This window comes from Malus sylvestris, chromosome 11 (genome assembly GCF_916048215.2).
Source record: "Malus sylvestris chromosome 11, drMalSylv7.2, whole genome shotgun sequence".
NCBI lineage: Eukaryota > Viridiplantae > Streptophyta > Magnoliopsida > Rosales > Rosaceae > Malus > Malus sylvestris.
In genome coordinates, this window is record NC_062270.1 from 35564939 (window position 1) to 35637027 (window position 72089).

General features: G+C 37.9%; 3 protein-coding genes, 3 long non-coding RNA genes and 1 pseudogene across 7 annotated transcripts in view; 4 read left to right on the top strand and 3 right to left on the bottom strand.

Moving 5' to 3' along the window:
* The window catches only part of LOC126589893 (uncharacterized), a 1994-nt gene extending 1301 nt beyond the window's left edge, over window positions 1-693 (top strand). The window contains exon 2 of the mRNA XM_050255331.1: window positions 1-693. This exon is cut by the window's left edge and continues 311 nt beyond it. Within this exon, the coding sequence (XP_050111288.1) occupies window positions 1-674 (674 nt within the window). The 3' untranslated portion in view covers window positions 675-693.
* An 18073-nt stretch (window positions 694-18766) lies between these two features.
* LOC126589906 (protein ENHANCED DISEASE RESISTANCE 2-like) lies at window positions 18767-20740 on the bottom strand (annotated as a pseudogene).
* Window positions 20741-29968: 9228 nt separating this feature from the next.
* On the top strand, window positions 29969-33267 carry LOC126589913 (uncharacterized). Its single transcript, XR_007612001.1, has 2 exons — window positions 29969-30015; window positions 33195-33267. It is a non-coding gene; the product is annotated as an uncharacterized LOC126589913 (long non-coding RNA).
* A 3921-nt stretch (window positions 33268-37188) lies between these two features.
* Window positions 37189-39008, bottom strand: LOC126589912 (uncharacterized). Its single transcript, XR_007612000.1, has 3 exons — window positions 38961-39008; window positions 38247-38313; window positions 37189-37378 (listed from the first exon to the last, which is right to left on the bottom strand). It is a non-coding gene; the product is annotated as an uncharacterized LOC126589912 (long non-coding RNA).
* Window positions 39009-52735: 13727 nt separating this feature from the next.
* On the top strand, window positions 52736-57936 carry LOC126589895 (protein SEEDLING PLASTID DEVELOPMENT 1-like). 2 transcript variants are annotated; one of them, XM_050255336.1, is made up of 10 exons: window positions 52738-53363; window positions 53852-53882; window positions 53976-54066; window positions 54471-54621; window positions 55145-55336; window positions 55728-55890; window positions 55972-56213; window positions 56870-57049; window positions 57131-57253; window positions 57421-57936. In XM_050255336.1, the coding sequence occupies exons 1-10, from the start codon at window positions 52926-52928 to the stop codon at window positions 57727-57729; spliced, it is 1920 nt and encodes a 639-aa protein (XP_050111293.1). In that variant the 5' UTR covers window positions 52738-52925; the 3' UTR covers window positions 57730-57936. The 2 variants fall into 2 exon arrangements, with proteins under 2 accessions (XP_050111292.1, XP_050111293.1); XM_050255335.1 differs by having other exon boundaries at window positions 52736-53363; window positions 53852-54066.
* A 9354-nt stretch (window positions 57937-67290) lies between these two features.
* On the top strand, window positions 67291-67725 carry LOC126589908 (CLAVATA3/ESR (CLE)-related protein 1). The gene has a single exon (XM_050255360.1). The coding sequence runs from the start codon at window positions 67300-67302 to the stop codon at window positions 67519-67521; it is 222 nt and encodes a 73-aa protein (XP_050111317.1). The 5' UTR covers window positions 67291-67299; the 3' UTR covers window positions 67522-67725.
* Window positions 67726-70756: 3031 nt separating this feature from the next.
* LOC126589911 (uncharacterized) lies at window positions 70757-71645 on the bottom strand. The gene is made up of 2 exons (XR_007611999.1): window positions 71380-71645; window positions 70757-71206 (listed from the first exon to the last, which is right to left on the bottom strand). It is a non-coding gene; the product is annotated as an uncharacterized LOC126589911 (long non-coding RNA).
* Between the last annotated feature and the right edge of the window lie 444 nt (window positions 71646-72089).

Here is a 72089-nt window from a genome sequence, read left to right on the forward strand (position 1 = left end):
GGCAGCACTTGCGCTTCCAAGACTTTAAGTCTGTGAATGAATATAATTCTGAAGTTTGTCGAATCCGATCACTTCTCAAGTTTTGCAATGAAACTTTGACTGAAGAGGATCTCCTGGAGAAGACCTACTCGACCTTCTCTGCTTCTAATATTGTCCTGCAGCAACAATATAGAGCTCAGAAGTTCACTAAGTTCTCGGATTTGATCTCTGTTTTACTTCTTGCTGAAAAGCAGAACCAGCTGTTGATGAAGAATCATCAAGCTCGACCTACTGGGGCTACTGGTGTGCCTGAAGCACATTATAGCACTAATCAGCACCCAAAACGCCAAAAGAGGCGTGGTAAGGGCGGCCAGAAGCCATCCCACCAAGGTCAACAGAGCCAAGGCCCATCCAAGGGAGGAAACAAAGCCCAGAAGCGCCCAAACCTCGCTCCCAAGGCCCCGAACTTCAAGAATAAGGGCAAAGCACCTGCCACAATGAATGACGATATGTGCTATCGTTGTGGTTCCAAGGACCATTGGTCCCGTATTTGCCGTGCTCCCAAGAAGGTTGTGGATGCATATCATTCTCGTCGTACGAAGTTTGAATCAAACTTCCTGCAAGTGGACGAACCGGAGACTACAAAGATGGAGGTTTCTGATTTTCAGGAGGATACCACTCCTATGGAAGATTAGAATCTTAGACATAGACTTATTTTTCAGTTAAAATAAGACAATTGGGGCCGAATTCTACCTAGTGGCCGAACCCCACCTTGTTTTTTGGTTGATTTTGAACAATTTTCCTTTATGTTTTGGATTATTAGTTGGCGATTTATTTTGGATATTAAGTTTTTTCCTTGAATAAATGAAATTATTTTGAATTGATACTTGTTTTTATAAACTTTTATGCATGTGACCGATTCAAATTAATTTTTCATTCTAGGTATGACTAGTGGGAAAGTTAGTTGTCTGGCAGATAGTGCAACCACGCATACTGTTTTGCGTGAACGCATCTATTTCACTAACTTCGTACCTAAGAATGCACCTCTGACAACCCTCTCAGGCCCATCCAACCTGATCGAAGGATACGGTAAGGCACGTATAATGTTGTCCAATGGTACAATCTTGACCATTGCTGAGGCACTCTATTCTCCACGTTCCGGAAGAACGTTACTAAGTTTCAAGGACATTAGAGATAACAATTACCACGCTGAAACCCACGTAGAAAACGGAGTTGAATTTCTGTGCGTAACTTCCTACGAATATGGCCAGAAGCGTATTCTAGAGAAGATGGAGCGTAACCCGAGTGGTCTGTATATTACGACCATACGCCCCATAGAATGCCACTATGTGGCTGGCCCTACCACAGGGACCGCGCATGAAATTACACTTTGGCATGATCGTTTGGGACATCCTGGACGAATAGCGATGCGCCGTATCCTCAAAACTTCACACGGGCATCCACTAACCCGAAGCTTAGGTTCGATCCATGAAATTGCATGTCAAACATGTTCTATGGGAAAGCTTATTACTAAGCCTTCTTATGACAAGATTCGTTCGAATCCTCCCATTTTTCTACAACGGATTCAGGGGGACATTTGTGGACCGATTCAACCTCCCTGCGGACCATTTAGATATTTTATGGTTTTGGTTGACGCTTCTACACGTTGGTCACACGTGTGCTTGTTGTCCACAAGGAACGCTGCATTCTCCAAACTATTGGCTCAGGTTATCAAGCTCAGGGCTCACCACCCTGATTATCCGATCAAATCTATTCGATTGGATAATGCTGGAGAATTCACATCTAAAACTTTTGATGACTATTGCATGTCGGTTGGGGTTGAAGTTGAACATCTTGTACCCCATGTTCACACCCAGAACGGCCTGGCAGAGGCTTTCATTAAGCGTTTACAAATGATTGCTCGATCGTTGGTCATACGTACCAAGCTCCCGATCGCTGCTTGGGGCCATGCAATATTGCACGCAGCAAAGTTGGTCCGCCTGAGGCCTGTTGCGACACAACCATTTAGTGCCCTTCAGTTGGTCACCGGATGCGAACCCGACATATCGCATCTGCGCGTTTTTGGTTGTGCGGTCTATGTGCCGATCTCGCCGCCCTTACGTACAAAAATGGGGCCTCAGCGAAGGATGGGAATCTATGTCGGATATGATTCTCCTTCGATTATTCGTTACTTAGAACCTTTGACAGGCGATCTGTTTACCGCTCGTTTCGCAGATTGTCACTTCTATGAGATAGTCTTCCCGTCGTTAGGGGGAGATAAGAACGTCAACGTTCCTAATGAACGACGCGAATTATCGTGGACGACTCCCACTTTGTCTCATTTAGATCCCCGCACCGCTCAGTCTGAAGCTGAAATGCAGCGCATATTAGATCTCCAGAGCATAGCTCAGAGCATGCCAGATGCTTTCACCGATCTAGCGCGCGTGACAAGATCACATATTCCAGCTGCGAATACGCCTGCAAAGATGGATGTACCAAATGTACGACGGACTACCCTCCTGGAAGCCCGGGACGCCAATTCTGGTGATCCACGTACATTAGCGACTAGCCAATCATCTGCCCCTACACAAAAGCGTGGCAGACCCCTTGGTTCAAAGGATTCACACCCCTGGAAGAGGAAAACTACGGCACAAGGTCCTGAAGAGCCTACCGTGAATCCGACTATCGCTTACTCATTTTACCCAACTCATGGGGAAATTCTAGATTATGGAAGCGTCCTTGAAGAGACGAATCCTCCTCCCGAGAATCGTGAGATTTCGGTCTATTATGCTAGCTTAGATGATGTGTGGCGTAGAAATGAGATGATTGTCGACGATACATTAGCATTTGCAGTAGCTACTGAGATCATGTTGAGCGATGACATTGAACCGCGTTCCGTTGATGAATGTCGACGTAGAGCTGATTGGTCAAACTGGAAACAAGCAATCCAAGTCGAACTTGATTCACTTGCGAAACGTAAGGTGTTTGGACCTGTAGTTCCTACTCCTCCACATGTGAAACCCGTTGGCTACAAATGGGTTTTCGTTCGGAAGCGTAATGAGAAGAACGAAATTGTGCGTTACAAAGCTCGTCTTGTAGCACAAGGTTTCTCACAACGCCCCGGGATTGACTATGACGAAACTTACTCACCCGTTATGGATGTGATTACTTTTCGATACCTTATCAGTTTGGTAGTTTCCGAAAAACTGGATATGCAGCTGATGGACGTAGTAATCGCGTATCTCTATGGGGATCTTGATACGGAAATTTATATGAAAGTTCCCGAATGACTTACATTGACTGGTTCAAATATTTCCAAACCCCGGAACACGCTCTCAATTCGGCTGAGGCGTTCACTATACGGTTTGAAACAATCCGGAAGAATGTGGTATAACCGTTTAAGTGAGTATTTGACTAGTCAGGGATATGTGAATAACGAACTATGCCCTTGTGTGTTCATTAAGAAGTCACATTCCGGATTTGCGATTGTTGCAGTATATGTCGATGACATGAATCTCATCGGAACTCCTGAAGAGCTCGCGAGAACTGCTTCGCACCTGAAGTCGGAATTTGAGATGAAAGATCTAGGTAAGACTCGATACTGTCTCGGCCTCGAGATAGAGCATTGTTCGGATGGAATCCTAGTACATCAATCGAACTACACCCAGAAGGTGTTGCGCCGTTTTAATGAGGATAAAGCGAAGCCTTCGAGTACTCCTATGGTCGTTCGTACGCTAGATGCAAAGCGAGATCCCTTCCGTCCGAAGGAGGATGATGAAGAGATTTTGGAGCCTGAAGTTCCTTATCTAAGTGCGATAGGCGCTTTATTGTACTTAGCTCAATGCACTAGACCCGACATCTCCTTCGCTGTTAATCTTTTGGCAAGATACAGCAATGCACCAACACGCAGACATTGGACTGGCGTGAAAGACATCTTCCGTTACCTTAAGGGTACTACGGATTTGGGCTTATTCTATCCCTACGAATCCTCGAGTGATGCCGCACCCTATGCTCATCGGGTTGATTCTCGCCTTGTTGGTTATGCCGACGCTGGATACTTATCTGATCCGCACAAGGCGCGTTCTCAAACGGGTTACGTCTTTACCGTTGGAGGCACCGCAATATCTTGGAGGTCAACTAAACAGACCTTAGTTGCCACTTCGTCTAACCATGCTGAAATTCTCGCCTTACATGAAGCAACTCGGGAATGCTTTTGGTTGAGAGCAGTAGTGGGCCATATTCGAAGCTCCTGTGATCTTCATCCCGCCGTTAATGCCCCGACGACGATTTTTGAAGACAACGCAGCTTGCATCGAACAGCTCAAGAAGGGTTACATCAAAGGAGACAACACCAAGCATATTGCGCCGAAGTTCTTCTTTACACATCAACAACAAGAGCATCAGAAGATTGAAGTCACGCAAATCCGATCACAAGACAATCTGGCCGACCTCTTCACCAAATTACTACCGAAGGCGACGTTTCAGAAGCTTGTTCATGGAATTGGTATGCGTAAACTTTCTGAGTTGTAACTTTGCTATTTCTCTGTGGAATTATGTCAAACTCAGGGGGAGTATCTTCTAGATACTTGCTTGATCTTAATGTACTCTTTTTCCCTACGATTAGGAGCATTTTTCCCACTGGGTTTTTGCTACCTAACTAGGTTTTAACGAGGCACCCACCTTGGGCTGGTCATATCCCTGATGACGTCCTGTAGACGTTTCTTTTGACTTTGCATTTCTCACGCATTTTTCCTTAGACTATGGATTTTGTCCCTACTTGGGTTTTTGCCATAGCCTTAGGGTTTTTTAGTGAGACTTACTACTTATGCAAGTTCCTACCTTATTGAGAATAAGCGTTGTTCCTTGGAATCAGTGCCAACGAGTCAACTTCCTCAACTTCTGCATGATGCTGAATCTACCTTGAGTATTTACCCACTCAAGGGGGAGTGTTGTAAACATTCCTAGTTTAAGTATGATTGTGTAAATCCTAGATAAGATTTGATTCTAGTTATCCTTTCCTATTACAACTTGTATTACTTGGAGAAGAAGGAATATCTTCTCTCCCTTTACTACTATAAATAAAGGCACAATGTAGGAGGGATAACAACACACACATTCCCTTACAATTCTACAAACACACATCTCTCTCCTCTCTCTCTCTGCCGCCGGCCCTAGTCCCTCTGTCAGATAAAATAGACCACAACAAAAACCCCTTTATAAAATTATTCTAATATGTTCATAACCCAATTTATGCTTGTAAACATGCCTAAATGTCTCGAGGTAATGGTCTCATCGATCGAGTCTCATGCAGCTCTGGGTTTTCAAGTTTTCAGATCCTAACTACATTTTGGTTGGCTCGAGTCTGTGTTGAATTTTTGCACTCCTCATAAACATTTATGTTCTATTGAGTTTCTTTACACTCCTCGTGCTTGTAATGAAGCTGCGCATCTTGTGGCATCTTATGTCACGCATGTGGGGGGTGTACATTCTTGGGATGAGTTGGAGCCTAAGTGGTTGTTTAACACTTTGGCTTCTGATGTTAGCATTTCGATTCGTATTTAATAAAAGTTATTCATTGACCAAAAAAAAAAAAAAAAAAAAAGTCCGTGTTGAATTTGGGCAATTATTTTGCTCACTGTCTTTTACGAATTGTGCTCATAGTTTTGATTTCTGCCTTTCTATTGGACCCCCATTTGTTTAGAGAACTGTATTATCCAAATCTTTATCTGGCTTTGTCTTATTTTAAATCTGCTATTTTCAAGAAGTTCTAGAGCCACCAACTTCTAACTAATAAACAAACTCTCTCTTTTTGTTTCTGGATAAATAAGCAACTCTCATATTTCGTTGATTCTTTGACCTGGCTTTAATTCCTATAGGCTAAGGAGTTTCTGCGTGGAATACGATTTAATGGGCCTTAGTATTCTAGTTATAAGCTCGTGAGGGTTTTTAGAATTCGTTAGTGGGTAGGGTACTTGAGACAAGATGCTTATATAAGTTTAAGGTCTTTATGCACTTTCCTATCACATCACAAACTCTAAAACTCCCCATCAGTTCGTGAATAAGGAGCAGCATCGCAAAAAGAGCTTCCAAGTTATATTGTCCTCGTATTTGATCATCAAACAATTCATCAAAGATATGTGTTTTAATTAGCATGAAATAATAAAGTAAATTTATAGTTCGATTCATGCATTGTGCTTTGAGGTCGGCAATAATTTGTCATGCTCTCTTCACTCTCTTCTCTTTCATGTTTTTCTTATCTAATAATTATATACATCTCTTAGTCGTGGTCGCTATTTTTGCATTTATGGATAAAAAGTCTTTTTGGTTATACCCTCTCTCTAGCTCTGTTGAGTAAAGCATTTTGTGCGCTTGGCAAATAACTGCGAGGAAGAAATTCAGTAATAATTAAAAGTAAAAGTAGTTCTTAATTTGTTGACGGTTGCAAGATTATTAGAGGGTGATGTGATTTTACTCATGATGTGCATTTTCTCCTTCAAAGATAAAAAAAAAATATAGGAAAGTGCTCAATCGCCACATGCTGCTTCAAAGATAAAAAAATATATATAGGAAAGTGCTCAATCGCCACATGCTGCTTATCAGAACCATATAGAAATATATAAATTTAACTATTTTATAAACCTGATACACTTATTCGAAATGTTAAAAAAATTGGAGGAAGGTAAAAATTACTGATTGGCTTAATATTTAAATACTTGAACTTTTATCTATTTTTTCAAAATATGTTTCCATGCAATGCATGTTCCGTATCTATTTTTTAAAACTATGATATGGCTTTATATGTGATATTATATTGCTTTTGTTATATGTGAATGATATTATCCTAACTGGGTCAAATTCTGCAAAAGTTCAGTGTGTGATTTTAAGTCTTGCTGAGGTATTTGATCTCAAGGATATGGGGTAGCTCACATATTTTTTGGGATTACAGATTCAATATGAGACAAATGGATCTTTGTTTATCAATCAATCAAAATATATCAAAGAACGCCTCAAGAAAGCAGGAATGGAGACCTATAAACCTACTTCTACACCAACTAAGCCACTTACTCAATTACTTGTTGATGAAGGCACACCTGTTGAAGATCCAACTCACTACAGAAGCATTGTAGGAGCTTTACAATACCTTACCTTTACTAGATCTGACATAGCACACTCAGTTAATATGGTCTATCAATTTATGACTAATCCTACAAAGCTTCATTACCATTTGGTCAAAAGAATTATGAGATATTTACAGGGCATTTTGACATGTGGTTTGAGATATACCAAGTCATCTGAGTTCAATATTTCAGCATATTCAGATTTAGATTGGCTGGGGATATAAACACAAGAAGATCAATAATTGGTTATGTGGTCTTCTTAGGATCCAATTCGATTTCTTGGCAATCAAAGAAGTAATCCACTGTTTCCAGAGCTTAATAGAAGCAGAATACAAGGCTCTTGCACATTGTGCTGCATATGTGTATTGGCTAAGGTCGTTACTCAAAGACATTCATGAAACTATATTAGAACCTCCATGTCTACATTGTGATAACCTTTCTACACTAGCTTTGACTTCAAATCCTGTTTTCCATTCTCCGATAAAGCATCTCGACACCAATTATCATTTTGTTCGAAAAAAGGTTCAAAAGGGTGACTTGACAGTCCATTACATTCCAATTGAAGACCAAGTGGCAGATATTTTTACTAAAGGACTGCATAGTCCAGTCTTCATTTGACGTTGTCACAAACTTAGTCTAGGAGCTCCTAGCTAAGTTAAGGGGGGCGGGGGAGTAATGGATATACAAAGATGTTGACAATTGTAAAGCTAGGATGGTGACACTTGTCAATGTGTAATTGATTGAGTTAGTTATGATTGTAGTTAGTTAGAGGGAGACTGTTAGAGGGCAATATAGACATTGTGGTTGTAATAATGGTTGCTATATAACCATAATGTAAAAGTCATTTGGTTTTCAATGTGAAATATACAAAGCTTTACCTTCTTTCTATCTCTTAAATCTCTTTCTTCCCGCTCATTGTTTTCTTCTCAATTTCATACCCTAGATAATTTTGTTGTACTGTTATGATTGGCCACCTTATTCGGATCTTGTTTCTCCATTTTGGTGAATGTCTGGTATGAACGAGCTTTACCTACCTACACTATGTGGTGGTTTAATCATCAATGCTCTAAGCCCTTTTAATATTATATTTTTTAACAGATGTACCTTTAGCCACTTAATATTATGGTCTAGGAATATTTCTTTTTACTTAAGTAAGAGGTCGTAAGTTCAAATCTCGTAAACAATGAGTTCGATACCAATTTATTTTCCTGTCCCTTTAGTATAAACATATCATTGTAATCATGAATGCATGTGTAGGCTAATCTTGTTTTATTTTATTTTATTTTTTTGTCAAACAATAGATTTGGTGGATTAGATGTTAGATTAGAGAATTGGCAGGGTTGAACCCATGCAGCGATGCAATGACAACACTCTTCTCAACCATTGTGGTAGATGGCCACTTGCCCAAAGCTGATCTTGTTTGTTCTTACTAATTTGTAGGTTTCACAAACATGAAGGGTGGGAATACAACTCACTACGTACTTAGCTATATAGTTGTGAGTATTGATGCATGCAAGTCATCTTCATGAAATCAAGCAGTTGTTTGTCTGCGAATTTTGACACTTCATGTAAGAGAGTCGATAAAATCTGTAATTACCGTAGTTTGTTTTCTTAAGGGTCTAATGCTATACATATTGTTTATATCATACTTAGGGCCTCCGTATTTAGACCTCGTATAAATACTCGGGGATTCAAATGTAATTATGTAATAAAGGAAGGGGCAAATATGTAAAAAGAGGAGGAGCCCTTATTTTATAAAAGGGCCTCCTCACCCTCATAAACCCTAAGCCTCTCCTATCTAGAGCAAAGCTCTCACATTCTCTCCTTCACAATACTCTCAGAGAAATACAATCAGTGTGGACGTAGCCCAAACCTTGGGGTGAACCACGATACACCTTGTGTTATTTACTTTCTTGCAGATTCACGGTTGGATTTACGTTGTTCCAAGACCTCCGGTTTTGTGCATCAACATTTGGCGCCGTCTGTGAGAATCGACACAAAAAGTTATGTCGGTTCTCTCTCAATTTTTCACCTCCGTTGTGAATTTGCAAAATCACCAAAACTAAGAAACCCAATAACCTCTCTCTCTCTGTCTCGTACTTTCATTTCCTTTCGTCGACTGTTCACCAAGCTGTGATATGATAAGAAGTGTGAGATTGTGAAACGTTGGAAACACCAATTAAACCTCATGCTCGTTATCACCTCACCACTTAGAAACCAGAAAGAAAGAGAGAAAGAGAAATGGCAACCACCACTACACTCGCCGAAGTGAGCCTCTCCACCCCAAGGGTGGTGTTGTCAAAAGCAATAGAGGCACCAAGGGCATTTCAGTCACTCAACATCCCCACTTGGAGAAGCTACTCTTCTGTTGGCCGCAGCATGACCTTGGTAAGGCCAGTAAGCATAGCACTGGATAAATTGTCGGAAAATGTGGCGGAAAACATCAAGAGCCTGCTCTGCTTCTTCTTTCTCAGTTGCCCATCAATAGGATGACGATGAGAATCTGCATGGTGGTACTGGTACTGTAGGAAGCAAGAAACTTTTCTTGGCCTCAGCCGCAGGCCCACCTCTTCTCCCCTAACTTCGCCATCACTTCTCCTACCAACCACAAATACCTGTAATCTCCGTCAAATGCTACCACCAGCTTCTTCTAAGCGAGCATCACCGCCCCCTCGTCAACCCCTCCTCTTCCGTCCGCATCAACACTTCCGCCCCACCCTTGCTCACCCTCTCCATCACCGTTACTGACCTTGCCGCCCTACTTCACCACGGCGTCGACGAGTCCTACACACTCACCATCCCCATCACCGGTGGAGCCGCCAATCTATGGGCCCAGACTGCGTGAAGAGGAAAGAGAAACTAGCTTGCTTGGTGGTAGACGAGATCGAAGGAAACCAGAATGCCGTGTCAACAGTGTTCCAGTGAGAGACACAACTGACAATAGGCCACTGCTTGCATCTAAAAGGTGGCATGATGGCCGCACCTCTGCACATGAAGCACGACGTGATAACAAATGGTCATTGAGGTGGGGTCCTGAAGATAAAGAAATGGAGTGGGAGGCCACGTTATTTACGTCATTTACATTTTTTTTTACAGCTGGAGTACACCAGCTTGTGTTCAAACAGTAGAAAAAGAAAAAAGAGGAGGCATATATACCAAAGCTGCTTATGTTGGTGCAGATCTTGTCGGCAAGGTTGAAAGAAATATTCCCGAGGATGACCCAAGAAACCCAGCTGTGATAGCTGATAATTGCCTGCGCACTTCCTCAACCAATACGGAAGCGTTGTCTGCCATCTGCCAAAAGGGAAAAGAGAAAGCAAAAGCAGAAAGCAAAAGCAAAAGCAAAAGCAGAAAGCAGAAAGCAAAAGCAAAGAATAAACACCCTACCAGAATGATGTGATTTACTTTTCTTGGCAGATGTATGATGTGATTTATTTTTCTTATCTTTCAGAGACATCTGTATAAACCCCATCAGAGGGTAATAAAAAAAAAAAAAAAGGCAAAGCCCAAAATAAATGGGCTGGCATGTTGCGAAGGACGAAGGCCCATAAGCCCAAAATAGCACCAACCAGGTGATCAAAAGTATGCCCAGTACTCCAAAATTATTCGACAACCCGCCGCTATTACCAGTAACCAGGTGATCAAAAGTACGCACAGTACTCCAAAATTATTCGGCAACCCGCCTCTATTATCACCAACCAGGTGACCAAAAGTACTCCCAGTACTCCAAAATTATTCGGCAACCTGCCACTATTACCACCAACTAGGTGACCAAAAGTACGCCCAGTACTCCAAAAAATTATTCGGCAACCTGCCGTTATTACCACCAACCAGGTGATCAAAAGTACGCCTAATACTCCAAAATTATTCGGCAACCTGCCGCTATTACTACCAACCAGGTGATCAAAAGTACGCCCAATACTTCAAATTATACATGAGCATTACTCATGTCAATCATACATAAACATTCATGAGCATCACTCATATCAATCATATCAATCATACATAAACATTCATGAGCATCACTCATGTTAACATCCATGAGCATCACTCATGTCAACCAACATAAACATTCATGAGCATCACTCATGTTAATCAGCTTCAAAAGCTTCATTTACAGAGCTCTAGCTTCAAAAGCTTCATTTACAAAGCTCCAGCTTCGAAAGCTTCATTTACAGAGCTCTAGCTTCAAAAGCTTCATTTACAGAGCTCCAGCTTTCAAAGCATCATTTACAAAAGCTCCAGCTTCAAAAGCTTCACTTGCAAAGCTTCACATACAAAGCTTCAGTGTAGGGTATACAAATACCGCCTCCGAACAACCGCCACTTCAGCCTATACATGGATTCAATTTGAAGTCTCCAGCCAACAGACTTTATTGACCGAAGACTTGAGGGACTACATTATGTATCATATATTGGGCCTTAACTGGGCCTCATGAAAAATACTTGGGGAACTTAGCCCATCATTTATGTATTGAGGAGCGAACCCTTATTCTATAAAAGGTACTCCCTTACTATCATTAGAGAGCATCAACTCTAGCCCATTATTCATGTATCGAGGAGCGAGCCCTTATTCTATAAAAGGGACTCCCTCACCATCATTAGAGAGCATCGCCGCCTACTGAGCAACCGCCTCACCACGAGCATCAATTCCAGCCCATCATTTATGTATTGAGGAGCGAGCCCTTATTCTATAAAAGGGGCTCCCTCACCTTCAACGCCACAAGTCGAGCCAACCCAGGCAACACAAGCAGAGCAGCCTCGCAACATGTGTTACTTCTAGTTGAGCATCATTTCAGATTGAGCGCCGCCTCGTATAAAGTATCAGTCCTAGACGACATCTAGTTACTTCGGCCTACACATGGACTGAATTTCAAGTCTCCAGCCAAAAGACTCTATTGACTGAAGACTTGGGGGACTACTGTTTATACCATACTTAGAGCCTCCGTATTTAGATCTCGTACAAATACTCGGGGAACTTAAATGTAATTATGTGATAAAGGAATGGGCAAATATGTAATAAGTGAGGAACCCTTATTCTATAAAAGGACTCCTCACCTTCACAATTAGGGGGGGCCAATTCTTAGGCCATACCCTCACCCTCTCAAAGTTCTTACATCACAGAGAAGCTCTCTCTCTCTCTCTCTCTTCAACATCTCAAAGAAATACATAATTAGTGTGGACGTAGCCCAAACCTTGGGGTGAACCACAATACATCTTGTGTTATTTACATTTCTGCAGATTCACGGTTGGATTTACGTTGTTCCAAGACCTCCAGTTTTGTGCATTATTTATGTACTGAGGAGCGAGCCCTTATTCTATAAAAATGACTCCCTCACTTTCATTAAAGAGCACCCATCACTTATGTATTGAGGAGCGAGCCCTTATTCTATAAAAGGGATTCCCTAACTTTCATTAGAGAGCACCCATCACTTATGTATTGAGAAGCAATCCCTTATTCTATAAAAGGGACTCTCTCACCATCATTAGAGAGCATCGCCGCCAGCTGAGCAACCGCCTCGCCGCCAGCGCCAACTCTAGCCCATATTTATGTATTGATGAGCAAGCCCTTACTCTATAAAAGGGACTCCCTCACCTCCAAACGCCACAAGCCGAGCCAACCAAGGCAACATAAGCCACAAGCTGAGCAGCCTCACAACATGTGATAGTTGAGCATCATTTCACTTTGAGCACCGTCCCATATCAAGTATCAGTTCAAGACAACATCTAGTTACTTCAGCCCACACATGGACTGCATTTCAAGTCTCCAACCAAAAAACTCTCTTGATCGAAGACTTGGGGGACTACTGTTTATACCATACTTAGGGCCTCCGTATTTAGACCTCGTATAAATACTCGGGAGATTCAAATGTAATTATGTAATAAAGGAAATGGCAAATATGTAAAAAGGGGAGGAGCCCTTATTCTATAAAAGGGCGTCCTCACCCTCACAAACCCTAAGTCTCTCCTATCTAGAGCTAAGCTCTGACATTCTCTCCCTCATAATACTCTCAGAGAAATACAATCAGTGTGAACGTAGCCCAAACCTTGGGGTGAACCACGATACATCTTGTGTTATTTACTTTCTTGTAGATTCATGGTCGGATTTACGTTGTTCCAAGACCTCCGGTTTGTGCATCAACACATATTATTCTAACATGTAAAAATAATTGTTTCTCTCTCTTAAATATCTAATATGTTAAATGATGAGCTAAACTATTAGATTGATCTCTTTGAACATACAATCTAGCCATGTAACATGTTAAACTAATTATAACGATGGAATTAAATCATTCTAAATTGATCCTATAATTACAATGTAAGATGCTAAACCTTTGACAATGATGAAACAAAAAATTTTCATCTTGAAACTCTGTTAAGGCTAGCTTTCACATGTCATAACTAGTTATCCACCACTATCTTTTGAATTTTGAAACTCCACATTTTAACATCTAATAGGAATTTTTACCACATGCTAAAGTAGGGATAAAAACACTTTAAAATACTTGCAATACTTGTAAGAGTACAAGGTTATCGCAGTATAGCAGCTCAAGCAAGGTTGTTTCCATAGGGATTGATTGAATAATTTGTATTTAAACTAATTCTTAGTTAACTATTTAAAACAAATGTTGATTTTAATACCTCAGATATTAAAAACAAATTTTAAATTAAAACAATTAAAGAAACTAATTTGAAAGGGAACAATCTTAGAAAATAATGATAAAAGGACACGTTGCGCCATCACTTTAACAATCATATGTAGTTTTACCAATTACTTATGAATTACATATGCAACTTTGAAGGTTAGGTTTTCCTTATGCATATTCTACTTGTGGCATTCAAGCTAGAACGTATATCAAACATGCAATCCGTTTATGGCATTCATATCAAATATAAACATGTATGACTCATTACGTTTTGTGAAAACCCTTTGAAAAACCATGCAACCCCTAAGATGTGGCATTCACCCTAGGTGAACTTACAACTATCAATCACAAGAAGCAATACTCAATCCTTCGGTGGCATACTGATCAAATTGCATCTGATTACTTATCTAAACATCCTAATGGTAGCTAAGCATTAAGATACATAGACAGTTTAAACACAATGATTAATAATTCAAAGTATGCATGAATAATATCATAAGCAATTAAATAAAAACTACATATTCATGCTAAGGCTCAAGGCATCATCCTAGCAAACGGAAATTAGTTACGAACAATCATAAAACAAAAAGAATTTTATTGAAATAGAAAAAGGATAGAAAACACTTTGAAATACAAATCGTCAAAGCCTAGCTAAGTTCTCCAAATTGATGCATCCCCCTTCTAATGGCTAAATAGCCTTCTTTATACTACTATAAAATAAAATCCTTCTTAGAAAAGGTCTTCTAAAAACTAGGAAACATAAGATAACTAGGAAATAAAAGGTTTCCTATTTAAACTGAAATTTGGACTTATCAAGAATCAGACTTTTGACTGTCCAAATCAACTCCGATTTGGTTCTAAAAGGTCTATTTTGAAAGCTGAAGACGTCCCCTACAAATCCTTAAAAGGAATCTTTCTCAAAATATACTATCTTGACCTTCAAAATACTCAAAACGTCCAGAAACGTCAATCTGGGAAAGCTGCGCGCTGGGCCTTTATTTCATCGCCACGGTCAAACGCCTTTGTAGAAAAATCTAGAATTTTGATACAATCATCTTGAAAGACTCATGAATATCTTCTAATTGGAATCACTCCAAAATTCATCTGTTTCATCATTTTTTGCTCCAAATGAAGTAGAATGTCTTACATTGAAAATATATATCAAAATATTAAAATTTTACCAAATAACCAATAAACTATAACTAAGAATAGGATAAAACATATGGTATAAATACTCATCAACATCATTATCAATATCATATGATACATTCTTGAGAACAATGTTTTTTGAGGCCGACCTGTTTTTATTATATGAAAACGTGGATTGTGCTTGATTTGACATTGATGGGTCATTAGCCAAGTCCCATCCTTTTAACATTGGAATGTTTATATATTTAACTATGAGATTTATTTTATGCTATATATATGATATATTTATCTTAGCACCAATCATTAAGTAGGAGGGAAGGGATATTACCCGAACCACCACAAGGTCACCTAGGAATTCCAAGCTCGTATACTACAACACATTTTAATTTTGATTTTTGGTACTAGTGAATTACACAATTGTGATTAGAAGGAAGCTGAAACACTTATGTAAGCCTTCCCAACCTTCGAAAAAGTTGATTGTTGTGACAAAATAACCAGATGGCCCATGTTTCAAGCTTTGTTTGCTTGTTGTGTTAGGTGTTAATCAAGTAGTTAAAATAATCCAACTTGCAGATTAGTGCAAATAATGGGAAGAAATATATGATACAAGAAAGTACATACGTAGCAATTTAGACACATCTTATTCAAAATCTGAAATATTTAATTTCAAATTATTGGTACTTTATCATTCTTTTTTTTTTTTTTTTTTTTTGTGATTAGTTGATAATTCAATTGAAAGGTTTCTTACCTAGTTTTAATTTTTTTTCTGCCGAAAATGATTTGGTTTGGCAATATCCTCATCGGGGGCCATTGAATGATTTTAGACCACGAAAGTTAGCTAACACCTTATTAATTTTATTTTTGGTACAAATCAATAATTCATGTTAGTTGTCTATTTTATCATGTCATTTTAAGAGAGTCGGTCAACAAAAAGAAAAACTAAATTAATAATAAAATAGAAGCCCGTGGTGTTATTATGCATTTTAAAATTTCTAATTAATAATGTATTATGAAAACTCAACTTTTCTATTTCAACTTATACGGCGTATACATAAAAAATACTTATAAATAAATGAGGTTCAAAGTGACGTGAATATAAACAAATGAAACGATCTGCATTAGCTGGTACCTAAAAATTGAGATATGAGTTGTTTGCAAGATCATTTTATCAGTAACGACACTGCACCTACAAATTATAATTAGTACTAATTAAAGTTGTGATTTCAATGCTACGTAGCATTTGGTGCTATATGTGTTTTAGCCATAAGATTTTATTTCTACAACTATTAGAATTTCTATTTTCAACCTATCAGTTATTTATTTTTCATACCATTAAGTATTACGTATTATTAAAGAAAATCGCCAATTAAAAATAAGAATAATACCTTTGGCAAAACAGAATGATTAAGAATAGGATCGCATTGTTCTTTTGCATTGACACCTTATTCATGATAATATTTTATGCGTCACCTTATTCATGATATTTTTTTTATGGGTTTGTCATTGTAGGATTGTGATGTTGGTTTCACATGTGTAATCTCGAGTTATTCCAAAAGGCAAGTTTAATATGTGTTTGTCATATGTACGATTTTATTATTTTTAATGGAATTTCTTTCCATACAAAGAAAATAAAAAAATTGATCCAATGTGGGTTTTATTTTTGTTGAGTTAAGGCATTTTAGATATCAAGTTATCAACTAGTCTCACCCTACCCTATATAATTTTTTACGTAGAGTATCCTATATACATGTTTAATCACACTTAGTGTCACTTAATTTGCATCTCAGTCCTTATTTACATCTTCTTTGTCTAGTTTTGAAAATTTTCAATTTAAATTGTATATTCCATAATCACATTATTTACTAAAAACTATTTTTTATGTAGTGTATTTGATTTGACCAATAAGCTACTATAGTTAAATCAACAACTTCCACTGCAGATTCTTATTGGGAAAAGTATGTAAGGGTATTTTGTTATGGATGTCTTAGGGTTTTCTCCTAGGTTAAGAATTTGGATTCTTTGTCTATTATTAATTTTAGTTAGTTATTTATTAATAGGAGGTTCTGTTCTGTAATTCCAATTTACACAAGTAAGTCAAAATGTAACTCTCAAGTTGTAGCCGTCTCGACAATCTTGTTTATTTGTTTTTTTATTATTAAATAATGTTTGTAATTTCATACTGTTGATGCATAAAACCGGAGGTCTTGGAACAACGTAAATCCGACCGTGAATCTGCAAGAAATGTAAATAACACAAGATGTATCGTGGTTCACCTCAATGTTTTTGCTACGTCCACACTGATATTGTATTTCTCTGTTTGTGAGATGATTGTGAGGGAGAGAGCTTCTGTGGGTGAGAGGGCTCTTTCCCATGCCTAAGAATTGGCCTCCCCTAATGAGGAGAGTGAGGAGTCCTTTTATAGAATAAGGGTTCATCACTTATTACATATTTGCCCCTTCATTTATTACATAATTACATTTAAGTCCCCCGAGTATTTATACGAGATCTAAATACGGAGTCCCTAAGTATGGTACAAACAGTAGTCCCCCAAGTCTTCAGTCAAAAGAGTCTTTGGGCTGGAGACTTGAAATTCAGTCCATGTGTGGGCCGAAGTAACTAGATGTCGTTTAGAATTGAATACTCGATATGAGGTGGTGCTCACTCTAAAATGATGCTCAACTAGAAGTAGCACATGTTGCGAGGCTGCTCGGCTTGTGGCTTATGTTGCCTTGGTTGGCTCAGCTTGTGGCGTTGAAGGTGAGGGAGTCCATTTTATAAAATAAGGGCTCGCTCCTCAATACATAAGTGATGAGTTAGGAGTGATGCTCGCGGCGAGGCGGTTGCTCAGCTGGCGGCGATGCTTTCTAATAAAGGTGAGGGAGTCATTTTATAAAATAAGGGCTCGTTCCTCAGTACATGAATAATGGGTTAGGAGTGATGCTCGCGGCAAGGCGGTTGCTCAGCTGGCGGCGATGCTCTCTAATGAAGGTGAGGGAGTCCCTTTTATAAAATAAGGGTTCGCTCCTCAGTACATGAATAATGGGTTAGAAGTGATGCTCGCGGCGAGGTGGTTGCTCAGATGGCGATGATGCTCTTGAATGAAGGTGAGGGAGTCCCTATTATAAAATAAGGGCTCACTCCTTAATACATGAATGATGGGTGCTCTCTAATGAAAGTGAGGGAGTCCCTTTTATAAAATAAGGGTTCGCTCCTCAATACATAAATAATGGGCTAAGTCCCCCAAGTATTTTTTATGAGGCCCAATATATGGTACATAGTGTAGTCCCTCAAGTCTTCAGTCAATAGAATTTGTTGGCTGAGACTTCAAATTTGATCCATGTATGGGCCGAAGTGGCGGTTGTTTGGAGGCGATATTTGTATACCCTACACTGAAGCTTTGTAGGTGAAGCTTTGCAAGTGAAGCTTTGAAGCTAGAGCTCTGTAAATGAAGCTTTCGAAGCTAGAGCTCTGTAAATGAAGTTTTCGAAGCTGGAGCTCTATAAATGAAGCTTTCGAAGCTAGAACTCTGTAAATGAAGCTTTCGAAGCTAGAGTTTTGTAAATGAAGCTTTTGAAGCTAGATTGACATGAGTGATGCTCATGAATGTTTATGTTGATTAACATGAGTGATGCTTATGGATGTTGACATGAGTGATGCTCATGAATGTTAACATGAATGATGGTCATGAATGTTTATGTATGATTGACATGAGTGATACTCATGTATAATAGCGGCAGGCTGCCGAATAATTTTTTGTAGTACTGGACGTACTTTTGATCACCTGGTTGGTGATAATAGAGGGCCTGGCTCTTTTGGGCATATGAGTCTTCGCCCTCCACATAACATTCCAGCCCATTATTTTGGGCTTGCCGTTTTTTTTATTACCCTCTGATAGGGTTATACAAATGTCTAAAAAAAAATAAAAATCACATCATTCAAAAAAAAAAAAAAAAAGTAAATCACATCATTCTGGTGGGGTGTTTATTCCTTGCTTTTGCAGTGTGGGTGTTTATTCCTTGTTTTTGCAGTGTCCCCATGTGCTCTCGCAGAGGAAAGCCTCCCTTTTGCTTTCTGCTTTTTCTCGATTTTTTCTACTTTGCTTTCACTTTTGTTTTCTGCTTTGGATATGTCGCTTGATGACATGATTAAGGGCAATATTCTTTCTCTAAATTGATAGCTCCTTGGACACTGATGTTTTCATGGTAATAATTGTAGCCGATTTCCATGTGCGTCACTGTTTTGAGCTTCCCCAGTTCCGGCGGAATGCTTCCGGTGATCAAATTCCCGTCACTGTCTTTGTTTCTGTATAACTTCGCGGTGAGTCCATCAGTTATTCCGTAAGCATTGATATCAAGGCCATTGGTGAGCAGATCAGTGATATCTTTCTTCAGAAACTTTTGCGTCGCATTCCTCTTCCTCTGTACCACATCGATCTGAGTTTTCGTCAATTTAATTAGCGTTTTGCATTTGGACGCAAATCCACGGCCGAGCAGCCCGTCCAACATTATCATTCTCTTTTTCTAACTCGATGAACTATTCGACTCGGTGACTCAAACTGTATGAGCACGCATTGATAGAAGCTAACAATTGGAGACTGTTTCCTGCGGATCCAATGGCACCAAGGGACGCCCGTCCGCTGGGTTATCGCTGTTGACGAATGTGAAGCCTTCCACGTAGTCGAACGAGTCGCTGTCGTCATCTTGCTGAGTCACCAGCAACTCGATGTCCCGAGTGAAGTCGTCTGCAGCGCCTCCATAACCGTTACCGATAACATCTCCATCTCGCATACCCGAACCGCACCGACTAACTTCTCAGGCAGCTCATCCTCCACATGCGCCTCCATCATAAACCCTATGTCGATCATCACGCTCGTCATGTACCTCAATGCAAGTTGCAGAATCACTTTCTTGATCCCGGAACTCACAATATCGACGTCAATCTCGAGGTAGTTGGGTCCTCTATGGTAATTACACGTCAGCGCCTTCCCCAGCAAGCACGCACTGTAATTCCCTACCGTCTTCTCAACGATCCACGACCCTTTCACGATCTTGAACCGCTAGTTCCGAAACGCATCGTCGCCGTTGACGAACTGGTAGAGAAGTAAGCCGGCAGGGATAGGATCCTCCGTGGTGAAATAGAAAACGACGATGTGCTGGTCCTTGCTAGGAATCTGGAGATTCACGGTGAAAATGAAGCTCTTCAAGGACTTCCCTTGCGACTGTGCCTTCCGAAGCGTGTTGGCCATGCGATTATCAGGGTGAACGAGTACGTTCTTGAGTTTCGTGCTGGATCTGAGCCAGTTAATGCCGCACGGCTGCAGTAGGTAGTCACCGGCGGGGCCTTTTTGTTTTTTCGACAAGTAGTTCTTGGTGCGGAGGGAGAATAGGTCCCCGGAAGGTGACGCCCAGCCGTTGGTTCCGGTGGTGAGGTCCATGTGGCGCAAGGATCCACCGTGGACAGACTTGAAGATCCTGTGGGCGGTGGAGGTTATAGAATCCTCCGATATGGAGCATTTTTCGACGTGTTCAGCGACGAAGCTCCGGTGCTTCTGTTTCGTCGGATACATGGTGGCGATGGTGCTTCTTTACTCGTTTATCTGTAATTTTGGTTTCTCACTCAAATATTCTTTCTCCTGGCGCTTTTCGTTTGCTCAAAGGGACTGGGTTTTTTGTGATTTTGCAGATTCACGGCGGAGGTGAAAAAATGAAAGAGAACCGACATAGTTTTTTCGTGTCGATACACAAAACCGGAGGTCTTGGAACAACGTAAATCCGATTGTGAATCTGCAAGAAATGTAAATAACACAAGATGTGTTGTGGTTCACCCAATGTTTGGGCTACGTCCACACTGATATTGTATTTCTCTGTTTGTGAGAGGATTATGAGGGAGAGAGCTTCTGAGGGTGAGAGAGCTCTTTCCCATGGCCTAAGAATTGACCTCCCTTAATGAAGAGAGTGAGGAGTCCTTTTATAGTATAGGGGCTCCTCACTTATTATATATTTGCCCCTTCATTTATTACATAATTACATTTAAGTCCCCCGAGTATTTATACTAGATCTAAATACGGAGGCCTTAAGTATGGTACAAACACATACTATGTCCATTTGTTTGTTATTCGTACTGTGATTTTCAACTAGTCTATAAACCGTATATCAAGATAAGAAAAAAAACCTTATAAGTATTTATAAGTAATTGCTGACTAATCACTTAATTATATAATAAAACTTCAACCTCCTTGTTATTCACAAATGGCCTTCTACCACAATGGTGAAAAAGAGTATTGCCCTTGCACCACGATATGAATTTGAACCTCGTTGGTTTCCTAATTTAACAAATCTATTGTTTGATAAAATAAAATAAAAAAATAAAAAATAAAAAAACATTTCCTTGTTGTTCCCTTGACTAAGGCCATCTCCAACCGATGGCTGGCTAGAGGGCTCGTTTTAGCCCTCTGGCCCTCCAAGATTCTCTAAGATATTAATATTTTAATGAACAGTACATGACCATATTTGCCTCCGTCTCCAACTGATGGCCAGAAGGCCAGAGGGCTCGTTTTAGCCCTGTCACAAAAAACTGTCTCCAACCGAGAGCCAAAAGGCCATAGGGCCAAACATAATTTATTAGTTAAATTATTGAAAAAATAAGGAAATTATTGAAAAATTGAAAGAAATATTGCAGATGAAGGAAATATTGAAAAATATATTGAAGGAAATATTGAAAAACATATTGAAGGAAATATTGCAGATGAAGTGAAGAATTGAAAGAGCTTCACCATATTTATAGAAGTAAAAAAAGGTTTAAATTAAAAAAAAAAAAATTGAATACAATGGCTAGCATTTAGCTAGCCGTTGTATTTAAATTTTTTCAAACTATATATGTCGGTTATAACCGACACTAATACTAATTAATAAATGTCCCAGTAGCCGTTAGCCTTAATTCATTATATTCTGTACTATTCCTGTCGGTTTTAACCGACAGGAAATCCAACACTTCAAAAAAAAAAAATTTTGACCAACCTGGGGCTGGCTGGCTGGCTAGAAGTGGCCAGCCCTCCAGCCCTCCCCGATTCTGTGGGGCCCTCCCAGATTTCAGAACCCTCTGGCCTAGCCCTCGGTTGAAGACGATTTTTGAGCTATTTTCGACCCTCTTGTCCTTTGGACCTTTCGGTAGAAGATTGCCTAATCACTTTAAGAAGGGGCCCGGGATCTTATAACTGTGCCTAAAAAGTTGGCTACCTTGAGCACGCACACTGAGCACAGTCGTACGTAGCCTGTGTGTTTCATCTCAAAACAAGGCAATTGTCAAGAGATAGCTGTCTGCAACTTGGCAAGCCTAGAAGATTGCGCCTGTTCACTGTTGTTAAGTCGATCGATTCAACCCAAGTGCTGCCACGGCACGAAATATGTTAGCATAGTGCAGTCACAAATGATACGTCGCGAAAAGCGTTTTGAACAACTTTTTTGCCACCTTTCGATACAGAACTTCAAAAGAAGGGATCAAATTTATTTAAAGTATGTTCGCAAATTTTAAGGTTTACAAATCATCCCACCATGAATTTTGTTTGGTTTAAGAGAAATGCTATTGAGATTTTTTCAAAATATAACTCTTTATTAATTTTTTATCATTTTATGTTTTTAGTATAATATTTTATAATGTTAATACAAAAATTGACGTTAAGGTGATAAAAAATTCATGAAAAATTCTAATTTTGAAAAGGTTTCCTTAACATTCCTCTTCGTTTAATATTCTAGTACGTGAAACAAATAAAGAAGGGGATGACTTTGCTATTTTTATCCTCTATTCATATTTGGTTTAATAATTTTTCTAGTCCAATTATTAATCCATTACATTTTGAAGGGTATAGTTTAAAATTGGGAAAATTAGGTTCACATCCTTGTTTTTGCTACTCCATTGATTAAAATCCTATTAATTTTCAATTTTTGATTAAGGTCCTTGGGTATTAATAACATCATTAATTATTTAAATAATAAAATATTTTTATTTTTAAATATATTCCTTTAATGTTAAAAATGTTACAATTAGTATATTTATATTTATGGCTAAATTTTCTATCATATATTTTTATTTTTAGTTTGTACCTATTTTTAATTTTCAAATATTTTTTTAATTTGTACCAATTTTCTTTTCATTTTTAATTTGTATCCATATATTAGTTTCTTTTTGTGCCCATATTTTTTAAAGTTATATTTGTATTTGTACCCGTGTGTATACCCTCAGGTGACATTGTATATTTAATCAATGATAGAAAAATTACATATGATATACTTATGTTTTATGCCTAAACTTTGTATCATATATTTATATTTTTAGTTTGTACCCACTTTTAATTTGCAACATTTTTTTAAAATTTATAATATTTTCTTTTTAGTTTTATTTTATACCCATGTATTAATTTCTTTTAGCGCCTATATTTTTAAAAATTCATTTGTATTCATAATTTTTAATATTTTATCTATACCCTAATTTATTTCTAATGTACCCATTTTTCTTTATTAATGTACCGCTTTGTTATATGTGAAATGTACCAATTGTTTTGTAAAATGTACCAATTTTTTTAACACTATGGATGCATTCTTTTGTCATTTTTTATTTCTTATTTTTACATAGTTTTTATCCATTTATTCAATCAAAATGTTATAAAGTTTGAATTTTTTTATTGTAGCCGTTTCTAATAGTATTATAATGATGGATTTTAAATTTATAGGATTATAAATCTCATAAAATATCAAACAATTAATGTCAAAACTATAAAAATATTAATATTAATAGTAATATAATGAGGTGTACAAAGTCAAGGGACCTTGATCAAACTTTGAATACTATTAAGGTTTTAATCAAAGAATGTTAAGGATTAGGGACCGCGTCCAAAATATCCCGTTTAAAATCTATCAAAAATATAAGTTGTAGTTTATTTCGGCTTTTCAAGGAAAATACATAGCATATAAAAATGGAAAAATATTTGGATATGTAGGCAAGGTGAAAGACGATCCCTCTTTCATGCCCCCAAACGCAAGAAGTTATACAATCGCGTCATGATGTATGCATGAGATAGCCGCTCCTATGTTAGTAAGCACTTGTTAACCATTGATGCAATATGTGAAGTATTGGTATTAATAGTTTTAATTCATCCTACTATATGGGGTTACAGCGATTTGAAATTAATCGATTCATATGCAAGTTATAGTGAAATAATGTTTCTTATACTAGTGCAGTTGGTTGTATTAATAAACCTCATTGCCACATTAATATGATACAATATGATACAATATTTTATAATAACAGTGATGCAATATGTGAAGGATTGGTATTAACAGTTTTAATTCATCCTACTATATGGGGTTACAACGATTTGAAATTAATCGATTCATATGCAAGTTCTAGTGAAATAATGTTTCTTATACTAGTGCAGTTGGTTGTATTAATAAACCTCATTGCCACATTAATATGATACATACAATATGATACAATATTTTATAATAATTTGTTTAACTCAGCTTATTATGCTCTTTTTTTTCATTAAGACCAACTCTAATGGTTGGGGTTAAGACTTAATAATTAGCTCCCAAAAAAATTTAGATTTTCACTTAGAAATAGAAATAGTTTTTCTCCTCCAACGGTTTTAGCTTAAATTTTTTACTCTAAATGATTAAAAAATGATTTTAGCCTAATTTTCAGTAAATTTAAAAAAATAAAATTTAGGTAAATGATCCTAATTTATTTTTATGAGTATTTTAACCTTAAATTATTTAAATTCTGACAAATAATGAAAAATCACTAAACCTACCTCATTCTTACACATATGCACCACATAAAAGAACATGGAAAACCACACAACCTATCCTATTCTTAAACACAAATACATAGGTGGGTAGAATGAAAAAAAAAGGGGAAGAATGGTTTGACAAAAGTGGATTTTGTGTGGATGTTTGAACAAGTACATAGGTAGGTATTGTCACACCCCGACCCACGAATAAAGACTATTCACGAGTTAGGGTGTGAGCCATATCTTAGCTATAGAAATAAATTCTACAACCAAGATATGGTGGAAGATAAAATAAAATTATAATGATTACACCGTACAACATATAACAAATCTTACATACAAATTTATCGAATAGAAAACTTCATTTTAATCCCTAAATAATATTGCTTTTTCAATAATACCGTATGTAAGATTAAAAACTAAAAATAGTCCTCCATGTCAGATTATAGTATTCCATGTCACATTTAATCATTTTTTAATAAATTTATTACATTTTTAGTTTCCCTATTTACCCTTATTACTCTCTTAAAACCAATTAGAGAAACAAATATATAATTAATTTTTCAAGAATGCTTAATTAACTAGATCCATAATTAACATGTTTGTTATAACATAAATCTCCATGTGTTATTCCAATCAAAGAACCCAGAAAACTCAGAAACCATGATCAAACAAAAAAATCCATAAAACTTACAAACCAAAAATCTCGTTGTATTCGGAAGAAAGAAGAAAAAAGGGGCTTTTAGATGCCAAATTGATGGTGAATCCAGAGATAAATGAAAAAAAAATACAGATTGAGAAAATAGAATGTGAAATCACAACTTAATTGACCGTACCAAATTAATCGGACATACACTATATAGTACCTAACCGACCATACCAAATGGATAAGACCTAATTGATAGTACCTAAATAATTAAGGTGCATTTATATAGGTACTATGATTTAGGTGCATTCATATAGGTACCATGATTTAGGTGCATTCATATAGGTACCATGGTTTAGGTGCATTCATATAAGTACCATGGTATAGGTGCATTTGACTTGGTACTATGATTTATGTGCATTCGACTAGGTTATATGATTTAAGCACATTAGGACATGGTTTAAGTGCATTCGATTATGTAAAATATATGATTTGACTATTTATATTTCCTCTATGCTTTGAATGGTGATAATGAATAATTTGAATTAGGTATTTGTTAATTCTTGTAACGTATCACTAATATTTTTTTGAATTATGTTTATCATTTTAGAAAGTCAGACAATAATCAATGCCAAAAAATATGGAGCTAATTAAAATCAAATATTTAATAGGGGCATTATAGGAACAAAAAAAACGCATTAAATATTTCAAAACAAGAAACTATAAATTTTAATATTTATGCTGACATGGAAATTTAGTCAAAGGACTATAATGAATATATAATCTAACATAAGGTTTTAATTGAATTTCAATCTTTATCAAGGATTAAAATGGAGAAACCCCTTTATCGAATACGCAGCGGAATAAAATAGTGTACAAATTAATTCACAACAAATACTACCAATTAGATGATAATTAAATTGTAACAATTCTTCAAATGCATGAAATATATGCAAATGAGATGGATGAATGTATTCACCCCCTTCTATTCTCGCTAACACATACCTAAGGCACCCAAGCTTGCGCGTCTCATATCATGCTTATACCACTTGGCTCCAAGTACGTTAGAATATCAGTTAACTCCCATTCATCCCTTAAACCCAATTTTTGTAATTAAACTCTTAGTTTCCATTTTATTAAACAGACACTTCCCTTGACGCCCAATTGTATATTCAAGTCCTTCCCCTGACGCCTGACATATACAAGATTTAATTATTTTTATAATCAACCAATATGTATACTCAAGCCTTGCACCCTACGCTTGACATATACAAGGTTCATTATTTTACATTCAAGGCAAACTTTAGCCCTTGAATATCCTCACAACTCAAACACTTTACAAGACTCAACACAACTCTTTTTCTTGCTTTGCAATGCATATGTATATGTCACGTTCACATAGATATCAATACTCACATTTTCTTTAACAAGCCTGTAAGCTTCAACAAAAATCAAATTGATTAGTAACAATAGTGATATAATCATAATATTAACAAAATAATAATATTTAATGTAAATGATAAGTAATATGTTACCATTTCCTCCCTCTTGTTCTCTTCACCACTTCCCTTTACTCTTCTTTAATATACCTGAAATTCTACATATGTAGTAGGGGTCGGATTGCTGAAAAACTTCCATGGAAGGGAGAGAAAGAAACTGGAGATGTTGGCCATGCAAAGAGGTTGGCAGAGAAGGCTAGCTTAACCGAACATCAGCTGTTCGAACTGGGGTACAAGTCAGCACATAGATTGGATTGTCGTGGTTTTTGGATATATTATAGAGGAGATGATAAGGAACAAAGTTTGTGAAGGAAGTGTTTCGATTGGAGCTACGAAAAATGGGGTTTTGGTACTCATAAGATGGCTGTCCAGTTTTCTTCGGGATTAGAGACTGAGTTGGTATTTCAAACATATCGGACGATCGCACTGTTGGATTTTCCTGAAATTTGGATATATCATGGTAGAGAGAAAGACACACAACTTGCATGAAGAAAGTACTATGATATAATCTATGGATGATGGTGTTTTGGTCTGTTAAATAGGCTGGACGAATTTCTAGTTTTTGGATATCTTTCTTTTGACAGATGAAAATGATGGTGAGTTTGGTGGAGAGATTTGTTGGATAAGGTCTTATGTATTTTTCTGGGATATGTCTCACACTTTTTGTACATCATTCTCAAGGGAAATAAATGGAGATTTTCGATGGTTTGGTGGAAGTGCTTCTCATGGCAATGATCTCCAAATGTAAATGCATAAACAACACAAGATTTAAGTGGTTCGCCAAATCGACTACATCCACTGGGGTTTGCTTTCATTGCATTTCATTATATATGAGGGACTTACAAACACAATGAAAGATGGATTAAAAGCCTTAAAGAAAGATAAAGAGGTAATATGAAAGGGAGGATGGCTTTTTGTTGGAGTTGTTCTTTTCTTTTTCTTCTTCTTCCTCTCTCTTCTCTCCATGTCTTCCATTGGTTCTTGCTCCTTCCGTTATAAAGACTGCATGACATCTTCCTTTCCAAAGAATCTCCACAAGTGTGCCAATAGAAAGAAAGCAAGTGTTGTGCCAATCATTAAACATAAAATGTGTTCCAATAGAAACACACCAAATGTTAACCTAATTATCACCATGAAATGTGTTCCAATAACAAGGCAACAAATGTTGTCCTAATCCTTAGCAATGAAATGTGGTCCAATAGCAAAACAACAAATGTGAAGCTAATCAATATCATGCAAGGTGAACAAACACTCAAAAGCCACGTCCAAAGTCTAAGGGATATGAATCCCACCTCTTCAAATTTTGGAGGGATGAATCATCATCAAACATTTAACTCTTAGATTCCTAATGAATACAAACTTGCCAACTCACTCTTAAGTAGACTTCCACCTTCGCATTTAGAGTGGTGAGTAATCACCAAATCATTAACTCCTAATGTTACAAACTCTCCACCTCATCTTTGACAGAAAATATCAAGACAAAAGTATTCATTTAGTCCAAACTCAAACTCTCGGCCCCTTTGTGGGGAAAATCAAACCAAACTCATTTAATCTCCCTTCTCCAATTCAAACTAAAAATAGCTCTAATTACGTATGAACATGAAATAGCTAGTTTTTGAAATAATTTGTAGCAAAAAGGATTTTACATTGAAAGTATTTTACATATAAAAAATAGGTACGTAAAAATAATTACCCACATACATACACATATACATATAACCATTTTTTTAAAATACGGGGTATTATAGGTATTTATAGAGTTTTTTTAGTGAATTATGATTTACATAATTTTCTTAATTGTTTTAGCAGTTGGATGTAATTTTAGGTTGTTAGATTTTCTTTTTTATCTCAATCGTTGGATTTAATGTATTTATAAATATGATTATTTTTAAAATTGAATCTAGATTCTTGGTTCAATCAATGGTTCAACCACATGGGCCGTACCATAAAAAAAATAGTCGTTGGTCATTCTGCAAGTGGCTGACATTGTCAGCAACTGTGTCTCAGCCACTAACCTTGGCTTATTTTCTGGGTAAAATTTGGTGAGAAAATAAGTTTTAACCCAAAATATTTTTTTAGCCTAATGATTGGCTAAGATTGGGGCGAGTTTAAAACTTAATCTTGAGTTTTAACCCAATCATTGGAGTTGATCTAAGTAGCTCAAATTTTAGGACTCGGATTATCTCCCCTCTTATTCCCCCCCCTTCCCATCCCTTTCACCTTAACCAACCATAATTGGCTCATTAGGTCGCCGTAGCAGAACTTGACAGCTATCTAGAAGGTTTCAGAGCTGTTGAAAAAGTCAAAGTTGTGTCATCGTTCTCATCAATTTGTTCAACAACCCTCACATGCGTTATACAACAAAGAAAAAGAGACGAGATGAAAGAAAAATAGAAGGAGAGAGAATCCTCCTCCTGAATTTCATTGAAAATTTGCAAAGGAGGAATCAAGTGGAAAGTGGAAATGAATGTGGTGAAAAAAAGGCAAGTGGCAAGATCCTTTTGAATGTAAGGGATATGATCAAGAGAACGAAAAATAGATCAACTTTCAGTGTTTGAAGTATCTCATGGAACTTAGCAAATTATCTATAAAGCTTTGAAAAAATTGTCTAAAGAAATGGTAAACCGCAGAAATCTCTTGGAGAGTTGGAAAAGAATGTGGTTCGGTGGCAACTTATGATAATATGGGAAAGTTAGCTACCTTCACTTGTACGTTTTCTTTTTACCTTCTCCATTCTCTTTCCCATTCAAGAATGTTCAATAATGTTGTATGATAAACCTTTCATTTTATCATTCATACAATAAAATAACTCAAATTGAAGATCGTTTATTCATTTAATTTGAGGAAGCTACTACCTGCACCAAAAATTTTCATTATGTATTATAAATTTATTAAAAATATAAAGAAAATTTTGTATAAGAAGTAATGACATTTTTTTAGTGTCAGTAACAACACCCTTATTTGTAGTTTGATTGTTTAAAATTTAATTAAAATGTGGTTGCATCTATTTAGTTGATAAGAGTTAGATGACTAAATGGTTTCGGGCTGATTCAATACATACCTAGTTAGGATTTCTTGTTACTAAAGTGATCGTACACTTATTCTAACTACATTTCTTTGCCAAGGAATTATACACAACGTGGATACATACAAGGTTTTTTTTTTTTTTTTTTTTTTTTTTAAAAAGATACGATAGTAGATTTTAATTCATCAAAAAGAGTATTACATCATATACACAATCCTCTACAAGTAAGTCAATAATAACACTTGGAGGAGTCCTATTTCATTCACAGTGTTGAGTTAATGAGACACCAATCCATGCGAGCCGATGAGCAAAAGAGTTTGTATTGCGGCGAGTATGGGTAATAGTAGCTTCAGTGATTGGATGAAGTAGTGTTTTGATGTACTCCACCATTTGTCCAACTATGGACAAATTTAGAGTTAGATTCCTCAAAGCCTCCACAATATGAAGTGAATCGGTCTCAAAAGATAAGTTTTGAATTCCCCTATTTACTGCCCAATACACACTCTCTCGAAATGCCACCAGCTCCGCTTGCAAGGGAGAAAAGGCATCCTCAGAATTGCCACAAAATGCATTCACAAAGCCGCCAATATCATTTCGGATGATCGCCCCAAAGCCCGCCATCTTCCTGACTTCATTCCATGCCTCATCAATATTCATTTTGAGGTGTCTAGGAGGAAGAGGAACCCATTTGGAGCTATTTACGACTCATGCAATCAAGCCGAAAGCAATCGTCTTAGCCTTAACAAAAGCCACCCACCATTGCCGAGCTCATTCAACACACACATTAAGGGTATCAATTTCCTCATTCCACAGCTTCCCATTTCTAGCCCCCCCATAATGCCCAATAAATCATGAGAAATAAGTCAAAACTGAACTTGGGAAGAAGTCTCGCAGTTTTGGTAATCCAATCAAGGAAGGATGGGTGTTCGACATTTCTCAAAATTACTCCCAAACCGGACGCCATCCATGCGCACTTTGGATATGGGCAATTCTTCATCAAATGAATAGTAGTCTTGCCATAAGAATTGCAAAGAGTGCAATCTAATTCAGTGGTGATATGGCGTTTATTCAGGTTTGCACGGGTGGGGAAAATCTCATTTCCAAGACGCCATGCACATATTTTGACCTTAGGTGGAAAATTTGCATTCCATAGTGTTTATACCATATTTAGGGCCTCGTATTTAGATCTCGTACAAATACTCGGGGGACTTAAATGTAATTATGGGATAAAGGAAGGGGCAAATATGTAATAAGTGAGGAGTCCTTATTCTATAAAAGGACCCCTCACCCTCACAATGGCGGAGGCCTCACTCTCACTCTCGGAGGCCAATTCCTAGGCCTGAGATCCCCTCTCTCACCCTCAGAAGCTCTCAGAAGCTCTCACCCTCTCCCTCTCTATTCCCTCAAATAAATACATAATCAGTGTGGACGTAGCCCAAACCTTAGGGTGAACCACGATAACTCTTGTGTCATTTACATTTTATGCAGATTCACGGTCGGATTTACGTTGTACCAAGACCTCCGGTTTTGTGCATCAACATTTGGCGCCGTCTGTGGGAATCGACACAAAAAACTATGTCGGTTCTCTTTCATTTTTTCATCAAATCTCACCACTGTGAATCTGCAAAAGCATAAAAACCAAGAACACCACTTTCTCTCTGCCTCTTTCTCTCTCCCCATGGTTTCTTCAACTTCAAATTCTGACTTTGAATTTGGCATTTGGGCCTCTTGCATATTTGCAGTATGAAATCTCTGCATACAAGATCCCCACTTCTTGACAGTTTTCGATACCCAACCTTCAACCATATCAAAACGGCGTTGTTCCGATCCCCGATCGGACCTTCTAGATCGAATCACTTTACGCTTTCCTGAAGCTTCAAGTCCTTTAAGATGGCAGATAACGACGAGGGAGGAGGCTCGGAGACCCTTCTTCGCCTCTCTCCACCCAGCCGCTCGATCGCCAGGTTCAGGCCAATTTCCAGACCGTGCTTCCCTTCCAATTTCCAGATTCTATTGTCTCTCCAGGGCCAGCCGCACGACTCCGCCGTTGCCAACACCACCGTAGCTGCCCAGTTTATTCACTCTCTCATCTCTCCGGGGCCAAAATCTCCATGCCCAGCACCTGTTTGAGGAGATCGCCCACTAATAGAGTCTCGTCGCCGGTTATGTCTCCCAAAGCTGTTTCCGCTTCTTGCTGCTCAGCAGAGCCTCACTTTCTCTCCCATCTTCCTCCGAACCAAATACAACCCAGATGGCCATCAACAGGGACTCCACTTCCTTTCCAATGATTGGCAAGATTGGGTCCTACACTGTCTTTATGACGCCGCCCGAACCGGTTTTTGAATCTCCCCGGAAAATGATCACGCCGGTCTTTGAGTCCCCCAAAAAGGCGGCCCCGCCCCCGGTCCAGCAGACGCCTCAGCAATTGCTGAGCCCATTGCCGTATCTTCAGATTCCTCGTCCGATGGCTCGATGTCAAGGATTTTCTAAGAATGCGGTCACCAAAGTGCAGAAGGCTCATTCAAGTTTGGACGACCATTGGCACGCTATTTTGGATTAAATAAGTCAAAACATCAGTGAGCGCTAGATGATTATTACCAGAGCAAGGGAGTGATGTTGATGGAAGCTGATATAAGCAACTAAGTTCAATCAAGGTCCAGAATCAAGGCGAGAAGAGGTCAAGTCACTGACCCGCACAACATAGCTGAAAGATTACGGAGAGAGAGAATTGCAGAGAGGATGAAGGCTCTGCAGGAGCTCGTTCCCAATGACAGCAAGCCGGGTTCAACGCAGCTGCAAGGTGTAGGAAAACACGACAGAGACAGAGACAGCAAAAGCAAAGTAAAATAGAAAAAGGAAAAGACAGAGACAAAGATAATGGATGGGCACGACCAAAGCAAGTGGGTTTGGCAAAAGATACCTTACAAATCAAGGTGGGCAGAGAAGGAGTGGAGAGATAAAGAAAGGCATATGGGTGGTGTCTGTCCAAGCAGCTGTCATCCTAGAGAAAAGCAAGGAAAGCAATGGCAATTAAAAACTTAAAATCAGATGGTCTCCAAAGGCCATAAAACATGGGTGGACATATATAATTGCGGAAGACCAGAGATAATTGCGGGGGACTCAGGGATCATGCAGAAAGGAAAAGAAAAAGTAAAAGCAAAAGCTTTTGCAGCCATCTGCCATTCCACTACCCAGCCTTCAATTATGCAGATACTATCTCATTATCCAACCATCTGCCATACTCACCTTCAAAAGCAGTATTTTTGAATGATGTAATTTATTTTTATTATCTTTCGGAGATATCTGTATAAACTCCATCAGAGAGTAATATGTATAAACCCCATCAGAGGGTAAAAAAAAAAAAAAAAAAAAAAAAAAAAAAAAAAAAAAAAAAAAAAAAAAGAGGCAAAGCCCAAAATAAATGGGCTGGAATGTTGTGTGGAGAGCGAAGGCTCATAAGCCCAAAATAGCTCCAACCAGGCGATCAAAAGTACGCCTAGTACTCCACAATTATTCGACAACCTGCCACTATTACCACCAATCAGGTGATCAAAAGTACGCCCAGTACTTCAAATCATACATGAGCATTACTCATGTCAATCATACATAACATTCATGAGCATCACTCATCCAATCATACATAAACATTCATGAGCATCACTCATGTCAACATTCATGAGCATCACTCATGTCAACATCCATGAGCATCACTCATGTCAATCAACATAAACATCTATAAGCATCACTCATGTCAACATCCATGAGCATCACTCATGTCAATCAACATAAACATCCATGAGCATCATTCATGTCAAATCAGCTTCAAAGACTTCATTTACAGAGCTCTAGCTTCAAAAGCTTCATTCACAAGAGCTCTAGCTTCAAAAGCTTCATTCACAAGAGCTCTAGCTTCAAAAGCTTCATTTACAGAGCTCTAGCTTCAAAAGCTTCATTTACAAGAGCTCTAGCTTCAAAAGCTTCATTCACAAGAGCTCTAGCTTCAAAAGCTTCATTCACAAGAGCTCTAGCTTCAAAAGCTTCATTCACAAGAGCTCTAGCTTCAAAAGCTTCATTTACAAGAGCTCTAGCTTCAAAGCTTCACTTGCAAAGCTTCACTTACAAAGCTTCAGTGCAGGGTATACAAATACCACATCCGAACAACCGCCACTTCGGCCCATACATGGATTCAATTTGAAGTCTTCAGCCAACAGACTCTATTGACCGAAGACTTGGGGGACTACATTATGTACCATATATTGGGCCTCAACTGGGCCTCATGAAAAATACTTGGGGAACTCTAGCCCATTATTTATGTATTAAGGAGTGAACCCTTATTCTATAAAAGGGACTCCCTCACTTTCATTGAAAGATCACCCATGATTTATGTATTGAGGAGCGAGCCCTTATTCTATAAAAGGGACTCCCTCACCTTCGTTAGAGAGCATCGCCGCCGGCTGAGCAACCGCCTCGCCGTGGGCATCAACTCTAGCCTATCACTTATGTATCGAGGAGCGAGCCCTTATTTTATAAAAGGGACTCCCTCACCACCATTAGAGAGTATCGCCGTCAGCTGAGCAACCACCTCGCCACGAGCATCACTCCTAAATTTATGTATCGAGGAGCGAGCCCTTATTTTATAAAAGGGACTCCCTCACCTTCAAAACGCCACAAGCCAAGCCAACCAAGGCAACATAAGCTACAAGCAAAGCGGCCTCACAACATGTGCTACTTCTAGTTGAGCATCATTTCAGATTGGGCACCGCCTCATATCGAGCATCAGTTACTTCGGCCCACACATGGACTGAATTTCAAGTCTCCAGCCAAAAGACTCTCTTGACTGAAGACTTGGGGGACTACTGTTTATACCATATTTAGGGCCTCGTATTTAGATCTCGTACAAATACTCGGGGGACTTAAATGTAATTATGGGATAAAGGAAGGGGCAAATATGTAATAAGTGAGGAGTCCTTATTCTATAAAAGGACCCCTCACCCTCACAATGGCGGAGGCCTCACTCTCACTCTCGGAGGCCAATTCCTAGGCCTGAGATCCCCTCTCTCACCCTCAGAAGCTCTCAGAAGCTCTCACCCTCTCCCTCTCTATTCCCTCAAATAAATACATAATCAGTGTGGACGTAGCCCAAACCTTAGGGTGAACCACGATAACTCTTGTGTCATTTACATTTTATGCAGATTCACGGTCGGATTTACGTTGTACCAAGACCTCCGGTTTTGTGCATCAACACATAGCATAGACCACAGTGTGCCAGAGGGCAAAGGTTGAGCTGAGGATGATACAATGTTATTTGCAGGTTGAAGCCAATACCTCGTAATGTGATATGCACTCCTAACTATAAATTTTCCATGTTTGTCATAGTGTCACACCAGGTAATCCGGTGGGGATCGTGGGCATAATGGGATTGAGCGAATAACATCTACTTCCCCCACTAAGAAGAGGTTCATAAGCAACCCAATATTCCATCATTTTGTAGATTGGTTAACAAGCTCATCGACTATTTTTAAGGAAAAGCCCGCTGATTTAATGGAGAAAAACTGAAAGGATGATGGGATGGGTAGCCATGGATCCTCCCATATGTGGACGGTAGAGCCACTCCCCACTTGCCAGTGTGACCTGAGGACAATAATCTTTCGCGCCGCACATATATTCTTCCAACAATAAGAGGCATTGGGTTTTACCGGTGCCTCCATGAACGATCCATGTGGAAAGTATTTTGCTTTTAGTACTTGTGCAACTAACGAGTGGGGTTTGTTAATGATCCTTCATCCCTGTTTTGCTAACATCCCCAAATTGAAGGCAAATTGAAACCCAAGTCCTTTTCACTTTTTGGGACGTAAAGTCGTTCCTAAGAGCATCAATGCATTTTTCATTCATCCTCATCACCATTCCACCAGAAATATGCGATTAGTTTGTTCAAATCCTTGTAGAAATGCTTTGGTAGAAGAAAACAACTCATTGTATAAGTTGGGATTGCTTGTGCCATCGCCTTGACTAACCTCTTTTCCCGCCGCACTAAGTAACTTACTTGTCCACCCTTGTAATCTTTTCAACAATTGGTCTTTTAGGTAACTGAAGCACATTGACTTGTGGGGTAGTGAATGTCAGGGACGACATTAATTGATTTTGAAAATGAGGAACCAAAATGATGAGTTTGATTAATCTCGAGGACCATTTGTGATAAAAAAAAATCCTTTTTATTATGGGTATTGCTGTTTACACACTTATTTTTACCTCTCACATACTCTTGTTAATTTTTATTCATTGATCTTTTTTAATTCATACAATCCGACAGTTAAAATTTGACAGAAGTATGTAAACAGTAAAAATGAGTGCTAAGAAAACGATCTTTCCTTCCCCATCGTTATCAAAAACAGTGAGACTAGAGGCTACAATAAACTAATATATTTTCTGGTAACTATTATCATTACTGTTTCATAGTTCTCCAACGACTTTATAGTTGGTCTAGTCTCCGTTGTACATGCATATTTTTTAATTTTTATAATATTTCCTTTTCATATGGGTAACAGTAAAATAATGTTTTAATCAAAGATAATCATTTGTGAGAATTTATATGACACGTGGCATTGTTCTTCACGTGGGAGTTGATTGTGTGGGGTCACGTGGAAATGGGTCTACGATGCTCAATTAGGTTTTTGAAATTTGGGGTTCTGTGTCCACAGGTAAAGGGCTTTTTAGGCATGTGAGGTAAGGCCCACCTGAAATGATTTATATCCGTATACAAGGAAGTTACAAATATCATTCAACTAGTCATTTGTGTTTGTGTTGATGCATGTATTCGCAAATTCCTAACTTTACTAGTTTTCGAGAACGAAATGAAGTTGCTGACAAGTTAGCTAGTTAGAGTTAGTCTCGTCTTTAACTCAACTAGCTATTTAGAGTTGGATAATACTTGCATTCCATCTTGAGGGGATAAGCTCATTTTCTCATTTGCAATAACGTATCTTTACTGTAGAAACTTTATAATAAGAACCATTCAATTTCTTAATTTGCATTTGAAGATCATGCGTACAAAAAATATTCCAATCCGATATCGTTTAGTCATCTAAATGTATCATATAAGTCAACAATTCATCACAAATATGCTATTTGATATTTACACTGTTGATTTATTTGATTTAATCGGATGACTTTGAATAATTTTTTGTCGGGATCATCTTCAAATGAAAGATTAAGAGATTGAACGGTTTCTGACACATCCCGATCCTAGAATCAAGGCGTGCTGGCCGTCACGTGAGTGTGACGTAACCAAAAGTGCGATGCGGAAGCAAAAGATATGAGAAATACGAAGGAATAAAAACCAACTATTAGCAATAATATCCAACTAGCATGCTAGAGTGAGTTTAAGTGTGCAGTACACAATTTCAGAGCATAAATACTAGGTGCAGTCAAGTAGGACTATAATTAAATTACAACACCCGCAGGTGAGTCCTACATGCAGGAAGTCTGTCACAACACCGAAGAAAACCTCGTGAGCCACCAACTGCTAACTAGAACCTGGAGGGGCGCAAAACAAAATTGAGTGGGTCAATAAAACCAAAGTTTTCCAAAACATTTCATTTAAAACATTTCTAACCCCTCACTGTAAAACATGTATACTTTCCCAGAAAATAACATAATAGCATAATATTTGTTCAAATCTCTCAAAACATTAATCTTTATCAAAATCCAGCAAGTATGCCATGCTATAAATGTCAATGACAGAATATGGATGCATCAATATAACAGGTGAAATAAGAAATCAACCAGAGACCCTGCAGTTGGTCCTGTACGGTTAATTTTATAGCTCAATATCCAACCTAGCCAGAGTCACCACGGTGACCTGTACGGCGCTACTCTGCACATAAGTCGGAACTACCTGAAGTAGTCTGTACGACGAGAATGGTGAAATAATACGCTCTAGTGCTTCTCTCATCAATCAACTGCGCGCATAATCTAAGGTCATCTACCAGTCGGAACCACCTCTAGTGATCTATACGACTAGCATGTTGGAATCCTCTCATGGTCTGTACGACATGCACCTACTTGGATCCAAGGTGAGCGTGCGGTGCGGTGAATACTATAAGCACTAACACTAGGGGTGCAAGTTATGAGCTCTCAACACAATTCACATCATCAATGATTCACATGAATAACATAAAACTCACTTGATACTCACCTGTGCGTCCACAGCACCAATTCACATATATATATATATATATATATATATATATATATATATATATATATATATATGCATCAATTATCAATTCATATAATTCACAATATGCATGCATGGCATTTTAAAACATACTTTCATATAAATTCAATTTCTGGGAAAAATCAATAGTATATAGGTAAATACAGAAAGTAACTGCCCACTCACTGATAAGTCCAAGGGTCGTAACCCCTGTGACGTCCCTGGATGCGCTCGTCCTCAGGATAGGTATCACCTATATGCGAAACAACTAAAACAATGTTATTTAAAGCACATAACCGACAATTCGAAATAACTTCTCATACGATGCTCAATTTGGGTATATGAATATACCACAGTGACCTACTCGACGTCACGAACGTTGACATATTTTTAAAATAATTTTTGGGCTTGTCACGCGCCCCCACGCACCGGGACAGGCACGGGTCCATGCGCCCCCACGCGCGTCTCCTACCTTGGGCTCGCCGGACTGGTTTTTCCGGTGGCCGGAAAACTGGAGATTTTTCAATCTCCTTGTTCTCCGTCATTTCTCAACCATTTTTCATGTATTTTATATCAAAATGAAGCCCTAAGCATGTAGAATCACGTTACACTACTTTAAGGCTCTAAAAACTACGAAATCTCACCGGAGAAATTCCAAGAAAACCAACCAACTTCGAATTCAACGATCCCGACGTCCAAAACCTTCAAACTAAGTACTCCGAGCTTCCTTAGGACCTCACTAAGCTCACTATAAGCTTAGAATTCTCTGAAAATCAACACATCACGAATGCATGAACAATACTCAAATCGGACCTCGGGTTTTCAACGTGATTTCTAAGGTTTCCCGTTCTAAAACTAGTACCATTCAGCTCAGGAGGTCGAAAGGATGAAGAACCTTACCTTTTTGGCGTCGATCCGTGAAAGTTCAAGGGTTTGGCCCTCTGTCCGTACAATTTTGGGAGGGAGAGAGAGAGAGACTGAAACGGAGAGGAGAGAGAGAGAGCACGGGGGAAGGGAGAGGGTTGTCCCGTGTGTGTGTTGTGTGGTCCACCCAAAAACAAGTCACAACTTCATTCCCTAACCACACAAATTTACAACCCAAATTTTAATCCAACTTAAATAATTTTCCAAAAGTTTATGGAATATGTGTATTTAGTCCAAATAATATGTCACACACACACATACCTTAGCACCCGTCAAGGGTAATTCTGTCATTTCACGTCCTCGATAAATAAAATCCCGGGACGGGCTGTGACAGTTTTAATTACTAAATTTACACGATGAAGATACATTATTTGCAAGTGGAAGAATGAGTTCTTCCCCCAATGAAGGAATGCAAGCTTTATACTTTAGAGCTACTCTCATCTTTTCTTATTTGGCATGCGACTCCATTTTTGGAGAATCTTTTTTTTGGAGACAAATTTTTTTTTTAAATTTTTTTTTAGCATCTTGGTCTACAAGTTTGTTTTTTCTTCTTGAAGATTTTCATTTTTTACCTAATCTTCTTTTATTTTTTATTTTTTGAGCTTGTTTTGCATGTTATTATCTTTTTTCGGTTTTGGCACATGGTTTTCCCACTGGTTCGATTCCCCTTTGTCTAAACTTAGATAATCTAAGTTACAATTATAAGTACTAATTAAGGTGATGTGATTTCATGGTTTAGAAGCCAACTAGGTGTTAGCCGGTTACGGCCCGACATTTCTGCTGCAATCGACAACCACAATCTTCACGCATTAAAGTGATGGGGATCGACAATACAGTATTTTTCCACCATTAATGGTCGTTGTATAGATTGTTTTAGAAGAATACAAAAGGTATGTATGTATGTATCTAATGATTGAATTCTTGGCAAGTAATAACAGTATAAAGTGAGAACAATCTAGTTAAAAGATGTCATAAACGTACATCTCATCAAACTCAACACGTGACATCTTTTAACAAAAACTACTATCTCACTCAACACCCCAACAATACGAGAATAATTGTCGATTCAATTATTTAAATGTCAATTAGATACGGAAGAAGAAAATCATGTACAAGATCTTATAACTTTGGGTCGTTGTTAGAGGTCTGTGTAGTAAGAAGAAATAGGGTCCATATACACATGCTGATTGCAGAGAAAGAGAGAGACATGCAGATGCAAGTCGAGGTGTGGTGTTGGTGAGTATTAACTATTAACTTCTAAGCATGCATGGCCTAACTACAGTGCATCTTTTTGGACATTGTAAGTTAAAAGGGTTTTGTCAAAAAATAAAGTGCATGCGAGAGTAGCAGTCGCAACAATTGGTTTCTGTCGTGCTGTGGGGACGGTGACACCAAATTGCTTGGACCTTCTGCGCTCGTGAATCATGATCCCTGCTTATATGTTGTTTAGCTTGTTTTGATTGAGGATTGAAAAAATCGACAGTTTAAATTATTAAACGTGATTCTGAATTGTGGAAATAATCCAACACCAAGTCACGTGGCCATTTGCTTTCTTAAAAAGATATTTACAGATTTCTTTAGAAGTTCTGCGAATCTGCACACGTTTTTCTGTGTGTACAAAGAATATTGAAGCACATAAGATAGAGTTTGTTATGTAATATGAAACTTACTATTGTTTCATGTCGCATAATAATACAGTTTCATGATTCAAATCGGTTATTTTCAATTCTCATTCAATATTCAAGGACAATTTTTTAAAGACGAAACGACAACGTTTTATTGATAAAATTAAGAAAGATTAAAATCTTCAAAAAATGAGTCCTAAATCAAATGTGAAGACTCCTTAAAAGTCAAACCAACAAAAATCAAAAGTGAAATATAAGGTCAACTTGGTAATTCTTTCTACTTCCATATTGACGGATCTACAAATATAACAAATCGAGATGACTCAAAGCAACGCCAAATTTCTTTAGCGGACTCTGCAATCAACCTCAGTAGGGAGTTGCTTGGTGAAGGCCGCCAACAGACTGCACCACCACCGACGCATCACTCTCAAGAACCACCTTAGAAAGGGCCAATGTTCTTTTTCCATGTGTAATGTAGCATGGATTGTGTTCTCAAATATTTTTCTTTCCTTTTCTTTTTCAAACAATGCCGATAACACGATTCCTTTTACACCAGAAATCTAAAGTTACTTTCAATTGATAGTGAGGCATTGAAATCTTTTCCTTTCAAAATACGCATGTCTAAGGAATTTGACAATTGAGAAAAGAGGATCGATGCTTCTTTGGCAATAAACTTTAGCTTAGGGCGGAAAAGGAAAATTCCATATTTGGTTTGAAATGTACAATTCATGGTTAACTGTCTTGGTAATTTATAGAAGTGCATTAACGAAAAGTTAAAGTGGAATTCATTTGTGATGGATTATTTTCAATATCTTTGGATTGAGTACAGAAACATCAAGCGAACGATTCTCAACCATTGATTGATGTAAGTAAATTATAAAAAAATCAATGAAGAACTATAATGCATCACGTGTAAACGATTGACAAACATTTGCATTATAATTAATAAATCAACTGAATCGTCTCTAAGATTTCGGAAACTATGTGAAGAAATTCTAAACATGCCCTTTTGCTCTGCTACCTAATTACATAATCTCACCAAAATGTATTGAAACTTTACCATGTATTAGTATTACATTTAAAAGAAATTTTATTACTAAAATTATATGATCAATCAATAAATTAGTAGTGAACATATAAAAGAAGTTATGAAACCAAACAAATGATGAATAATATAGTAAAACACTACATCAAAAGGCAGATCCACAACTTCAAATACAACAACAACAACAACAACAACAACAAAGCCTTTTCCCACTAAGTGGGGTCGGCTATATGAATCCTAGAACGCCATTGCGCTCGGTTTTGTGTCATGTCCTCCGTTAGATCCAAGTACTCTAAGTCTTTTCTTAGAGTCTCTTCCAAAGTTGTCCTAGGTCTTCCTCTACCCCTTCGGCCCTGAACCTCTGTCCCGTAGTCACATCTTCGAACCGGAGCGTCAGTCGGCCTTCTTTGCACATGTTCAAAATCACCGGAGCCGATTTTCTCTCATATTTCCTACAATTTCGGCTACTCCTACTTTACCTCGGATATCCTCATTCCCAATCTTATCCTTTCTCGTGTGCCCACACATCCCACGAAGCATCCTCATCTCCGCTACACCCATTTTGTGTACGTGTTGATGCTTCACCACCCAACATTCTGTGCCATACAACATCGCTAGCCTTATTGCCGTCCTATAAAATTTTCCCTTGAGCTTCAGTGGCCTACGACGGTCACACAACACGCCGGATGCACTCTTTCCATCCAGCTCGTATTCTATGGTTGAGATCTCCATCTAATTCTCCGTTCTCTTGCAAGATAGATCCTAGGTAGCGAAAACGATCGCTTTTTGTGATCTTCGCTAGATTGCTCCGGTCATTAGTGTGGATAAGTATATAAATGGATAGAGATAGGAAAGCAAACACAAGATGTACGTGGTTCACCCAGATTGGCTACGTCCACGGAATAGAAGAGTTCTCATTAATTGTGAAGGGTTTACACAAGTACATAGGTTCAAGCTCTCATTTAGTGAGTACAAGTGAATGATTTAGTACAAATGACATTAGGAAATATTGTGGGAGAATGATCTCGTAATCACGAAACTTCTAAGTATCGGAGTGTGGTGTCGTCTTGACTTGCCTTATCTGTCTCATAGGTAGATGTGGCATCTTCTCTGGAAGTACTCTTCCTCCATCCAGGGGTGATATCTTTAACTGGTGGAGATGCACAAGGTAATGTATCAATTTCACTTGAAGCTTACTTGTAGTTTCAGGCTTGGTCAAGCGCGATACAAACCATGTAGTAGGAGTCCCCCAAGTCGCCGAGTTAGGGGGTCTGCTGAAAGAGGTGACAGACAAGGTAAGCAATCAGAGCTCCGACTGATTGTTCACCTTCTCCCCATCTTGCAGCAGCATGAAGGATAAAGAGAAGAAAAATGAGAAGAGATGATATGAGATACTTTTGCTTTTGAAGAAGTAACTTTCCACAGGCTTATTCTTGAACTGAGCTGGAGGGTTTTCTGGTTTCCTCCAGAGTATAAGGCCGACTGAAGAATTTGAGGGTCAAAACAAGTCCATCAAATCTAGAGTACGTTCCACCCTGCTGATATGGGATACTTTTGCTTTTGACAGAGTAATGAATGTATCGGCACGTGTGCTGTTACGCTTGTCTCCACATGCTTCCTTGTATCCTTCGCACTTGCCCTATCTGTTCCTCAAGCAGATGCGGAATCTTCCCTGGAAACATAAGATGTTGAAGATGAGTACTCGAGAGCAATGCCAGGTAAGTAATCAGGTAAGGGGTTCCAGGCAGTCAGTTCCTGGCTGGAAGCTTGATTCCAAGTGCTGACTGATTGCTCTCTTTCTCCTTGTCTTGCAGGTAAAAACAAGGCCAAAAGAAAAGACAGGGAAAAAGCATGATATGGGATACTCTTGCTTTTAACCCTGATGATATGAGATATTCTTGCTCTAGTATAGCTTGTTTGCAGAGGTATTATCGGGGGGAAAGAAAGCTGAATATTTCGAAAGGCTTCGTTGGGAGTGCCCTCTCAGATATGATGAAGGGTTGAGCATTTTTGCAGGTCTGCCTGTCCGTTGGGGATGGAGGTCGACATATATAGGAGTCTCCCTAACAACAAGTAGTAATGCTATTCCTTTACCCTGCTTGGTCATAGCACGGTAGTGGGAGCTGCCAGTTTCACATGTTTTAACTCTGTCAGAGCACTTTGAAAAAGTGGTCTGTGGTATCTGGCTCTCGAGATTCGGAGAACGATGCCTCTTCGATTTTTGAGAAAGCAATCATGCTGGGGGTATGACTCTCGAGATTCGGAGAGCAGTGTCTCTTCGATTTTTGAGGAAGTAATCATGTTGGGAGTCTGGCTCTCGAGATTCGGAGGGCGGTGCCTCTTCGATTTTGGAGCAAGCAATCTTGTTGGGAGTGTTGTCTCGAATGTGAGTAAAGGTTGGGCATGTTTGCTAGTCTACCTTGCCACGAAGCACAAAGGTTGACACACAGGGACTTTCCAATTATCCAGCAATGGTACTGTTCCTTTACCCTCTCTTCGATTTTGAGAAAGTAGTCATGTTGGGAGTCTGGCTCTCGAGATTCGGAGGACGGTGCCTCTTCGATTTTGGAGCAAGCAATCTTATTGGGAGTGTTTTCTCGAATGTGAGTAAAGGTTGGGCATGTTTGCTAGTCTACCTTGCCACGAAGCACAGAGGTTGACACACAGGGACTTTCCAATTATCCAGCAGTGGTACTGTTCCTTTACAGTTGTGGGTAATAATATGGTAGCTAGACCTTCAAAATTTATGTGTCTAAACTTTTGTTAGTGCTGTTTCTTTGCTATTCTTTTACCTTTCTTGGTCAGAGCGATGTAGTGGGAGCTGCAAGCTTCACGTGCTCAACTTTGGCAGAGAACTTTGGCAAAGTTATTTGTGGTACCCATGAGCTATTGTTGCGTGTGGGAAGTGGGTGATTGAACAGTAACATTCATGTGCTTTCTACTTCACCAGAAGTCTTCGACAGAATGCCCATAATTTCTGCAAAGCTGAGTGTGCGTGTGACAGGTGCTGACAAGGCTAGAAAAGTAGGTGCCTCTTCGATTTCTGAGATCGGCCCTCGTGGTCTCTGAGCAGCCCAGCTCTTGAGAAAGCGAGCGCCTCTTCGATTGATTCGGAGAACGATGCCTCATCGATTTTTGAGAAAGCAATCATGCTGGGGGTCTGGCTCTCGAGATTCGGGGAGCAGTGTCTCTTCGATTTTTGAGAAAGTAATCATGTTGGGAGTCTGGCTCTCGAGATTCGGAGGGCGGTGCCTCTTCGATTTTGGAGCAAGCAATCTTGTTGGGAGTGTTTTCTCGAATGTGAGTAAAGGTTGGGCATGTTTGCTAGTCTACCTTGCCACGAAGCACAGAGGTTGACACACAGGGACTTTCCAATTATCCAGCAATGGTACTGTTCCTTTACCCTCTCTTCGATTTTTAAGAAAGTAATCATGTTGGGAGTCTGGCTCTCGAGATTCGGAGGACGGTGCCTCTTCGATTTTGGAGCAAGCAATCTTATTGGGAGTGTTTTCTCGAATGTGAGTAAAGGTTGGGCATGTTTGCTAGTCTACCTTGCCACGAAGCACAGAGGTTGACATACAGGGACTTTCCAATTATCCAGCAGTGGTACTGTTCCTTTACCCTTGTGGGTAATAATATGGTAGCTAGACCTTCAAAATTTATGGGTCTAAACTTTGTTAGTGCTGTTTCTTTGCTATTCTTTTACCCTTCTTGGTCAGAGCGATGTAGTGGGAGCTGCAAGCTTCACGTGCTCAACTTTGGCAGAGAACTTTGGCAAAGTTATCTGTGGTACCCATGAGCTATTGTTGCGTGTGGGAAGTGGGTGATTGAACAGTAAGATTCATGTGTTTTCTACTTCCCCAAAAGTCTTTGACAGAATGCCCATAATTTCCGCAAAACTGAGTGTGCGTGTGACAGGTGCTGACAAGGCTGGAAAAGGCTGGAAAAGTAGGTGCCTCTTCGATTTCTGAGATCGGCCCTCGTGGTCTCTGGGGAGCCCAGCTTTTGAGAAAGCGAGCGCCTCTTCGATTTTTGAGATCGGCCTTCGTGGTCTTTGAGCAGCCCAACTTTTGAGAAAGCAAACGCCTCTTCGATTTCTGAGATCAACCCTCGTGATCTCTAAGCAGCCCAGCTTTTGAGAAAGCAAACGCCTCTTCGATTTCTGAGCAGGCGCCTCTTCGATTTCTGAAGCTTCATCGAGTGCAGATTTTTATAGGGGCTGGCATTAAGTTCCAAAGCACACTTGAATCTCCACCAGTAGAAGCTTCATTCTTGCACTTCTAAGATCTTGATTTGTCCGACCTCTTCTCTCTTCAACACCTTTGAAAATGTCTGGCCCCTCCGACCGTCGTTTTGACTTGAACCTTGTTGAAGAGGCAGCCCCGCCTTCTCCAGACAACATATGGCGCCCATCCTTCGTCTCCCCTACTGGTCCTCTTACCGTTGGGGATTCCGTGATGAAGAATGATATGACCGCTGCGGTGGTGGCCAGGAACCTTCTCACTCCCAAAGATAACAGACTACTTTCCAAACGGTCTGATGAGTTAGCTGTTAAGGATTCGCTGGCTCTCAGTGTTCAGTGTGCAGGTTCTGTGTCTAATATGGCCCAACGCCTATTTGCTCGAACCCGCCAAGTTGAATCATTGGCGGCTGAAGTGATGAGTCTCAAACAGGAGATTAGAGGGCTCAAGCATGAGAATAAACAGCTGCACCGGCTCGCACATGACTATGCTACAAACATGAAGAGGAAGCTTGACCAGATTAAGGAAACTGATGGTCAGGTTTTACTTGATCATCAGAGATTTGTGGGTTTGTTCCAAAGGCATTTATTGCCTTCGTCTTCTGGGGCTGTACCGCGTAATGAAGCTCCAAATGATCAACCTCTGATGCCTCCTCCTTCTAGGGTTCTGTCCAGTACTGAGGCTCCAAATGATCCCCCTCCGGTGCCTTCTCTTTCTGGGGCTCTACCGACTGCTGAGACTTCTCCTAAGCAACCTTTGTGAAGGCTCCCTCTTGTGTGCTTATTTTGACTTATGTATATGTACATATTTGTAGCTTATCGGGGATATCAATAAATAAGCTTTCCTTCATTTCAACGTATTGTGTTAAATACACCAAAGCCTTCTTTGCTAAGTTCTTTGAATTTTCTTTTGTTAAAGCTTGTATGTTGAAGCTTTCTGAGTGGAGCATGTAGGTTGGGGTAGTGTTCCCTTAATTTCCCGAGTGAGGAAAACTTCTCGGTTGGAGACTTGGAAAATCCAAGTCACTGAGTGGGATCGGCTATATGAATCTTAGAACGCCATTGTGCTCGATCCTGTGTCATGTCCTTCGTTAGATCCAAGTACTCTAAGTCTTTTCTTAGAGTCTCTTCCAAAGTTTTCCTAGGTCTTCCTCTACCCCTTCGGCCCTGAACCTCTGTCCCATAGTCGCATCTTCTAATCGGAACGTCAGTAGGCCTTCTTTGCACATGTCCAAACCACCGTAACCGATTTTCTCTCATCTTTCCTTCAATTTCGGCTACTCCTACTTTACCCCGGATATCCTCATTCCTAATCTTATCCTTTCTCGTGTGCCCACACATCCAACGAAGCATCCTCATCTCCGCTACACCCATTTTGTGTACGTGTTGATGTTTCACCGCCCAACATTCTGTGCCATACAGCATCGCCGGCCTTATTGTCGTCCTATAAAATTTTCCCTTGAGCTTCAGTGGCATACGGCGGTCACACAACACGCCGGATGCACTCTTCCACTTCATCCATCCAGCTTGTATTCTATGGTTGAGATCTCCATCTAATTCTCCGTTCTTTTGCAAGATAGATCCTAGGTAACGAAAACGGTCGCTCTTTGGTATTTCTTGATCTCCGATCCTCACCCCTAACTCGTTTTGGCCTCCATTTGCACTGAACTTGCACTCCATATATTCTGTCTTTGATCGGCTTAGGCGAAGACCTTTAGATTCCAACACTTCTCTCCAAAGGTTAAGCTTTGCATTTACCCCTTCCTGAGTTTCATCTATCAACACTATATCGTCTGCGAAAAGCATACACCAAGGAATATCATCTTGAATATGTCGTGTTAACTCATCCATTACCAACGCAAAAAGGTAAGGACTTAAGGATGAGCCTTGATGTAATCCTACAGTTATGGGAAAGCTTTCGGTTTGTCCTTCATGAGTTCTTACGGCAGTCTTTGCTCCTTCATACATATCCTTTATAGCTTGGATATATGCTACTCGTACTCCTTTCTTCTCTAAAATCCTCCAAAGAATGTCTCTTGGGACCCTATCATACGCTTTTTCCAAATCTATAAAGACCATGTGTAAATCCTTTTTCCCATCTCTATATCTTTCCATCAATCTTCGTAAGAGATAAATTGCCTCCATGGTTGAGCGCCCTGGCATGAACCCGAATTGGTTGTCCGAAACCCGTGTCTCTTGCCTCAATCTATGCTCAATGACTCTCTCCCAGAGCTTCATTGTATGACTCATTAGCTTAATACCCCTATAGTTCATGCAATTTTGTACGTCGCCCTTATTCTTGTAGATAGGCACCAAAATGCTCATTCGCCACTCATTTGGCATCTTCTTCGTTTTCAAAATCCTATTGAAAAGGTCAGTGAGCCATGTTATACCTGTCTCTCCCAAAAGTTTCCACACTTCGATTGGTATATCGTCTGGGCCTATTGCTTTTTTATGCTTCATCTTCTTCAAAGCTACAACCACTTCTTCCTTCCGGATTCGACGATAAAAAGAGTAGTTTCTACACTCTTCTGAGTTACTCAACTCCCCTAAAGAAGCACTCATTTCATGTCCTTCATTGAAAAGATTATGAAAATAACCTCTCCATCTGTCTTTAACCGCGTTCTCTGTAGCAAGAACCTTTCCATCCTCATCCTTGATGCACCTCACTTGGTTTAGGTCCCTTGTCTTCTTTTCCCTTGCTCTAGATAGTTTATAGATATCCAACTCTCCTTCTTTGGTATCTAGTCGTTTATACATATCGTCGTAAGCCGCTAACTTAGCTTCTCTGACAGCTTTCTTCGCCTCTTGCTTCGCTTTTCTATACCTTTCACCATTTTCATCAGTCATCTCCTTGTATAAGGCTTTACAACATTCCTTCTTAGCCTTCACCTTTGTTTGTACCTCCTCATTCCACCACCAAGATTCCTTTTGGTGTGGGGCAAAGCCCTTGGACTCTCCTAATACCTCTTTTGCTACTTTTCGGATACAACTAGCCATGGAATCCCACATTTGGCTAGCTTCCCCCTCTCTATCCCACACACATTGGGTGATTACCTTCTCTTTGAAAATGGCTTGTTTTTCTTCTTTTAGATTCCACCATCTAGTCCTTGGGCACTTCCAAGTCTTGTTCTTTTGTCTTACTCTTTTGATATGTACATCCATCACCAACAAGCGATGTTGATTAGCCACGCTCTCTCCTGGTATAACTTTGCAATCCTTACAAGTTATACGATCCCCTTTCCTCATTAGAAGAAAATCTATTTGTGTTTTTGACGACCCACTCTTGTAGGTGATCACATGTTCGTCTCTCTTCTTAAAGAAGGTGTTGGCTAAGAAGAGATCATATGCCATTGCAAAATCCAAGATAGCTTCCCCATCCTCGTTTCTCTCCCCAAAACCATGGCCACCATGAAAACCTCCATAGTTGCCTGTCTCCCTGCCCACGTGTCCATTTAAATCTCCTCCTATAAATAACTTCTCCGTCTGAGCAATTCCTTGCACCAAGTCTCCAAGATCTTCCCAAAATTTCTCCTTCGAACTCGTATCCAACCCTACTTGAGGTGCGTACGCACTAATCACATTGATAAGTTCTTGTCCTATTACAATCTTGATTGCCATGATTCTATCTCCTACCCTCTTGACATCTACAACATCTTGTACCAAGGTCTTGTCCACGATGATGCCAACACCGTTTCTCGTTCTATTTGTGCCCGAATACCAAAGTTTAAACCCTGAGTTTTCTAGATCCTTTGCCTTACTACCAACCCACTTAGTTTCTTGTAGGCACATAATATTTATCCTTCTCCTCACCATAACTTCCACTACTTCCATAGATTTTCCCGTTAAGGTTCCTATATTCCACGTTCCTAAACGCATTTTGCTCTCTTGAACTCTACCCTTCTGTCCTAGCTTCTTCACCCTCCCCCGTCTAATAGGATCAAAGTACTTCTTTTGTGTGTCCCGGGTAAAGTTGATAGGAGCATATGCTCCTAAACAACTTTGAGTGGAGTCGTTCGAAAAGAAGTTTCTATGGCCCCCTTGCTCATTTAACACTGCATCCGGGTGCCGATGGAGATACAGCGACCCTTGCTCACTTATCACTGTGCTCAGGCCACACAGCGCGCCACTTACGGGTATTTGAAATCGAAAATCCGCGCATTATTTCCTTAAATCTTTTTATCTCTCACTCCATTCTCCCAGCCCAAACAAGTAACAAAGTAATTAAATCGCAAAGTTAATTAATCTAACCATATATCAACTAAAAATTGGGCCCTTTTAAAAGCGAGGTCCATGTGAAATTACACAAGTTGCTCGTCCTCAAAATGGGCACTAAAATCAAACCTAGTTACTTAGTTTTCATGTTTTTGAATAGGGGCTAAGTACCTATTCAACAAGGCACTTGTCTCTATCAAGAATCTCTAGTTCCTTCTCATCCAGACAGAGGCTCACACTCATTTGAAAAATTAAGAAAAATTGGAAAAGTTCAAATGAACTTTCACCATCATGCTAACACGAGGGGTTGATCTTATGGCGCAAGACATGATATCATTCCTTAAGATATTGACTTGGAAAATTAAAGGTTTCTAGAAATAAATAGCCTTTTGTCAAGCCTTTTAGACCCACTTAATTAAACGTAAGTCTCAAGACTCTCATCAAATTTCTAGAAATAAATAGCCTTTTGTCAAGCCATTTAGACCCACTTAATTAAACATAAGTCTCAAGACTCTCATCAATTTTTAGACCCACTTAATCATCATGGTATTTGACAAATTAAGAGATTCTAATTGTTGGATGAGTCTATACGATTTTAATTTATGCAATTCAAATATTAAAAATGAACGGAAGTGTATAAGGGGAAAGATATGTGTAAAAATCACTTTCCCATCTTTAAAATTTTACAAAATATCCAAACTGATAGGATCAAATTACAATATCATAATTTAGTTACAACAATTGGGCATGGGTTAAGTTTGCACCGTTATAATATCATGAAACTCTCAGCATAAGTATAATATCATAATTTAGTTACAACAATTGGGCATGAGTTAAGCTTGCACCGTTGTAATATCATGAAACTCTCACCTGAAGTATGGAAACACCTCATGAAATATTAAGAAACTCTCAGCTAAAAGTATGGTGACATCTTATGCTTAAGATTTCAATTTGGAATTAACTTATATTGCTCATAGAAGAAGCAAATGGGAAGATAATTCTTTACATGAGAAAACGAATGAGAATTCTTTTCTTTGTGGAAAATCCATCATTTGCAAGGGCTGCAGTCCATGTTGGATATACATGAGCTAAGTGGGCTGTTGGGTTAACTTGATGGCCTTCAATAGTATAGGGCTCTGGTCTAATGAGGCCCAACCTAGGATCAGCCCCAACCCAATCCAAAAATCCAACTTCATTTCTTTAAGCACTGTGATTTCCAGGGCTGGTTATGTTTGGATTCCGAAACCCAAACCATATTACCGAACCGAAAATTTCGGGACGGAATTTTGAACACCGAAGCTGAACCCAAAATTTCGGTAATACCGAAGCTTTTTCGGTGGGGTTCGGGACTGGGCCTTCACACTCAAATTCTTGGACTTTTTTATTTTATTTTATTTACATTTTGGGCTGAAATTTGGTCAGCCCAATTTTCTGTAATATTGAAAGTGTAACAAATTTAAGTCCTGGCTCCAAATCATATTGGGAGCCGGGAGGTGTGCATTTAATTGAGATTTTGAGGGATTTTAAATCTTTTAATCAATCTTAGGGTATTCAATCAGAATTTTAAGTGATTATCTGAAATTCAAGGTGTATTCAATTAGAATTTTAAGATAATTTATTAAAATCCTTAGAAATCCGGGTTCATTCAATTATGATTTTAAAGAAGTTTATAATATTCTAGGTGTATTCAATTAGAAATTGATTTTAAAGAATTTTGAAAAAGTTGAGGAATTAGAGGAAATTGGAGAGATTTCGTAGTGTATTTTAAGTATCCACAAATCTCACATCTCCCTATGAGATTTCGAGGGAATTGAATCAAAATTTTATATGAAATTTCTACAAATTAAATAAATTACATAAAAATCTATTAAAATCTCTCAAATTCTCAATTGAATACACCTCCTTGATTTTTGCGCATATTTTTGTTTTGTTACGTGTCTCTACTTTTTTTGTAGCAATTAAATTGAATTAAAAAAAAAAATGGCTAGAATTAAGAAAGGCGCACAAGCAAGGAAAGTGTGCATAAATCACTCTCATGTGGATTGTAACCCACAATCTCATTTCTCTATAGGTTTGTTTGAATAAAGTGGAGGTAACTTATCTGGCTCCAAATTAGAGCCCCTTCATGAAAACAATCTAATTTCAATCCATAAGTTCATAACGTTAAGCGTTAGTTTTGGTCAACTTCTTCAATTATAAACAGTTAGGAATTTATGAAAAAAGATTTTAGGACACTTTAACGAAAAGCTCATAGTACCGTTCACTTTAACGAAAATTCACATTCTTACACTAAAAAGTCAATCATCGTACTATTCATTTTTACATTTTATTTTGTTCTTATCGTTAAAATTCAAAATTTTCAAATTATTTTCTTTAATTTTCCTAAATTTTAATGTCACGAGTCAGTTTTCTACATACGCATAACATGATCAAGTCTATAAAAATACCATCAATGACGTGAAAGAATGTATCTTAATCACGATGTTTCAGAGACGGAACAAAGCTTGGAATTTATACTTCCAAATTAATTAATTAATTAAATCTGGTGAATATTCCAATTTCTTTTTGTTTGTTTCTTGGATGCACCCTTTATTTTATCGACCAAAAACATGTTATATGCTTTGAAACGCAATCAATTGTGGCTGAGAATCTGCACACTCCCTCATGGATATCATACCAGAGAAAGAATAAAAACCCATAAAATTTAGCAAATCCAAACTTTCATAAGCCAAAAGGAAAATTGAAATAAAAAAGTTTGGATCACAAACCTTTTGGCTCTTGCATGGTAACTCTTCCCTCCAAAACAGACAAACCAGATGCTCAATACCTGCTTTCATCTGCTTTACCCACAACCTCTACTGACAACCCAAATCCAAATCCAAGCTTTTTCTTCCAAATTTCAATGCAAGACTCAATCTTTTCCCCATAAATCCCCACCAATCACATGTTTTCCTCACTTCCTCACCAGAATCCCATCTGGGTACCCAAGGTTTTTTCTGGGTGCTCTGTGTTCTTCGAGTTCATCGTGTTCTGCTTCGCAGGAGGGGGAAGATTTCGACGTGGAATTGGGCCGGCTTTTGGCGCTTTTGCCTGAAGAAATGCGGCGGAGGGTCAGCGAGCACCCAGAGCTTCACCAGTTGATTGAAGTGGTTATGGACTTGGGTCGGAAGCCTTTGGCCCGGTTTCCATCTGGGGACTTTGTGCTGTCGGAGCTTCCGATCACGCTTCAGGATCTCGAACAAGCTACTTCTCAGGTGAAATGTTCGTGCCCGCTAACTGTTTGAGGAAATGACTTGGATAGTGATACAAGTTTAATTTGTGATAAGAGATTTAGTGTGGATATTAATCGTAGTTGTTGTACGTATCTCATGAGTTTTTGTTTCTTGGTCAGCTCAGCTATGAAAGACAAATGATTTTGCTTTTGTGTTTTCATAGTCGAAAATTCTCATCCTCTTGTTGCATTGTGAAAGGAGGAGTCTGGTTTAAAGTAATTGGCTTCATTGTTACGGGGATTTTGAGTTTACGTACAGGGTTAAAGAAGAGTAAATTGTAGTGGTGCATTTTGTGCATGAATGAATTAGATACTGTAGATCACGTTTTTTACACTGTCCTGTGGTCTTCAGTCTTTTCGTTGAATACCTTATACTTACGAAGTTAACCGCTTTTTTCTAAAGCATTTTTATGCTTTAAGTGATTATATAAGAGAATACCATGCTTGCCACTTACTAGCTGCATGTTGTAGGTTGGTGATTTTGCCGTTGACAATCGAGCAGGTATTAGTAGGACATTACACCGCATTAGTGCCATTAGGAATCGAAAGGGTGTCATTATTGGTCTAACTTGTCGTGTTGGGAGGGCAATATCAGGCAGTGCTGGTTTGCTGCGAGATTTGGTTCAAGATGGCGGTTCTTTGTTACTCATTGGGCCTCCAGGGGTAGGAAAAACAACAATTATCAGGTTAGTCTCTCTTGTTCTCTCTATATTTGAGTTAACATACCTTGTCATAATATCTGATTCAGTAATTTACTCAAGATATCGCAGATATTATGCTTTTTAAGGAATTAGAATTTTCAAAATTATGCAATTTGAAATATCCCGGATGAACTGTGAAGCCCCACATTTACTGATAATCTATCTTAACACTTGCAAAATGAACACTATAGATGCCTAGGAATATTTTCAGCAGTAACTTGCTAATAAGTATAAAATAAAATAAAAAACTTAAATTTACTCTCTAGATGGGAGCTGCTTTCCAATTTTTCCACCAAACCAAATGCCCGATTTCTGAAATTTATTGTACAGTGATATATAGTTTCTGGAAACTTATATCATTCTGATTTCTGTGATACTCTTACTTGTAGGGAAATTGCTCGAATGCTTGCAAATGATTATAAGAAACGTGTGATGATTGTTGACACCTCCAATGAGATTGGTGGGGATGGTGATATACCCCATGGAGGAATAGGCAGTGCCCGACGAATGCAGGTCCCCTTCTCTGATATGCAACATAAGGTATGATTCAAGACTGTAAGATATGAGTTATTTTGTTGAATAGTGTCACTATCCTGTTATTTGTGTTGACAAGATGAGGGTGAAAGTTTCACGATTAAGAGTTTTCACTGATTGACGCTAAATTCCATTCATAAAATGCATATACATAGAATAAAAGACTTACAACTAGCTATTGATATAATGGTATTTACCTTCTCTTTGTCAGGCCAAGTTCAAATACCACCTCCCCTAGATAAAAAGGAAAACATAAGTATATTGTATGGTTGTACCCCCCTCCCTTCGCAATAAAGTAAACACATATATAAATTATAATAAGGAGTGTAAAAGGATTTAGTGCCTCTGTTGTGTGCTGTGCAGCCTTTGCTATTTAGTTTGCTAACATTTTAGCTAGTATCTCATTAAGTTTCTGTGATATTGATACCGTAGTGTCTCATCTAATTCTTCTAGATTCAGATAAGCTATGTTCTTAAGTTCTGTTTTCATCATTAAATGATCCGCAATCTTATTATCTATTTTTATTCAGGTCTTGATAGAGGCTGTTGAAAATCATATGCCACAAGTGATTGTAATTGATGAAATTGGCACTAAACTTGAAGCATTGGCTGCAAGCACAATTGCGCAACGTGGAATTCAGCTAGTTGCCACTGCTCATGGTGTAACTATTGAGAATTTAATAATGAACCCTTCATTAGAGATGCTTGTTGGAGGAATACAGGTGAGGTAGCCATAGTCAAAAGTGATATGGCAGTTTACTGCATATAGTACATTCAACAGCATTGGCATGGCAGCATGACCTCTTTTTTTTATACGAGCGATATTCGGGGAGGGGGGATTCGAACTCAGGACCTCGGGTGCTAGGGAAAATGCTCTTAACCAACTGAGCCGCAAGCCCCTTGCATTTTCTCTCTCATCTTTGATTTTTATTCTTTTCACTTGATTGATAATCTTGATAGTTAAGTATTGTGCTAAAATAGTGGTGGTAGTGTATGGATCTTTTTATGCTTTTACACAAATGGTTCTTTTCGATTTCTATTTAATTTACTTCTGTTGAATGTATAGGTTAAAGTTATTTATTGTTCAGTTACATTTTTGCAATCAATTTTTAGAGCGTGACACTGGGAGATGAAGAGGCCAGCCGGAGGGGGGTTCAGAAGACAGTGCAAGAAAGGAAAGGCCCTGCAACATTTAGTTGTGCGGTGGAGATAATTTCAAAGGATGAATTGAGAGTTCATTGTAGCTTAGAAACAACAGTGGATGCTATTCTCTCAGGTACGCTTCTTTAGAAAAGTCAATTCTTTTTAATTTTCCTCCTTCTGTAAATTAATTCTGAATCATGGTCTGTTGGTGAAGGTCGTTTCCCAAAATTTGAGGTTCGTAAAATGCACTCTTGGGGACCAGAAACTACCGAAAGGGAAAATTTTATTTACAGTTCCTTGGATGAAGAGGATGAAGAGGACGAAGATGTTTTTGAAGATGCTCTAGATACGGCCAATAAAGGATCTGGCCATATTGATTTCAACCCTGAGGTCCCTCAAAATATGCGAGAGGATTATTGGGCTGTAGGAAAGCAACTTCGCGTGTTTGTTTATGGGGTAAGACATCATTACCTTGAAACAACTACTTAGAAAAAGAAACTGGTATAGGACAAGGAAAAATACTTGAAAAGTGAACCTTTTGAGAAATGCTTGCCATCATATTTGTGCTTCTGAGTGATTAATCTCGAAAAATGAGAGAGAAGACTATAAATCCTATAGAATAGTAACAGAAGAATTCAAATTCTAATCACGTGTCATATTTTTCATTTGGCTCACCGCTGTTTCTTATGGAAGAAGTGACAAATTAAATAGGTGGGTAGCATTTGCTTGTCTCTTCTTTTGGATATACAGCGGAAGTTTTTTTCGTACTTGTCAACTAACACTGTTAGGTTAATGACTCACAAATCACAGCATCAGAGTAGAAAAATTTAAAATTAATCTTTTAACTACTGACAGCTGCTAAGTGGTCAGTGAATCATTCAGTAGCCTCTTATTTAATGAGGTTCCCTGTAAAGTTATAAACTATTCTTGCTATCTCATAGCTTTTCGCTCAATATATATAAACTCTGTGCTGGTAATCAGGTTATCGTGGTTGACTGAAATTGCAGCATTGTTCGCGCCAGTGAATGACAATGAACATAAATTAAAAGTAGCACGAGTGTTACTTGAGCAATTTTCAAGTACAATACTTACAGTTTGAGCAGTTATTGTAGATCCTAGAAGCCAGCGTGATACAAGTGATTAAACAGTTGAAGATGGACGAAGCTGCTGTACAGTTAACAGATGATATTAGCCGGGCAGATGCACTACTTGCCTTGCAGTCGAAGCTTAAGAAGAATCCCCGGCTTCAAGCTGTTGCTAAGTCTTATGGAGCACCTGTTTATGTCACGAAGGTAATCAAAACTATACTTTCTTTGTTTTATCATAACTCTTCATTGTTATGATTTTACCATTGATTTTTCCTTCTTTTCCAGTCAAACTCTTTGGTGGAAATTAGAAAGGCAGTTAGAGCATTGACGAGTGATCATAAAGATGGTCTGAAGGATTACGGGTCAGTAGACAATGTGAAGTCATCTGAAAAGATTGATGCTTTAGAGGTGAGCCCAAATCTGATAATAAGTTAACAGAAATATGTGAGTATACGGAAAAATGGTTGAGGGAATTTTGATTCTTCAGTAGTCCACTGGAACGTAAGGTCTAATAAAGTCTAATCCAATAACTTTGCGTGTTATACGGTTCCATAAAATTGTACTCCATCTTACAGGAGGCAAGAATAGCCATTGAGCAGGTTGTAATTCCGAAAGGTGAACCTGTGGAACTTCTTCCGAGGCCATCCCACATTATGTCTGCTCAGATGGACCTTATTCGCAAGTACCAACTAGAAGCAGAAAGAATTGGTAAGGAGCCAGATGTGCGACTCCGCATCCTTCCATTTCACTCTACGACAATAGAAGAGAATCATACTAGCAAAAGATTTGGTGCCGATGATGGATTTGATGACTTTCTTGATACCAACGGTAACACGAATGGTTCACTCCTCATTGTGGACAGATTGCCATTACTTCCTGAATAGCTTTTAGGGTGTTGTTAAAGCATTGGTAGCGTTTTACTGCTAAAATTCATGATGCCACCTGCGAGCTTGGGTGAGGGTGTCTGCAAATCTGTAATATTACATCATTTTACCATGTTCGTAAGAGAGAGAGATGATGATAACATTTAATCAGATTGTACCGATATCATGCTTACGTTTGAACTTTGAAGTGAAACAAATGTTGTATGATCTCGATTTCTGTCGAAGAAACATGTCATTACTTTGTTTTGTTTTACCAGTTTCCATTTTTCATATGATCCCTGATGAGAAAAAAGAATTCCTACCTACCTCAAGAGACCATTCTAATGATTTCCGCATATTCGCTTAGAAGTGCTTCTTAGAAAAGCTCCACAATGGTAGGAAACACTTTGATACTTGAAAGCATTTTTATCCAAATACCTATAAGAGCTTTTGGAATTGTTAGAACATTAAGGAAGCACACAGAATATCATCTTAATTTCTTATAAATAGTTTTTTCCTTGTCGAAATTTTCTTATAAATAGTTTTTAGCCAAAATAATATTTAAGATTGACATAATTCCTCACTTTGGTTCCTGAGATTTAAATATATAGAAGTGGTCCATGAGATTATTTACCGTCAATTATTTTGGTAATTCTATGAACAATCTCCGTTAAATTGAAAAAACCACCCGTTCAAGTGGATTGGTTGATTTTACTAAAATACCCTCTATTTAATATAGATTTTTTATGGAATGACCAAAATAATTGGGCTTTTTAGCCAAGATAGTCCATGGGATTGTCATAACTATTCACTTTGGTCCATGAGATTTGAAATCAATATAAATGGTTCTTAAGTTTGTCCAACATCAATCACTTTGGTCATTCCGTGAAAAATCTCCATTAAATTAAGATGAAATAACAAAAATGCTCTCATTTTTTGTCAAGTCATTTTGGCTCATTGTTTATTAAAGGGTTTTTATCACCAATGGTCCATGAGATTGACCAAACTCATCATTTTGGTCCCTCACCTTCAAAATCAATCAATGTTGTCCCTGACATTTACTACCGCACAATAATTTGGTTCTTCTGTTTAGATTCCGTCAATTATTATGTTAGATTGTATGTGAGACCCACAAATCCAATAAAATTGTGACACGTGGATTACACAAAGAATGGTTTTTATCACAAATGGTCCTTGACATTGATCAAACTCTCATTTTGATCCCTAAGTTTCAAAAATCAATAAATTTGGTCCCTGACTTTCACTACCGCACATCAATTTAGTCATTCTATTAAAATTTCGTCAATAGTTTTTGTTAGTGTGATAATATGGTCCCACTAATCCAATCATATGGTGTCACATGGATTAATTATTAAAAAAAAAACTATTTTTTTTAAGATTTAAAACTAAAAGTAAAATAAGAGATTAAAAACTAAAACTAAAAGGAAAAAAAAGAAGAAGACATCATCGTCTTCATCTAGGTATGCTCAAAAATAAAGGGAAGGCACCATGACACCACTATAGCTCTTGGCCTCCCTGAACTCACTCCTCATTCTTTCTAGATGGTTATAATCCTATCAAATTTGAATTGAATTTGGATTCTATTTTATCAAATTTAGATTGATTTTTTTTTTCCAATTAGGATTGTGGGATACGAGAGAAATGCCAACGCGGGATACTCGTTAGTTGGTTTACTCTAAAAAAAAAGTTTCTTATAGTTAATCCACTTAGGGGGCATTTGTTTGCCCTCGCTAACTCTCACTGGATTGGACTGGATTAAGGGTTAGTCCAGTCCCGTGTTTGGTACCCGCTGGGACTAATTTTAATGGCACTAACCTTCATTCGCCTCGACTAAACATGGGATTAGCTGGTCTTACCAAAACCCCTAAAAAACTATGGGATTGCTAGTCCCGTTTTCAAAACTGTCTGCACTCTGCATGTCGTATGAAAGCTGCAAGTCTCCAAGCATGCTTATGGGCAACTCAATTTGCCCTCCCATGCCTAGATCTAAAACCCAAACCCACTCACAACCTAAATCTCAAAATCCGAAAAAAAAAAAAAACATCAACAATCTCAATAGAAAAATTCTACCTTATTTTCGAAAATTCCCAGAAAATTCCCATAAAGGTTCCCTTTTCTTAAAAAAAATTCTGGAGAGAAATGGATAGAGAAGGGGAGAGAGTTGGGGACGAAGAGAGATTAAGAGACAGAGAGGGAGGAGAAGGTAGCTTTGGGGACGATTTTGTAGGAAACTTGGTTTTGAAGCTTTTTGCAGGAAAAAGATGGGAGGAAGGGAAGTATTGGGGACGGAACCAAAGAGGAACAAAAGTAAAGAACTCTCTAAAGAGAGGTAGAAGTGTGTGTTCGAATTGTTTGGGAAAAAAAGTTGAATGAATAATAAAATATTTTTAGATATATATTAAATAATATAATATTATAATTTGTTATTTTATCCATTTTTTAGTCCGACACTGACCAAACGCTTCACTAAGTTAGTCTAGCTTAGTCTAGTCTAAGACAGTCCAGCTTAGTCCCTAAAGCTAGTCCAGTCCGAGATATTCCGGTGCAAAAAACGCACCCTTAGTGTCATATGATTGGATTAGTGGGACTACATCAGCACACTAAGAAAAAATATTGACGGAATTTTAATGGAAGGACTCAGTTGATGTGCGATAGTGAAAGTCAATGATCAAATTTATTGATTTTTAAAACCTAGGGACCAAAATGAGGAGTTTGATTAACAATTTGCTGTAAAAACCCTTCTTTTGTGTAACCCATGTGTCATCATTTTATTGAATTTGTCGGTCCCACAAACAAACTAACAGAATAATTAACGAAATTTAAATGGAATGACCAAATTGATGTGTGGTAGTAAATGTCAGAGACAACATTGATTGATTTTGAAAGTGAGGGACCAAAATGATGAGTTTGGTCAATCTTAGAGACCATTTGTGATAAAAACCCTTTATTAAATCGAGGTTCATTGTTTATTAAATAGAGGGTATTTTTTCCATTTGGTCGTTCTTTAACAAAAACTTGCACAAAGTGACCAAAATGATTGATGGTGGACAAACTCAATGATCATTTCTATCAATTTCAAATCTCATGGAACAAAGTGAAGAGTTATACTAATCTCAAAGACCATTTTAGTTAAAAAGTCAAATGATTGGCAGTGGACAATTTCAGGGACTTCTTCGATTGATTTTAAATCTTAGGAACCCAAGTGAGAAGTTAACCAATATCAGGGACCATTTTGGTTAAAAAGTCTAAGTTGTATAACGCGAATTGTTATTAACACTTTAAAATAGTTATCTTATATTTTCTTTATTTTCTTTATTTCACTATATATAAGTGCATAATGATGTTTTTGTACTATGGATAACGATCCCCTATTTGAATATGAGATTCATTTTTCAATCCACTTTGTAGTTGTAGGTAGTATTAAAAAAGCAGCCGTCCACGACCACAATCGTGCCCTTTCCAACAACCCATCTCTCTCTCTTTACAAAATATTCAAGCTCTATCTTGTTATTTGACCTCCAAACGTCTTATTGTTTAAAAGACTCTGCCAATAAATATAAAGACGAAAAAGTTTTGCGGTGGTGCGTACTTTTTTTCAATTCAAACACTATTAATATTTTAAGCTAGATTAAAGAGAAGATGAGAAACTTATCTATAAGAGAAATCCATCATTTAATGTAGGGGTGCATACATTCAAATTAGATAAAATCTAAGGATGTAATGATAGCATATAATCGAACCACTAAGGGGTGGTTCAGTGTTTGGGGTGAATTCTAGGTCTATATTTCACACGATTTGTCCTATATTCGATTTTGGTGCTGTGAATGACACGATAGTGGTCTAGAAAAAGCTTAAATACCTCTGTAAATCTTTCTGACTCCCGAAAGGATGGATTTACAGTGAATTCACCACAGTTGGTCCTTTTAAAAAAAAATGATAGCATATAATATAAATGAAGAGCTTCAGCCAGTGCTAACTGCTAAGTAGTGACAAGATATAGAACAAAAAATTAATTAAACACTTAGATAATTAACTACGAATATTAATAAGAAAAGAAATAGGACTCATCATGCTAATGATCTAATAAGCACTTGCATTCAAGGTTTTAAAAGGTGTTAGACGCTAATCAAACGTTGGGTAAGGGCCTAGCGCTTAGGCAGGATTTTTCAATTTGAATGAAATTTATTATATACATATTGCTAGCCCATTGTAGGCTTAGCCCACCCCTACCCCCACCCTCTTAGTGTAAATAATATCGTTTGTTAAAAAAAAAAATCCATATAGAGATACCTAAATTGTAAAATTGAATGACTTATATATTAAAAGTATTAGAACATAATGAAAATAAGCATACAATGAGTGTTCATCCAAATATCCAACAAGTCTCCAATAAGTCTCTTACAATTTATTGAAAATATAAAATACAAAATAAAAATATATTTTTTGTCTAAATAAGAGTAGTGAAATAGGCAGTTGAGGGGTCTAGGAGAGTCTTAGGCAGTCTGGGCGCCCTTTCTTAATTTTTAAAGGATTGGAGATTAGGCGATGTCCAGCTGCTTAGCGTCTAGGCAGGGCCTAGGGGACGCTAGTTGGAGATTTTTAGAACAATGTTTGCTTTTAAAAAAACCACCTCGCGGCTAAAGAAAAGCAAGAGAGAAAAACCTTAGCTGTCGATCCTTGCCTTTGGCATTGGGGTTGGCGACAATCCTTTTTTATCTTTTTTTTTCTGCTTCTATCTTTTGATTCTCTCCAATTCATTTTGACGACAAAAAATTGGGAGATGTGTGAAAGATAAAAATCGATGTGTAGATAGCACTACTCTTTACAAAACTTTTATAACGTCTAAGGGTAATGCTAGGGAAACCAAATTTCTAAACCAAATCATGTAAACCAATTGATGTGGATGTTGATGATTGGATTATTATTTAAGTGTTGATTAACGTGCTTATTTACTATTGGTGACACATTATTTGGTTTAAAAATTTGGTCTTCCTAGTATTATCCAAAGTCTAAAGCAAAGATTAGTAAAGACTACAAAATGGTGGATAGAATTTAAGCATGAGAATAGAGAAATTTTTCTAATTACACAGAATACCACCAAAGCCACAAATTATTACACATATATTTTTTTTTAAATTTTAATTAATATATTTTAAAAATTGGATATATGAATTAAGAGAAAAGTAGTATCAGATCTCTAGTTTTTAATGTTCATTGACTATGACCTTATCAATTTTTAGATTTTGATCAAAGTCCCTAGCATTAATATACTAATGAATTACATGTAAGTTACATAATTTTTATAATAAAAATTAGTAATTGATTTGGAGTTTTAATACTCACACCCTTATTAAAATCTTATTAATTTTTAATTCAAACATTTCCAAAATATAAAAAAATAAAAAATTAGAATTTGTACCCATTAAATTTTTATAAAAAAAAATTCAATTTTTTAATCTTATATGTACTCATTCTTATATATACCAATTTGTTATATGAAAAATGTACTTTTTAAAAAAATATAAAATGCACCCATTTTTTATATAAAATTTATTCAATCTTTTCTCTAATCCATTTTTTAAACTTATATAGGTACATTCTATTTCGTTGATTTGAAAATGTATCCATGTCAAGTTTTATAGAATAAATTTAATAATGTTATTAAGCCTAATATCTTTTTCTTTCTTTTTTTGTGTTTTTGAAAAATGTACCCATGTTTTGGTACAATAATGTTTTGGTTAGTTTTGATGAACGTACCCATGTATATATGTATATATAGATATATATATATATATATATATATATATATACACAATTTATTGGAGAGTATAATTTATCTTTAATATTTTTAATTCTATAAATTATGAGTTTTATTTAAAATCTCATTAATATAAATAACTACAAATTTCATTTTTTAATTTAAAAATATAATAATCTACATAGAAATAAATTATTACATTAATGTCAGGGATTTCAATAAAAAACTAAAAATCACAAGGTTTCAGTCAAAGAACATTGGCAGTTAGGGACCGCATCCAAAGTGTCCCATGAATTAATCGATTATCCATGTTATAACATGTAAAAAAGAACATCACGTGCCAATGTTCTACGTACATGCATAAATTTCTCAAAATTCCCCCTTTGGCCTTGATTAGTCGACAATTTAGGGTTTGTTGATTCGTATATGTTCTTCGGATTTACAACTATTTTGGCCAAAATTTAAGTTTTAGTCATCATATATCCATAGCTTTTACCAGAGGCGGATCCACAGAGGGACCTGGGAGGTCCCAGGACCTCTCGGCAATCCTAAAATGCTGCTAGAAATTTTTCGGGGGACCTCTCGACGAGAACACAAGGTCTGTGCTGTAGGTTGCAGCTTGCAACAGAGAAGAAGACAGCGGGGCTGAGGGGAGAAGAAAGAAAACAGGGTTTTTAAAAAGTTGGTCCAAAACGCAGTGTTTTGGCCAATTTGTTTATTTTTTTATTTTTTTGTTAAAAGCTAATGAGACAAACGGTGCCGTTTGTCAATTGTCCATGATTCCATACGCCTAGCCCCACATGGGCCATCTTTCCCGAAAGTCCCTTTCCTTTCCCCGTTCCGTTCCTCTGCTTTTCCCCCTAATCGCCATCTTTCTTATATTCACCCAAAACCCTAAATTTCTAATCCCACCCAATCCCATATTATAATTACACAACTTTAATATCATACCTCCACTTGTCTCAATTCTCCAAGCCACCACTATTTGGTTCAAAATTCAAGTAAGTTTTTTGGTATTCTAATCTAATCTCAATTAAATTATATTAGATATTGGTGGAGATTTTTAGTCTATTATTGATATGATTGTTGATATGTTTTATGTTTGTATACTCATTTTATAATTGAAATTTAGATGGAATTTTTGTTTATTGGTTGATTGGTATTTGTTTTATGTTTTTGGTTAAATGTGTAGTTTTGAAATAAGAAATATGGAAAGATTTTTCAAGCCAAAGTCAATAGCACCATTTACTTGTTTGGGTAGTTCGAGCTCAAGAAAAAAATGAGTGTGACATTGATTTTAATAATCTTGAGAGAGACCCGGTAAAAAGAATTTGAATGAAGGACTATCCTTCTAATATTCAAGATGAGGTCCGAATGGCATATTTGCAAATGGGACCTTGTAGGCCTACAAAGTATGAGTTCCCATACACTTTGAATGAAATGTATTATATTTAACTTTTTAATGTTATTTTTATTTATAAATTTTTTGACCTTTATTATTGGGACCCTCGAGTTTAAAATCTTGGATCCACCACTAGCTTTTACTACACAAAAAGTAGTCAACAGTAATGAAGCAACAGACACCGTTTTAATATCTGTGAGAACTTTTAGCACTTCATAATTATACTCACTCAAATTGTCACTTAACACCATTTTACTGTTGCACGATTAGTAAAAGCAATGGGACAGGAAATTGTAAGTGCACCGTTGCTATTGCCTTTGGGAACACTTTTTCGTGCCTATTGAGACCAATAGACACGAAGTTGCTTTCATGTCTTTAGGCCAGTTTTTGTGTAATGTTTATCCTTGTCACCAATAATTTCTACTCGACGAAAACGACAATCTTAAACCCCTGAACAATATTAATTAAGATGGTGATTATCTAGCTGCCTTGCAATATTAATTAAAATGAATCGAAGACAAAAAAAAAAAAAAAGGGGAGAAGAACGTACATTAGCATGCAGGATACAGATATGATTAAGCTATTTTTTAAATTTAATTACATATTTTGCGTAGGAATTTTTTGTCACCTTGCTCAAATTACATGATTTTATGATTCAGCAAACGCAAGTGTTAAATTGCTCCAGTTTCTGGTGCTAATATTGGAGGAGCAGAAGCAGCCAAAAAATAGGAGTAGGTGACGACATTTAAAGACACTGGAGAGAAGCCGCTGCATATATAGTATACAACGCTTAAAAAGGGATTTCAGTTTTCTAATTACTATCTGTACGAAAATTCCTAGTGCAAGACATTCATTGACTCTCATCGATATTGTCTGTGATTTATATCGATAATATATAATATATCGGTATGTTTTGTTGGCAAAGCAATGTTACCGATATATATAATTTGGATAGTGCTATTTACACTTTTTTTTTTTTTACTTTATTAAATTTTGTACATTATTTTATTCAATTCATTCAATTCATTCAATTCAATGGTTGAATGAAGTAAAAATGTATGTGTAAATAGTGCCACATATAGTTAATGACATTTCGACCGGACTTTAATTGGGAAGTCAAGTAAAGGCTCTAAATAGCAATCTTGATCGAATAGTTCAATCCTCGTTGGGAAAGTTCTAGGTTGGCAATTCCATTACTAGAAAACTTCTACGTTTCAAAGAAAAAAAAAAAACACTTGTACTTAAATGACAAAAATAAGCATGCTGCTTAAGGCCGAAGAGCCCCAGGTACATCATCATAATTGGCACATAGACAGCTCCTTTTTTATCCTTGGTATCTTTTGCCTTTAAGCTTAAGTAAATTAACATGGTAGTCGATCGATAAGATTGCTAGATTTGTGGGGTATTATATTTGTATGGGAAGCCGAAAAATAGACAAAGGAAAAAGTAGACAGGACACGATTATGCAAAGGATCTAAAATGCTTTGTGACCGCAATGTCCGGTAATGAAGGACCGGTAAGGCTTTCCAAGGGTGAGTGATACCTATATATAGGAATCAAATCTTTTGAGTTTAATTTTTGTAACACTACTATTATGTTAGAGTGAGTTTAACGTATTGGTACCACATTCATGAGTTTGACATATTGAACTCACGAGTCTAATATATTGAACTTATGAGTTCAATAAATTATTATTACACTCACTTTTTTTCCGACCTACTGTATAAATGTGATTCCTGTATGAGTTCAATATATTAGTATCACATTTTTTCTAGCCTACTATGAAAGGCCTTATGGACAGTGATTTCTATACACATTTTTTCTTGAATGATGACCAAAACTCTTACAAATAAAAACCAGTAACCGAGTTTGAGAGTAGGAAATGAAAGCCTTGTATCAATAGTTTAAAAGATTTCTCGTCCACTTTGTTTAGTGTCAATTGGTGTTCGATTGACTAAATGCTCATAGCTTAAATTTGGAGCATGGTGTCACATCACATATAGGTGAGTTTCACTAATAAAAGAGATCGGAAAGGTTATTGACAAATGCCGGTATGAATTGCGTTATTGTGTAGTTGGGCACTCTGTATCAGATATCATCAAATCAAATGGGAAATATGAACTGAAAATGAATGTGTGAATGCATGAAATTTCAAAGTCCTTTGTATATATCCCATCATTACTGTCAGTTTTTTAAAGAATGGCTTCACAATAAAGAAATGGAATGTTCACAAACTGGCATGTCACACCAAAGTATGCTTTATTAATTTCTTAAAGTAATTCCATTTGAGCACATTTTTTTTTTTTGGTCGACATGTTTGAGCAAAATGGAATGTGGGATTCTATATAAATATACGCCACCATACCCTAACATGGAGTAAAACACCTACAGGCTGTGAGACCCCAACGTGATGACGGGTAGCCTCAAATTATTGTTCTGCCTTCTGCTCATTTTGCTTTCATTTTCAAATTCTGATCAAGCTCGATTTCCAGTGCCATTGTCAGACGGCAACCAACGAGCTATGATGGAGAGTGCCAAACAAGTGTTGAAGGCTAGCAGTGAAAGACAAGTCGGAAAACCCTTCGAGTCCAAAAGGGTGAGTCCGGGAGGACCTGATCCGCGCCATCATTAGTCTATCCCGACATGAAAAGATTCAAGCTGCTTTGGACTTTCACAAGAAACGTCGAAATCCGCATGATGTAGGTTTCGCACTTTGTGTATGAGAATCCAACGCAATGTGTTAGGTGATACATGTTATCGTCTTTGTGATTCAAAGACTTAACTCGCGCAAATCTATATACAATTTATATGTTTCGAACTTTTTGTCACATATGAATGGTAATAAATTATTATTCTCCAATTAATTCGATGCAATCTTTCAGTGATGATAACAAAGGAAAATGCTAAACATCATATTTTAAAATTATATTTTGCAGACCACGTAATGTATCATCATTTTGTGAAAAATTAAAGTCCTACAATAATATGGATATTGCATGCACATGCATGCATGGAGGGATCTACGCTTCTTGGTTTTGTAAACCATTGTATAATATTGCCAAAGATAGCTTTACAGAGAAAGAGAGAAGAAGAAAGGAGAATTAAGAGTTTAGACCGAGAAGAGAATTTCAGAAATGTATTATCTTTCTTGTTAGTTACAAAATGATTGTTACAAAGCTTATATAGTTTGCATTTGTAGCTTACACTCTAAGCTACACTATAACAAACTTTAACTAACATTGTAATCTCTTGACACATGTCTAATTCATAGCCATAGGATCTTCATACTCCTAACATCCCCCCTCAAGCTCAGGAGTAGAGAAATGCAGCCTGAGATTGGCACAATGAGTCCGAAAAAGAAGGGCAGAGAGACCTTTTGTAAGGATATCTGCAAACTGCTCAGTTGAAGACACAAAGTGCACCTGGAGTTGTTGTGTTGCTACCCTTTCACGAACAAAATGGACTTCAACCTCAATATGTTTTGTGCGTTGATGTTGAATTGGATTGCAAGTCAAAGCTATCGCAGACAAATTGTCACAAAAGAGGAGAGGTTGCTCAGTAATTGGAATCTGCAGAAAATGCAGCAGAGACTTGAGCCAATCCAGTTCAGCAGCTATAGTAGATAGTGCCCGATATTCAACCTGTGTTGATGACCGAGATACTGTGGTTTGTTTCTTAGACAACCAGAAAATAGGATTAGAACCCAAGAACACCACCATGCCCGTAGTTGATCGTCGAACATTAGGGTCTCCAGCCCAATCTGCATCACTATATGCAGTTATATCAAGAGATCCTCGGACATAGTGTATACCACAGCCTCGAGTAGCCTTTAGATACCTGAGGATCCGTTTCACAGCCACAAAATGAGATTCCATCGGTCTTTGCATAAATTGACATACCTGATGCACTGTAAAAGCAATGTCCGGTCTAGTAAACGTCAAGTATTGTAGGGCACCAACCAAGCTCCTATACAAGGAAGGATTATTGTACGGCTTGCCATCATCGAGGAGCAGTCTATTGTATGGCAAACATGGAGTAGCACACAGTTTAGAGAGAAGCATGTCCGACTTAGTTAAAAGGTCAGTTACATACTTGTCTTGGGAAAGAAACATGCCATCTTTATTCTGCATAATTTGAATCCCTAAAAAATAGTGAAGGGGTCCCAAATCTTTGATTTCAAACTCCTTAGCAAGAGATTGAATAACTTCAGTGATAGCTGGCATAGCACTCCCTGTTATGATTATGTCATCCACATACAAAAGCAGGATCACCACAGAATGATCAACAGTTTTCACAAACAAAGAAGAATCGGCATATGTAGACTTGAAACCTAAAGATGGTAGAAAAGTCGTGAACCTCTCATTCCAGGCCCGTGGTGCCTGTTTTAAACCGTAGAGGGATTTATGTAACCTGCACACATAATCTTCATGCTTTGGATCAACAAACCCAGGTGGCTGTGTCATATAGACTTCTTCTTGCAATATGCCATGGAGGAAGGCATTCTTCACATCCAATTGTCTCAAAGTCCAGCCAAAATGTGCAGATAAATCCAATACTAATCTTACTGTTGTTGGTTTAACAACAGGACTAAAAGTCTTTCCATAATCAATGCCCTCTTCTTGACTAAAACCTTTTGCCACCAGCCGTGCCTTATATCTCCCAATTGAACCATCAGCATTCTTTTTGATCTTATACACCCATTTACACCCAACTAAGTTCTTGTGTTGAGGCAATGGAACTAATGACCATGTACCTTGATTATGGAGAGCAACAATTTCATCTTTCATAGCATCATACCAAACTGGAGATTTGAGGGCAGATTTTTATGTGGCAGGTTCCACTTGAGTCAAATCCACACCACCATTTTCATGAACAGCAGCAAGTAAAGCAATGTTCTTCACAATCCCACTTTTTGACCGTGTCTGCATTGGATGTAAATTAACTGGAGGAATAGAAAGAACCACTTGGAGTTGATCAGGTTGGAAATCAGGGACCACAGGGAGTGTAGAGGATAAGGGCTGTGTTGTTGATGAAACAATGAATTGACCATCCAATGAACCGTCTGGACTAGAGCTTGAAACTGGACTTGGGACTGTAGAAGAATCTGCTGAAGAGTGATGGAGACCAGTATTTGGCATAACACTAGATATAGAAGTTGAATCTAATGGTATAGAACCTGATGATGAACTCGAAGTTGAGGAGGAAGATGACTGTGGAACCACAAGAACATTATTTTGATCTGGAACAGGATGTGGGATTGATATATGTGATGGTAGTGGTGAAAAAGAACTAGGATGAGATGTAGACACCAGAGAATGATAAGGGAACTCTGTCTCGTCAAATAAAACATGTCTAGACACATACATTTTGTTTTTCGAAGCATCATAGCAAAGAAAACCTTTATACTTTGATGCATATCCCAAAAACACACATTTGGTTGTTCGGGGATCTAATTTGGTACTAGTGTATGGCCGCAACCAAGGGTAACAGGAACACCCAAACACTTTCAGATGTTGGATTGTAGGGATAGAGTTGTACAATAGCTGAAATGGAGACTTATGTCCTAATGCAGGAGATGGCATCCTATTAATCAAATATACGGAAGTTTGACAAGCAAAGGACCAGAACAAAGAAGGTAAAGAGGCAGATTGTAATAAAGTGATGGACGTTTCAACGATATGTCTGTGTTTTCTTTCGGCTATCCCATTCTGTTCAGGTGTGTGAGGACAGGACAATTGATGTTTTATGCCTTTATCGGATAGAAACTTTTGAAATGCTTTGCCAATATATTCACCACCACCATCACTGTGAAGGATCTTAATGGAAGTTTGAAACTGGTTGAAGATAAAATTGTAAAAGGAAACAAATGTACCGAAAACATCACTTTTATTGCATATGGGAAAAATCCAGCAAAATTTTGTACAATGATCAATGAATGTGACATAATATTTGAATCCTTCTAGAGAAACACAAGGGGCAGGACCCCATACATCACTATGAACAATGTCAAAGGGGTGTACAGATTTGTCTCTAGAAGAAGAAAAATGTAGTTTACTAAATTTGCCCTCTAAACATGGTTGACACACAGAGGGATCTTGATCAGCAACACAAGACACTTGAGAGGAATTTAAAATTTGAGAAACAATGGTATTAGAGGGATGACCTAGTCGTTTATGCCAAATACTGACTGTAACTTGTTTGCCTAGAAAATCTGCAATTGTCCCTTTGTTGATAACTGAATGAGACCTTGATGAGATAATAGGATACAACCCATTATGACACAGCCCTTTGTAGAGTATCCTCCCTGTGGTTTTGTCCTGAATCCAAAATGAGAAAGCATCGAAAATCATCCAACAGTTATTATCCAAACAGATCTTATGCACAGATAACAAATTGTGAGACGGTTTTGGCACATAAAGAATAGAATTAAGCCTAATAGGCTGCATTGGAGTTCGAAGAAGACTAGAACCAATATGGGAGATATCTAAACCTACACCATTAGCTGTTTGAATGATCTCATTTGAAGGATATGGAGTGGACAACGAAAGATTTCCCATTTCAGAGGTCATATGATGATTTGCACCAAAATCAGTGAGCCAAACTTGCTGCTGAGATGGTGCTGATGAAGCTGAGAAAGAAGAGTAAGAACCATTGGTTGTGGCAGCATGCATAGCACTCATGGAGGAGGTTCCATTCTTCTGAAAATAGGTTTCAGCAGTATGATATGGATTCCCACATACTTGGCAACCGGATGCACCACTCATATTTCGAAATCAGCAGGTGTCAGCAAGATGATTGTGCTTACCATAAATTTGACAACCTTGAGGAACATTGGTATTCCTAAACCGACATGAAGATGCCAAATGATTATGTTTCCCGCAAATTTGACAAATCTGAACCTGAAAACCATAGTTCTAAGGTCTTAGCGGTGAAGTACCAAGAATGCCAGGTGCCTGACTTGCATTAAGATTCTTGCTAGGACCATATTTCGGATTGAAGTTGGGGCCAAACCTATTTCTGCCTTTATTCTGATTAAAGGACTTATATGGATTGGAATTAGAACTAACATAATTTCCTCCAAAACTGGAAAAAGATTGAGTCTTAGATGGGAATCCATTGGTTTGTGCCATTAGTGCAGAGAACACCGGCACTGAAGTATTAGAATCAACCAAGACTTCTTCAGCAAGCAATTGAGACCGA

Excerpts from the sequence above, each read along its gene's own strand:
- LOC126589895 (XM_050255335.1), top strand. The coding sequence starts at position 52,926 with ATGCTCAATACCTGCTTTCATCTGCTTTACCCACAACCTCTACTGACA. Across the intron at positions 54,067-54,470 it reads GGAAAAACAACAATTATCAG|GGAAATTGCTCGAATGCTTG; the intron begins GTTAGTCTCTCT and ends TCTTACTTGTAG. Across the intron at positions 54,622-55,144 it reads TCTCTGATATGCAACATAAG|GTCTTGATAGAGGCTGTTGA; the intron begins GTATGATTCAAG and ends ATTTTTATTCAG.
- LOC126589908 (XM_050255360.1), top strand. The coding sequence starts at position 67,300 with ATGACGGGTAGCCTCAAATTATTGTTCTGCCTTCTGCTCATTTTGCTT.